Here is a 72,089-nt window from a genome sequence, read left to right as displayed (position 1 = left end):
TCATTTTTGAAAGACAGAGAGAGCACAAGCAGGGGTGGGGCAGAGAGAGAGAGGGGGACACAGAATCTGAAGCAGACTCCAGGCTCTGAGCTGTCAGCACAGAGCCTGACGTGGGGCTCAAACTCACGAACCGTGAGATCATGACCTGAGACAAAGTCGGATGCTCAACCAACTGAGCCACCCAGGCGCCCCAAGAAATGATAGCTTTACGAAACTCCGAGATTGAAGAGGATTTAGTGACTACTGCTTGTATCTTAAGTGCCATGTAGAACTTTCCTATGACCTTCTTTCACGAACAGAAGCATCTGCTTTATAGTAATGCTCATTTTCCTTACAGTATTTAATAGAATTATCAAAATTTTATTTGATGGTTTTAGAGAATTTTAGTGATCAGAGAGTTAAAGAAATAGAGGCATGTCTTCGTGCTGGCCTGGTATGGTGGGAATTTCTTTGTGGCACTTTATCAGTAAGATTTAATTCTGTTATCTGAGTACACTAGCTTTGTGGTTCTTACATCTTATTCCTATTGAACTGTGGTAATGGGTAGTGGTTTCAAATACTTTCCAATTATTCCCATGGTACTTTGTGCTAGCCAGGAAAGCTCTAAGAGACACATACTCTTTTCAGTTAATATTTCCCAAAGCCTTGTAATTCATGTGACACTAATAACCAGATAGTGATTTCTAATCATGGAGTTTTGAGACATTTTAGATGATCTCCAGTTACCTGCAGGGATGCCAAGAATTTAAATTTCTCTAATGAAATGTATTAGAATTTGTTTATTATTATTTAATTTTTTAATGTTTATTTTTGAGAGAGAGAGAGCAAGAGAGCACAAGAGAACGCAAGTGGGGGAGGGGCAGAGAGACAGGGAGACACAGAATCCGAAGCAGGCTCCAGGCTCTGAGCTGTCAGCACAGAGACTGACACAGGGCTCAAACTCACAAACTGTTGAGATAATGACCTGAGCTGAAGTTGGACACTTAACTGACTGAGCCATCCAGGTGCCCTTGTTTTTTATTATTATTATTTTTAAAATTTAATTAATTTTAAAAATTTACATCCAAGTTAGTTAGCATATAGTGGAACAATGATTTCAGGAGTAGATTCCTTAATGCCTCTTACCCATTTAGCCCATCCCCCCTCCCACAACCACTCCATTAACCCTCTGTTCTCCATATTTAAGAGTCTCTTATGTTTTGTCCCCCTTCCTGTTTTTATATTATTTTTGTTTCCCTTATGTTCATCTGTTCTGTGTCATAAAGTCCTCATATGAGTGAAGTCATATGATATTTGTCTTTCTCTGACTAATTTCACTTAGCATAATACCCTCTAGTTCCATCCACGTAGTTGCAAATGGAAAGATTTCATTCTTTTTGATTGCTGAGTAATACTCCATTATATATGTGTGTGCATGTATGTATATATGTATACACATATATGTATGTGTATATATGTATACACTTATATATATACATACACACACATATATGTGTATATATGTATACACATATGCGTATATACATATATACGCATATGTGTATACATGTATACACATATGCGTATATATGTATATACGCATATGTGTATATATATATACATATATACACATATATACATATATACACGTATATACACATATATATACATAGATATGCATATATATATGTATACATACATATATATACGTATATCTATGTATGTGTGTGTATGTGTGTGTATACATATACATATACACATACATACATATACACACACATACACACCACATCTTCTTTATCCATCCATCAATTGATGGACATTTGGGCTCTTTCCATACTTTGGCTATTGTTGATAGTGCTGCTATAAACATTGGGGTGCATGTGCCCCTTTGAAACAGCATACCTGTATCCTGTGGATAAATACCTAGTAGTGCAATTGCTGGGTCATAGGGTAGTTCTATTTTTAATTTTTTGAGGAACCTCCATACTGTTTTGCAGAGTGGCTGCACCGGTTTGCATTCCCACCAGCAGTGCAAAAGAGATCCTTTTTATCTGCATCCTCGCCAACATCTGTTGTTGCCTGAGTTGTTAATGTTAGCCATTCTGGCAGGTGTGAGGTGGTATCTCATTGTGGTTTTGATTTGTATTTCCCTGATGATGAGTGATGTTGAGCATTTTTTTCATGTGTCAGTTGGCCATCTGGATGTCTTCTTTGGAGAAGTGTCTATTCATGTCTTTTGCCCATTTCTTCACTGGATTATTTGTCTTTTGGGTGTTGAGTTTGATAAGTTCTTTATAGATTTTTGATACTAACCCTTTAACTGATATGTTGTTTGCAAATATCTTCTCCCATTCTGTTGGTTGCCTTTTAGTTTTGCTGATTGTTTCCTTCACTGTGCAGAAGCTTTTTATTTTGATGAAATAGGTCCCAATAGTTTATTTTTGCTTTTGTTTCCTTTGCCTCCAGAGACGTGTTGAGTAAACGCTGCTGCAGCCAAGCTAAAGGGGTTTTTGTCTGCTTTCTCCTTGAGGATTTTGATGGCTTCCTGTCTTACGTTTAGGTCTTTCATCCATTTTGAGTTTATTTTTGTGTCTGGTGTAAGAAAGTGGTCCATGTTCATTCTTCTGCATGTCTCTGTCCAGTCTTCCCAGCACGACTTGCTGAAGAGACTGTCTTTATTCCACTGGATATTCTTTCCTGCTTTTTCAAAGATTAGTTGGCCATACGTTTGTGGGTCCATTTCTGGGTTCTCTATTCTGTTCCATTGATCTGAGTGTCTGTTTTTGTGCCAGTACCCTACTGTCTTGATGATTATGGCTTTGTAATACATGTTGAAGTCCGGGATTATGATGCTGCCATCTTTGGTTTCCTTTTCAAGATTGCTTTGGCTATTTGGGATTTTTTTTCTGGTTCCATACAAATTTTAGGATTGTTCTAGCTCTGTGAAGAATGCTGGTGTTATTTTGATAGGTATTGCATTGAGTATGTAGATGCTTTGGGTAGTATAGACATTTTAACAATATTTGTTCTTCCTATCCAGGAGCATGGAATATTTTTCCATTTTTTTGTGTCTACTTTAATTTCTTTCATAAACTGTCGTTAGTTTTCAGTGTATAGATTTCTCACCTCTTTGGTTAGATTTATTCCTAGGTATTTTATGGGTTTGGGTGCAATTGTAAATGGGATCGATTCCTTGATTTCTCTCTGTTGCTTCATTATTGGTGTATAGGAATGCAACTGAATTCTTTGCATTGATTTTATATCCTGCAACTTTTCTGAATACATGGATCAGTTCTAGAAGCTTTTTGGTGGAATCTTTTGGGTTTTCCATATAGAGTATCATGTCATCTGTGAAGAGTGAAAGTTTGACCTCCTCCTGGCTGATTTAGATGCCTTTTATTTATTTGTGTTGTCTGATTGCTGAGGCTCAGACTTCCAATTATGTGTTGAATAACAGTGGCAAGAATGGAAATCCCTCTTGTTCCTGACCTTAGGGGGAAAGCTCTCAGTTTTTCCCCATTGAGGGTGATGTTAGTGTTGGGTCATTCATATATGGCTTTTATGATCTTGAGGTAGGATCCTTCTATCCCTACTTTCTTTTATCAAGGAAAGATGCTGTATTTTGTCAAATGCCTTCTCTGCATCTATTGAGAGGATCATGTGGTCCTTGTCCTTTCTTTTATTGATATGATTATTGATTGTCTTGCAGATATTGAACTAGCCCTGCATCCCAGGTATAAATTCCACTTGGTTGTGATGAATAATTTTTTAATGTATTGTTGGATCCAGTTGGCTAATATCTTGTTGAGGATTCTGCATCCATGTTCGTCAGGTAAATTGGTCTATAGTTCTCCTTTTTAGGGAGGTCTTTGTCTGATTTTGGAATCAAGGTAATGCTGGCTTCATAGAAAGAATTTAGAAGTTTTCCTTCCATTTCTATTTTTTTGGAACAGCTTTGAGAGAATAGATGTTAACTCTTCCTTAAATATTTGGTGGAATTCCCCTGGAAAGCCATCTGGCCCTGGACTCTTGTTTTTTGGGAGATTAAAAAAAATTTTTTTTAATGTTTATTTACTTTTGAAGGAGAGAGAGACAGAGTGTGAGACAGGGCAGAGAGAGGGAGACACAAGAATTGAAGCAGGGTTCAGGCTCTGAGCTGTCAGCACAGAGCTGGATGTGGAACTTGAACTCACAGGACATGAGATCGTGACCTGAGCCAAAGTTGGATGCTCAATGGACTGAGCCACCCAGGTGCCCCTGGGAGATTTTTGATTACTAATTCGATTTTTTTTTTTACTGGTTATGGGTCTGTTCAAATTTTCTATTTCTTTTTGTTTCAGTTTTCATGTATCTAGGAATTTGTGCATTTCTTCCAGATTGCCCATTTTATTGGTGTATAATTGCTCATAATATTCTCTTATTATTATTTTTATTTCTGCTGTGTTGGTTGTGATATCTCCTCTTTCATTCTTAATTTTATTTATTTGAGGCCTTTCCTTTTTCTTTTTGATCAAGGTGGCTATTGGTTTATCAATTTTGTTAATTCTTTCAAAGAACCAACTTCTGGTTTCATTGATCTGTTCTACCGGTTTTTTTTTTTTTTTTTTTTTTTTTTTTGGTTTTGATAGCATTTATTTCTGCTCTGATCTTTATTATTTCCTGTCTTCTGCTGTTTTTGTGTTTTATTTGCTGTTCTTTTTCTAGCTTTTTAAGGTGTAAGTTTAGGTTGTGTATCTGAGATCTTTCTTCTTTCTTTAGGAAGGCCTGGATTTCTATATACTTCCTTCTTATGACCATCTTTTCTGTGTCCCAGAGGTTTTGGTCTGTGGTGTTATTATTTTCATTGGCTTCCATGTACTTTTTAATTTCCTCTTTAAGTTCTTGGTTTACCCATTCATTCCTTAGTAGGCTGTTCTTTAGTCTCCAAGTATTTGTTATCTTTCCAATTTTTTTCTTGTGGTTGATTTAGAATTTCACAATTCGAATCACATTTTCATATGTCTGAAAATATGCACACTATGATTTTGATCTTTTTGTACTTGTTGAGGGCTAATTTGTGTCCCAGTATGTGATGTATTCTGGAGAATGTTCCATGTGCACTGGAGAAGAATGTATATTCTGCTGCTTTAGGATGAAATATTCTGAATATATCTGTTAAGTCCATCTGGTCCAGTGTGTGATTCAAAGCCATTGTTTCCTCATTGATTTTTTGATTAGATGATCTGTCCATTGCTGGAAGTGGAATGTTGAAGTTCTCTACTATATGGTATTATTATTAATGAGTTTCTCTATGTTCGTGATTAATTGATTTATATATTTGGGTTCTCACACATTTGGAGCATAAATGTTTACAATTATTAGGTCTTCTTGGTGGATAGACCCCTTAATCATGATATAATACCTTTCTTTATCTCTTGTTACAGTCTTTATCTTAAAGTCTAGATTGTGTGACTTAAGTATGGCTACTGCAGCTTTCTTTTGTAGACTATTAGCATGATTGATGGTTCTCCATCCCCTTACTTTAAATCTGAAGGTGTCTTTAGAGTGGGTCTCTTGTAAACAGCATATAGATGGATCTTGTTTTCTTATCCATTCTGTTGCCCTATATCTTTTGATTGCAGCATTATTCCATTGATGTTTAAAGTGAGTACTGAAAGACATGAATTTATTGCCATCATGTTGCTTGTAGAGTTGGTGTTTCTGGTGGTGTTCTCTGGTCCTTTCTAGTCTTTGTTGCCTTTGGTCTTTCTTTTTTTTTTCTCCTTCTTTTCTCCTCTCATAGAGTCCCCCTTAAAATTTCTTGCAGGGCTGTTTTAGTAGTCATGAACTCCTTTAATTTTTGTTTGTTTGGGAAAGTTTTAATCTCTCCTTCTATTTTGAATGATAGCCTTGCTGGATAAAGAATTCTTGGCTGCATATTTTTCCGATTCAGCACATTGAATATATCCTGCCACACCTTTCTGGCCTGCCAAAATTCTGTGGATAGGTGCTCCAAATCTGCTGTCTTCCCTTGCAGGTTAAGGACTTTTTTTTCACGATTCTTTCCTTGCCTGAGTATTTTGTGAATTTGACTATGATATGCCATGTCGATGGTTGGTTTTTGTTGGATAATGGGAGTCCTCTGTGCTTCCTGGATTTTGATGTTGGTGTCTTTCCCCAGGTTAAGAAAGTTTTCCATTATGATTTGCTCACATAACCCTTCCACCCCTTTTTCTCTCTCTTCATCTTCAGGGACCCTTAAGATTCTGACCCCTTTAATGAGTCACTGATTTCTCTAATTCTTAAATCATGCTCTTTTGCCTTAGTCTCCCTGTTTTTCTTTCCCCTGCTTCATTATTCTCCCTCAGTTTGTCCTCTCTATCACTGATTCACTGCTCTGCCTCATCCATCCTTGCTGCCATGGCATTCATTCAAGATTGCAGCTCAGTTATGCAGTTTTTATTTGATCGTGAATAGCTTTTACTTCTTTTATCTCTGCAGAAAGGGATTCTAATCTATTTTTGACCCCAGCTAGTATTCTTATTATCATGATTCTAAATTCTGGTCCAGAAATCTTGCTTATATCTGTGTTAAGTCCCTGTATGTCATCTCTTCCTGCTCTTTCTTTTGGGGTGAATTCCTTCATTTCATCATTTTGAAGAAAAAATTAATAAGGTAAAAAAGATCAAAATTAAAAATTAAGAACAACACACACACACACACACACACACAAAATCAAATAAATGAGGCTAGATCCTAGGTGTGTTTTGGTCTGATTGTTGAAAGGAGATTGATAGATTAGAGAAAAAAGGGAGAAAAGAAAAGAAAAGAAAAAAAGAAAAAGAAGAAAGAGAAAAAAAGGAAAACATTTGAAAAAAGTGAATGCAATGTAATAGAATAAAATGAAATAATGGAAGTAAAATAGAATTTGAAAAATTTACAACAAAGTAAAAAATATAGTAGAAAAAAGGAAAAACATTTTTAATAAAAATTGAAAATAAAAATAAATTTTTTCCTCTTTCTGTAATCAAAAAAAAGGAAAGAAATGAAAAAGAGAAAAAAAGAACATTGAATAGATGGACCAGCAAATAGACTGAAATACGATTGAAATTACATTGTTTTCCCCTAGAATTCAAACTATGAAGCACTTTATAGACCGTAAACTAGGTAGGTGGAGAGAATTGTGGTGTTCCTGAAGAGTGAGGTTGGCCTAGTTGGGTGGGGCTTAGTGTAACGGCTCCATTCTCCACTAGATGGTGCTGCTTAGCTTACTGGGGTGGATTGTTGTGGCACTTGTAGGTGTGTATGAATATGCATGGGAGGGGTGAAAATCGCATCACCTAGCTACCCAGTCTCTGGTATTGGAACTCTGTTCTCCCCTGTCATCCATCGTGCGCACCCGTCTTTTGTCTCTGGCTTCTGCCCACTCCCCGCTGTTACACTGTCTGTGACCAAGCTGTCAGGTTGGCAGGCTGCACCTCCCTCCTGAGTTTTATCTCAGATGCGTCTGTTTTTCCCAACCCCTCACTTCTGAGATATTGCAGCTTTGACATGCTCAGACCTTCTGGGGGAGGGTCTCTCTGAGCAATGGCCAGGTGCTAGCTGCACCCAGGAATGTTCACGGGACCAGGCTGCTGCTGATGCCCAGAGACTGTGGCTGGGTGCTATTCTGCCCCAGAAAAAGTTCATGAGATTGTGTAGCAGCAGTGTTTCAGGGATTATGGAAAATCATAACACACATCTGGCACCAGGCTTCACCTTTAGCGACCTTGTTCCAGCACCAGCGAATATGGTTGTTCTCCAGAGTCTGCTGGCACCATTGCCTGTGGGGAGGCCACACAGCCTCTACCACATGTCCTCCCAGAGGGGAACCACCTCTCCCAATGTGGTCCAAGGACCCCTGGACTTCACTCTGCCCCAGGAGATTTGCCCTATCCCCCAGAGCACTGCCAAGTATTGAGCTGCAAAGTTTCAGATTCTGCTCTCCCCCTGTTTATAGAGTCTTAATGGAATTTAAACCCTCTCCTTTCTCACTTTTTAGTTCAGTCCCTGTGGCTGTTTCCACTTTTCCACTTTCTCTCCAGCTGCTTTTGGGGGGTGTGCTTTTCCCATACTCCCTCCCCCCCATCTCCATCCTCTCTCTGCAAGCAAAAAGAGCTTCCTGCCTTCCATGACTTCTCTCTCCCCTAGTTCACCTCTCCACACTACGTACCTGCTGAGTTCTGTGGTTCAGATTGTGCAGATTGTTGTGTTAATCCTCAAATCATTTTTCTAGGTGTGCAGTATGGTTTAATGTTGATCTGGCTGTATTTAATGGATGTAAGATGCAAAAAAAATCTTCCATGCTGTTCTGCCATCTTGGCTCCTCTATTATTATTTTTAACATAGGATGAATTATCTGTATCTGGCTGAAAATGTTAATGGGAGACCAGTAGATATTTTTGCCTTTATTATAAGTAATTTTTGCCACTATTCAATGTGTCCATCGCCACTTGCACTACTATATATCTGTAGCTATGTAATTTTTTCAATGAGAACCTGAAATACAGGACTTTACTCAATGGGTTTCATTGTATGTGTATTTGTACTTGTGGTTTCTATTATTCATAGTGTTGTTTATTAAATAGTAATTTGTAACTCGCTGATGGAATTGAGACATGTACATTAGCTCCATTATAGAACTTTCTTGATTTCATCTCATTCCATTCAGTTCTCTGATCCGCATATATGAGTGTGTTTAATTGGACTAACTAAAAATTTCTGTTCCCAATATTATTTTACCTGTAACAATGATATGCTCATTAAAGATTGTGTTGTAAAGAGGCTTCATAGTGGCAACATAGATGTGTCCAATGGTTATTATCCTGGAGAAAATAAAAGAGTTTTAAGAATTAAGCGTGACTATCTAAACAGCAGATATAGACATAAAGCAGAAGCTCCTTGAGAAAAAGGGCGATTTCTGTCTCCTCCAAAACTGGATTCTAGAATGTGACATGTGTTGTGTACTCAAAGTGTTTGAGTGACTAACTCACTTACAAAAGCAATGTTTAGCATGATTTCAGAAGCTCTTACTGATCTAGATGTGAACCTGGACCCTCAAATGGGGAAAGGAGCCTAGTGAAGCTAGAATGACTTCCTAAGGCACGGATGTAGATGGAGGCTTTCTATCTCTCACATAGTCTTTTCTTCCTCTCTTTCTTCCCATTTACTCCATTTATTAACATTCTGCTATTGCAGCAGACTAATCCAGAATCATTTGTGATTCAATACTTTAGGCGAATATGTTTCAAGTCTCTCCTTACAGTAAAACCTTGAACTTCCTGCCATATATTTTCAATTTATATCTCAAAACTCACTGTGAAGTGACTGTTTCCATTCTGGACTCTTCCCAGTGCCTAAAATAGTGTAAAAGAGTGTGAGTGCTAAAAATACCTGCACTCTGCGAAGAGAGTTTACAACATTCTCAGTAGAAGCTTTAAACTTTTGCTGAAAGGTTAGAGAAAGTTGGCTCCATGGCAAAAGCAAATTTATTTAAATACCATTTTTACACTCGTTTCATAATAGTAACATTTTATCTTTTTTACAATGATTTATAGGCACTGGAGCAGAACAGGGGAGTCAGGGAAAAAAGCAATTAACGAATAAAGAAAAAAGTACCAATAGTGAAGGGGAAAAAAAATCTTTGGAAAGCTGAAGAAGAGAGAATAATTGATGGTTCCATTTTAGCTTAATGTTATTTCTGGATCTCTTTTATAATGTGTTATTTACTGCATAGTTTATAGTTGACAGAAAATAAACAGCATTTGCAACATAATGTCTTTGGCTTTGCCATGTACTTGCTCATCCCCCTTGCCTGTCACGTTATAACTTCAACCAACATCAGTCAAAGTCTTCTGTGATGGAGTCTGTTTTTAATAAGCCCAGCACTATAATTACCTTATTGCAAAGTTAAAGCCAAATGACACTTATGATGAAGGTTTCATGGCTAAACAGTAAAGTCAGTGAAGCATATGCATACCAACTGTCAGACAGGAAATAGCTGTTCGAGGATTTGTTTCTTTATTGCTTGACGAGGGTCACTTCGTTTGTACTTGGAAACTTTGCCACAGCTATAACAGGTCGCAGAGAAGGGAAAAGGAATGAGTAACATGGAGGATAACTTAGAAAGATACCATTATTCATAGATTTTTGAGAAGATTAATTACTGAGCATTTGTGCTCAGGATCATCTGTGCCAGGTGTTTCTACAAATACTTTCCAAGTTAAAACTCCCTAACAAACCAAAGAGTTAAAACATTGTCCAAATTTAATATGCAGAGAAACTGAGGCTGTGAGAGTTTTTAAATTATGTGCTTGATGTCACCCAACTGGTAAGTGACAAAACCAGGCTGTGAACCCAGTCTCCATTATTCAGAGTCCCACGTGGTTTTTCCTGGTGTGAGAGCTGCCAGAAGGTAAAGTATCTGGCCTAATGTGATCCATATTGTGGTCTGGATGGAAATGGAATGTGGTTTAGACATGTCCACATACTGAGTTACTGAAAATGGGAAGGCAGAGACACATGCAGATGAATGATCATCCTCTGTATTTTATGGCAAAGATCTCTCTCCATTTTACATTGTTTGAACTTTTACATTTTTGTGACAGTCACAATCAATTGTGAATCGATGCATCAGGAAATACCACATATACGTCACAGCATCTTTTCTCAAAGAAGCTCTGGAAATAAATGGGGTCTTGCTCTCATCTTAGCATGTGTGGATGATGATAACAGAATGGCACTGTATCTGAAAGCTTAAGAGCATCATTTTAATTTAACGGATGATGCAAAATGAATTTTTGAATCATTTGGCTCATTCAGAGCTACCACACTACTAAATCTGGGATATTTTTGCCCATCCAAAACCTCAAAGCAGAAATTTGGGGCTTTTTTCCTACTCTTGAATTACTTCTGGGTAGTGGTAACAACATCAGACTCTTTTTCCAGTTCACTTGAGGGTTAACATTGCATCCACCTCCAGAGTCGCTCTGCTGGCACATCTGGGGCAAAGAGTGACCTGCAGTGTCTCTCTTTCTCAATGGAGTGCTTAACCTTGGTGGCACCAGACCTGAAATTAATTTACTAAGTAAGTAGAGTATTTTGATTCTCAGGACTAACCCCTGCCAAGACAGGGTTTGTTTTTGTTTTTTTTAAGAATCAATAAAGAGTAAAAATAACTTTTAAATGTCCAACTCACAGCCACCGCATTACAAAATCTGTGTAAAAGAAAGTTCTATTTCAGGCTATGGGAGCGAATATCCAGTCACTGCCATACTCTACTGGCAACTATGGAAACTTGGTTGAAATTGAACTGTTGGCTCTTGGGTGGCATTTTTGTACGATGCCTGGAGATGTCCTCTACTGAGCTAGCAAGTACTATGCAGCATACAAAGGGAAATTTGAAGTATATTAACAAGTGGGTTGTGTGAAAGCTGGAGCCCTTCGTCACCAGGCATGACACTTACTGTTGTCTACTTCTCTTTCTCTCCTTAGTGTATTGCTTCTAAGGTGGTTTGGGGAGAGGGTCTGGGGATTGCAGTGATTGCTGGCTGCGGGGTAGAGTTTTAGGACTGGTTTGTCTTCTAGTAATCCATGGAGGGGAAGTCTGGCCCTCAATTTTCTGCAGATTTCTTTAAAAGGTGGAGTATTTGATATCTCTGTCACCAACTTTGTCTTTGTGCTACCATTTCTGAGGCAACGTGTAAGTTTTCCATCAACATTTTGTTATATTCATATGTCCTACCTAGAAGTTGTGAGGTTTCCTATAATTTCTATTAAGAGTATTAGTATTGTATCTACAATTGCAGACCTGGTTGTTTTTCATGTTCTACTACTTACTCTCATCACATGTGATCCCTTCTTGGTGTTAAGTTTGCTCATGTCCAAGCCAAACACACACCTGATGTGAATAGGATCTATTTAGTTAGAAGAGACAGAGGCATCACTGAGGAGATCACGGAAATGCACTCTGCCCAGTGTCAGGGGGAGAGTGGATTCACTTCTGTTTGTGCCCAGCCATCCCTTGGATTTAGAAATTATCAATGATATTGCACATTATTTCTAATATACACACAAGGTACAAAAATAAGGCAACAATAAAATAACATTTATGAAAATGGGTATTATGTGGAGTAACCCACGTGGCTATGCTAAAGGCCAGAGTTAAGCAGGATAAGGAAAAGCCATCAATGAATGATCATGAAGGTGGACTATTTGGGACAGGCTTCTTGGAATAATCAGAGCAACTTGAGGAGGTTTAAATTTTTATGGAGGAAGATTCGAGAGAGCTAGAGAGAGAAAGAGAAGTTGAATATACTGCAGAGAGAAGCCTTCCCTTATGTCAGCATTCACCAAAAGTCATTGCTTCCTGAAAATGTTCTGTTCTCCAGAAAAACTCTGAGGGTAAGAATTTGAGAACTTTGAAGCAATAGCAATAGTGACTGGGATTTTGCTGGAGCAGAAAAGATCATCAAGGAGAAGGAGGGACAGCTCTGATCATTGAAGGACTGATTTAGAACTCAAACCTCTATTGTTTGCAACTGCAGCAGAACTTGTGATTATGTTGAGTGGGGCTGTGACTTGTACAGACCAATTTCATGGAGTCTTTCCATTTCCTGGGGTCCCCGGAACAGTGTTACTGTAAGTATCTGTGTGGTTTCTGACTTACTCCATTGAAACCACAGGAAGAATGTTATCTGATTTATGAAAGGAGTTAACCAGCCATTCACCTAATTTTGAAACAGTGACAGGAATAGGAGGTAAGAAAGGATATTGAACCAGAACTGTACAACTTGCAAGTTCTCTAGATGCCCAAGGAAGACAAAGATTTTTTATAGTTAGAGTCATAATGCATTCAAACGAAGTTAAGAAATCAGTTTTCAAGACAATACAAACTCATCAATGCAGACCAAGTTAAAGAAGTGGATATCTTTTAAAATGTTTGAACTATACACTCTATGGACAGCTGTGTTAACTACTTTAAATCTTTTCTGGAATGACAAAGGGTATAAAAAAGAAAAAGGATTTGTTTCTTTTAAGTTGAAATTACTCCAACTGTTAAAGCAAAGTATTAGCATTTCTATTTAGTAAACCAGTGTGATATTTGTGTGATAATGGTATAAATACCCAATTATCTTACATTTTCTGTAGGATAGACACCTGTGTATGAGTTAGCTAGGTCTATTGCTCAGGGTTTCACAAAACTGGAATTAAGGTGTTGGCTATCTGGAGTTTGGAATCCTCCTCCAAGCTTCCTCCAGTTGTGGGTTGTAGGACTGAAGTCCCCATTTTCTTGTTGACTGTTAGCTGGGGCCACTCTCAGCTCCCCAAGGCGTCTGCCATTTCCTGTCATGTGACCTTCTCTACAATATGGCAGTTTGCTTTCTAGGGGAACTTCAGGAGAGTATCTGCTGCAACTTTGAATTTCTCTGACTTCTTTTGTCTCTGACCCCTAAACTCTCTTTTTAAAGGGGACATCTGATTAGGCTAGACTCACCCACACCCAGGAGGAGGAGCACCTGAGAGGGCCATCTCAGAAGTATGCGTACCACAAATGGTTCAAATGAATAGATGTAAATAAAGAGGCTGTGTATAGAGGTGTGGGCAGGATAGAGGGAGCAAAGGAGGAGAAGCAGCCAGAGACTAGCAACTGTAGGATGTCATTACCAGAACCTGGTAAGAGTTTGGAATGTGGAGGAAAGCTATGGACCTGGAATAAAGTAGCCACTGACAGAATCTTACACTGAGGCAGGAGGGGAACAGAGAAGAAATCCCCTATCTCTCTCCTTCTGCCTCTGACCTGTGGATGGCTCTTAGGGGGCCGGGTTGAACCAGAAACCAAAGGCTGAGTCACACAGTTATAGAAATCAACCATGAAAGGCCCAGAGGGGTAGAGAGGGTCAGTGAATTTACCATTGAAGTGCTCAAGAAATGGCCATTGCTATTATTAAGAGATCTCTTGTTTATGAACATACTCACAAATCTAGAAGTGTGAAGGGCTTGGCTTCTCTGTCAACATTCCAAGTGGTTCTGATAGGTGGGTGATAATATAAATGTGGGATAAAGGAATTGGCTAATGTATTGTGAGTAGAACTACAATAGTGAGCTACCTCTAGTACATTTCCTTGTAGGCAGGAGGTAATTGACATATAGTTATAGCAACTGGCAATATAATAATGAGATTATAAATATCCATAATGAATAAGAACTTATTCCATAAATATGTACTAAAGGAGGAAAGCAGAATGCTAACTTACATTGGTGCTTAAAAAAACACCACATAGATATGAAAAAAAAGAGAAAAATTCAGTGGGCTCTATTGAAAAATTTTGTGCTACAGAAGGGTGTGAACTTGTTCAAAGGAGGGAGGTGGGAGAGTGTGTTTCCTTTTTGGATGTCACTGACAAAAATAAATGATTGTAATTACTATATCCTTAAACAATAGCATACGAAAACTTTTGAGCAAATTTTGGAATCATAATTATAACCTCTATAGTAATCACACTGAACCCACAGCTATCCAGTGAAAACACTCAAAGTTAAGATTCAGGTCTTTTATGAACTCTTTTAGTTGCAATAGTGAAAGAAGCAGCATCTATAATAAAACTTTGTGGAACTAGAACTTTAAAATTTATACTAATCCTTCCTCTGGCAGAATTTATTTTTCATCTTAATGTATAAAGAACAAAGCAATTTCTGTTTTCTTTTGAAAGTCTAATTTTTAAATTCTGAATTTGTATGTGGGGAGAGAGCAGGGGGTTCACACTTGTCAGCTTCTACCACACTGACAGCTGAACCTGGAAATTTAATCATTCACATTGGACAGGTCAGAGGAATACTCCGATTCTGATTTTTGTGGGTAGCATCTCTTCCTATGCATATTAGACATTGAGGATAGAAATTAGAAAACTTTTGTTATGGGACTGCTTCTTACTCAGTATTTCCAGTGGTTTTCAATTATTCACTGGAAATCAATGAATTTAGATTTTTATCCAAATTGATAATGCAACCAGTATAGTTAGAAATCAATGAAATAACACATAGTTCACATTTCTTTCCAAGTGTGCGATGCCATTTAAGAACTTCCTTGTTCCAACACCTATAATGCTTATTTTTATGTTCATTTTGCATTGAATAAATTGCCTTAATGTTCTAATTAGCATTTCCATCATATTTGCTAACACACTTTCACACTTATCTTATGCAGTAGAAAACTATAGTCAAACATTCCCCTAGGAAAATTAAAATATTCTTCATCTGGATACATTTTTCTGATAAGTCTTATAGCAAGGACCTCAGAAGGAACCCTGGTTAGGTATTCAGACAGAATACGAAGTCTAAAGCTTAGAGACAGTCTAATATTATACTAATTTCATTTTTAATATTGGGCCTGGAAATTTTCCGATCTACTTTCTGCTTTGACTACATATATTCATTTATGTGTTTTAAATTGGCCCAGTGAATATAAAAATTCCTCTCTGAAATGTATGTACAAGATAGGTTTGTACCAATGAAGGCCATCTGGTATTGTTTGAGTACCAGTGGAAATGTTGCCCTATTTTTATTAAAAAGAATTATTTTACTTCCTTAAATTTTATGAATAGTTCAAATTAATCTAAACCTTTCCTTTTCTTGTCAAATTTTCATTATTCTTGGATATCTAGTGTGAATAACAAGAACATAATTTTATTTCATGTTTTATGCTATTCTACCTCAAACTTTCCCTCAACTTAACTCTAGGTATTCTAGAAACAATGATCATACCTAGACAGCTAAAGTAATCCCACATTTTATGGTACTATAACCTGCCACTTCATAACTTAAAAGCCTTATTATTTTAGCATATTTTTGAGGATAAAAACTTTAAAAGTGTTAAAGTTAACGACTTTTGTTAACGACTTGAAAATAATCCAATACAAGAAACTCTGTGCTTTTTAATTTGTTTTCTATTTCCTTCATCAGATTTCACGTTCTCACTGGAAAAACCTTCATCACAGTAGGTTAGACTATCTCCAGAAGGAAGTATTACATTAGTATCATTGGGTAGTTCTCCTTTGTGACTTGGAAGGGAGGGCAATAGAAAGTAGTATAATTTTGTGACCTTAGAAACATTGCTTAACGTGCTGCTAGTTTGGGAAATTTCTGGCCTACTTTGTGCAAGTTGTTTGGCTACCTAGTTAGGGAGCGTCTTCTTCTGCATGCTTGCTTCCATCACAAAATGGGAAGGTTCAGAACTCTTCTGGAGGTGGGATTTATAATCCTCCTGTCCTGAGATCCCACCCCCATTATTTACAATATAACTTATCTTTTGCCCTTCAGTGAGAGAAATGTGGTCATGTCATAAAATGGGAGTTGTAATCTTTCAGAAATTGAAGGGAAACTGGGTAGCTGGATTATAGAAAAATCCATTTTTTTTCATGCTGTTTAACTTCAATAGAAGTAATCTCTCTGTGGGGGTTAATAAATTGTAGTCAGCCAGGATTTAACACTGATATGTATTGTACAGATTTAGATTCCCTTAATGTTTGCCTGACTTGTTCTCTGTATCAGAATTTCAGCATTCAGGGTGTTATAAAAATGTGAACATTCCCATAAAGTACAAATGCAGATGGACTGTTTAGTAACTGTTATGACAAGTACTTGACAGTGAACTTCAGTGTTTTCTTGTAATTCAAATTATAGGAAATTTAAGTTATCTGGAGAAACAAGAAGCTTAATTGTTTTAGGACTAGCATTGGGTACATGATATTTTTGTTCTTGTAACTGTGAAGTTTGGGTAGACAATTGAATTGGCTAGCCCCGTATTTATTCAGTAAATTTGTCTAGGATAAGTTTATTTTGATTAGTGGGCTAAAACTGTTTTATCTTCACGCCCTTGTTGTTTCTGGCATAAATTCTTGGTCAAGGTAACTCTCAAACTGCTAAATGAGTATTTCTCAGTGGAGTCTTGTAAGTTGGGGACAGTGCTCTTAAATCTTCTTGGCTGAGTTGCCATCCATTGAATTACTTGGCTGAGATAGGATCAAAGTCATTTTTTACACCTAAAAAAAGTTAAGTTTTTATTTAAAAAAAAAAAAAAAGAGAGATTCAGTCCAGAGAGTATTTTCAGTCACTGAAAGAGAAGGTCACTATGTATTTTTCATTCTTATAAATTATTAGCATTGAAGCATTTGGAACAATTCTACAGAAGAAGAAAATCACATTTCTTACTATGAGAGATTATAGCTCTTGCTAAAACATTCTCATGATTTGTGTTTTTAATCAGTTTATTGTTATTGTAGCTAATCCTCCAACTATCTCTGAGAAGTAGGTTAAAATTATTAACCCTGTTTTACAGATTGGGGAATGGAGACACAGTGAGGTTAAGTGAGGCAACAAGCCTCCCACAGTAAGTCACTGACATGGGGAGGATTAGTGTGATATTCATGTGTTTTGTTCAGTCCACAATGTCTTTGATTTTCTTGTAATGAATCACACTATTGCCACTCAGCTCTTACTTGGAATGGAAGCACTGACATTTGACCATCTTTCTTTTCCCTCTTCAGTGATCCTTGTGAGCCGTTGAAGATAAATTTTTGTGGTTGTTGAAGGACTATAGCTTCTCTTAATCCTTTGTAACAAGTGCATATATTACACTCGTAACCAACGTTCATTTTCAAATTAAAATTAAAGATCTTAGACAAGTCTGGAAATTAAATTACATTTTAACCCATAGGTATATTTTCATTGCTAGTCTTTTCTTTTCTATGCATATGGAGACAAGGAACCAACGAACCAACCAAGTATTTATTGAGCATCTACAGACTAAAATTCACTTGTGCTGGATGATTTTTGGCTACAGACTTTCCCAGGTAACTGTTGTGATATCTTTCTCTCAGGTAAGATACTGACTTACACATGAGGCAAATCTGGGTGGTAGCCCAGCCTTCCTCTGTTGGTACTGGATGACTTAACTAAGATAGGATCATGTTATAAAATCTCAGGATTGCGGGGCTTAAAAGCCATTAGCTCTCACACCATATAGCTAGCTGTCCTCCCCGCTCCCCAGTTGGAGGCACAGGCTATCACTCATAAAATTTGCTCCACTTGACCCTTCACACTTCAAGCTCCAGCCATCTGGGAGAAGAGCCTTGAGGATGCTATGCTCTTTCTTCTCACTGCCAACTTCTGTACATGAGTCTCTTAATGGAGCCACCTCCCTGCTCTCCCTTCACCACTCTCCATCCTTTGTCCCAAGCTTGTACCTTAACTCTTAACACCTATTCAGTGTTTAAGTCTCAGCCTGCGTGCTACCTCTTGAGGTGTTTTCTCCCCATCTATCCTAGATGAAGTCCCTTTGCCATATGAGCTCCAATAGCAAACATACTTTTCTGTTGGTGAAATTCCCTGTGTTTCACCCTGCTTGCTGCTGGATAGTAAATTTCATGGAAGCCAGGATCATGTTTTTCTCATTTCCTACCGAGTGACAAATCCTCAGCACAGTCCCTGAGACATAATAAGTGCTCAACATTTACTAGTCAATTGGTGAGTTGGTTGATTGCCTTCAGCCACAGAGGAGTGAAAAAACTAGCAATTAATAAACATTTTGGTGGCACTTCCAAAAAGAAAAAGGAAGGAGAACCTCTCTCTCATCCTAAGAAAGAGGTTAAAGAAAACATAAAACTGTTATAGAAATGAAGACAAAAGCAGAGATTGTGATTTTAATAACAGACAAAGTAAAATCTATGCCAAATAATATTACATGAAGTAAAGCTAGTTCTTTTTAATGTTAAAAGTTGGAATTCACAAGGGGCATATTTATGAGCAATCATTGCACCAAGTATCAGAAATGTGTCCATTTAGTGAAAAATTGTGACCCTGCTATGGAATGCAAACTGGGGGAATACCATCATAATAAGAGATACACATGATAGAAGATAAAACAAGTATGGAAATTCATGCTATTTTTATTATGTATTATGAATACATAATAAGTATTCTTGAAGAAAAATACAGATAAATTAATATGGAGCAAATAATCAAAGAAATAGGAGAGTCATGTGAACTAGAAAAAATGAGTTTGGGAATAAAGTTTTATCATAATCTATGTGTAATTAAAGAAAAGAAAGCTATATTTAGATTTATTCCAGTAAAAAGGAAATAATTTTCTTCATATATATAAGCACATAAACCAAAGGAATAAAAATGAGTTTGGCATCACATTTTCCCCCCCAAAACACCAAATATCATGTGACGATATTCATTTTGAAGATCAAAATGTGGCATCAGAATTGTGTCTAAGTTGGAGTTCAGGGATAAGGGAAGGCGGAAGACTTTCTCTGATATGCAAAGTTTCAGAACATCTAGTACTTTGGACAAATTCTAGTAGGAAAAGCATTTATAATGCTCCTAAGAAAATTATCATTTTCTATCTTTTATTCACCATACAGCCATAGTGGTTTTTCTTTTTATGTTGATTGTAAAGATATTAAGAATCAAATATATTTAAGGCCCACCAATAAGGCCTTAGTGATAAGGTAAAAACAGCTAGTTGTTCATTTTATCTGTTTTCCCCTTCACTTCTCATGCTATGATAGAAATTTTAGCTGAGTATGGGACTGCCTAGGTAAAGGTTATGTTTCCCAATCTTCCTTGCAACTACGTGTGGCCATGTGAATCCATTCTGGCCAATGAGACAGACTGAACTTGAGGTGTGCAATAGGAGTGCAGGTGCATGTTGGTGGGAATGCAAATTGGTGCAGCCGCTCTGGAAAGCAGTGTGGAGGTTCCTCAGAAAATTAAAAATAGACCTACCCTATGACCCAGCAATAGCACTGCTAGGAATTTATCCAAGGGATACAGGAGTACTGATGCATAGGGGCACCTGTACCCCAATGTTTATAGCGGCACTCTCAACAATAGCCAAATTATGGAAAGAGCCTAAATGTCCATCAACTGATGAATGGATAAAGAAATTGTGGTTTATATACACAATGGAATACTACGTGGCAATGAGAAAAAATGAAATATGGCCTTTTGTAGCAACATGGATGGAACTGGAGAGTGTGATGCTAAGTGAAATAAGCCATACAGAGAAAGACAGATACCATATGGTTTCACTCTTATGTGGATCCTGAGAAACATAACAGAAACCCATGGGGGAGGGGAAGGAAAAAAAAAAAAAAGAGGTTAGAGTGGGAGAGAGCCAAATCATAAGAGACTGTTAAAAACTGAGAACAAACTGAGGGTTGATGGGGGGTGGGAGGGAGGGCAGGGGGGGAGGGAGGGGAGGGTGGGTGATGGGTATTGAGGAGGGCACCTTTTGGGATGAGCACTGGGTGTTGTATGGAAACCAATTTGACAGTAAATTTCATATATTAAAAAATAAAAAAATAAAAAAAAAAATAAAAATAAAAAAGGAGTACAGGTGCAATGAAGAGCCAGCCATCTTGAACCATGTGAATGCGGACTATGTATTAAGGGCAGCAGAACCACAAGACAGACAAAGCAGCTTAGGTTTCTGAAGACTGAGTAGGGCAGACCCCCCCTACCTGTCTGAAATTTTATGTGGCAGGGAAATAATTTTCAGTCTCATAAATCCATTGCTATTTTATTCTTTAGCACATCAGCTGCATTTTAATTAATACAGATAAAAAGTATATATTACAATGCATTTAAATATCTCAAGGCTAGCTTCAACTTATATCTTAATAATTGTTTTTCCTCCTCTATTTTTGCTTTTAATATTTCATCCTTTTGTGTGTGTTTTTGTATACTTGCTTAAATATTTTAAATAAATATGCTCACTATCTAGGTATCCTTCTTAATAAAGTTACATGAAGACATATTGTAGTTAACCAAGAGATGAATCTTAAATTTAGACTCAGAAGTGGGGAGTTATAGTAGGATAGGATCAGTATTGAATGTGGAAATAGAATGAGTAACAATTGTAAATATAGCCAGATTATATTTTTCTTTAACCTCCCCTCTCCTTCTTGGGCATGGAACATACGAGGTTAAAGCAAGAGAAGAGGGAATTTGCTAAAGCAGCTCAAGACTCCCTCTGTGCCCGGCCTTGTCATACAAAGAATAAAACACAGATGGCCTTCAAAACATCTACTTGTAGGGAAGAGAGCAGTTCTCCCATAAAAATCCTTCACTTTCAGAAACTCATGACCTTGAAGCCCAGCTTGGATCTCATCATCTTCAATTCCTAGAGAAATCTATAAACCAGCTGGATTTTGTGTGTGTGTGTGTGTGTGTGTGTGTGTGTGTGTGTGTAACATATCCCTTGTGAAAATAAACTATTTAATCATATAAAACAAAGACCAGATTTTAAAATAAGACCCTGGACAGTGTACACAAAAATTTAAATTGTGCTTTATTTAATAATCCCAAACTGAATCTTTACTTTTCTTTCTAAACAGTCCACTATCATATTGTTTTTAGAAGCAATTAATCCCAAACCTCAAAATCCTTTCTCTGGCAGTTGGTGTTAAAAAACTAGAACTCTCTATCCCATGTGCAAGAAAAATGTGCAAATGAAATGCTTCATTGTCCACTTTGTCTGATATTAATTTTATCCTTTTACATTCTTTGTTTGCATTTGCTTTATTTACCTTGCCTATCTGTTTATTTTAATTTTGTTCTAAGGAGATTGGCTTTGGCTTTTTATTTTGAGAAATGTTGTTTTTTAATTGAATTAACGGCTTAAAACTAATAGCCAATATCATATTTAATGGGAAAATATGAGTGACTGTCCTAAAATCAGAAATAAAAGAGTACTCTGAAATCACCATTATTATTTGACCATGTTCTTGAGTTTTTGGACTACACAATGGATTATAAAATAGAAATGAGAAATATAAATATTTATAAATAAAAGATTAAAATATCATCATATCCAGATGATATGAATTTTTGTTAAAAAAAAACCTAAGAGAACCAGTTGGAACTATTATGACTTGTAAGTAAATCCAGTAAACTAGTTAGAAACAAGATAGGAATATGATATAAAGTTAATAGTTTTCATATGAACCAGTTAATAGCTAATTGAAATATAATTGGTAAAAAGTGCAGTAAAATTGTCACTAAGAATAGCAATATCCATTATACCAAAAAACCTTTTTGAGAGCTTCCTTTGAACCTACCCTGAGCTATTAATGTCCCTTGAGGGCTTAAATTCTAGTGGGCAAGACAAAAATGCAAACCTGCAATCACAATAGGATGTGTTCAGTGTGAGGATAGAGGTAACATGGAGGATGAGGATGCTCCAGCTGAATTCTAAAGGAAAAGTGTGAATTTGATGAATTTTAATAGGGAAATGTTCAGATATAGAGAGTGATGATGGGTGATAGTATCACTGTGTGAGAAGGAACCTCATTCGTCCCGTAAGGCAGGGTCCTAGGGTGCAGGGGAGGGACTGAGTGTCTTGAAGCTGGTGAAGTAATGTGTGGTCAGTTCGCTAGAGGCTCTGTAGGCTGTGTTGAAGGCTTTAGGGAAGTCCCACCTGTGACCCTTAGAATCTCCTCTCACCTTCTCTAGGCATTTTGAGGATGGTCATCACTTGGATATTGTGTCAGGTTCTGTCATTCTATTCTGAAGATGTTTGGTGTGAGGCTGGTTGCAGAGTTACCCCTGCTTGTTGACTCAGCATGTCTAACCAGGGTAATGTACTAAATTACCTTCTGATCGACTGGGGTGCTGAGCAGGGGAGTTCTACGGCATCAAGATCTCAAGGTGGTCTTTATAGTCAAGGGAATAACCCATTGTGGTGGCTCTGAGGTCACCTGAAGCCCACCAAAAACCTAGAAGAGGACTTTATGCAGACCATGTGGTCCCACTGCGGTGAACAGACTGTGAGTATTTGGGTCTGCCTGATGGCTGCAGTCTGGAGAAATGTATGTGTAGAAGATTTTTTATTAGAGAGGTCTTATTCAGGTCTGACACTGGGTTTTCACAAAGAATAGTGAGGTTCTGTTTAGAAACTGACACAGTTCCTTGCTTCTGCCAGTTGAGAATAATGAGTCTGGCTGGATAGGAAGATCATGATTTGATGTGCATGATTATTCAGTGGTCAGGTATACCATTGAGGACTTGTGGCTTGTGAGATTTATAAGTTAAATTTCACAAGGGAGATTATCCATCTTACTTGGCGTTGAATGAGCCACTTGATGATATTAACAATAGCAGGTAACATTTATAGAACACTTAGTATTATTCAGAACCCCACTCTAAGTGCTTTTTTTTAATCTTCACACCCCTACGATATAGATATTGATTATTATCTCCATTCTACCCATTAAGTGGATTTAGGCTAGGGAGATAGTGTCTTGCTCATGGTCATATAGGTAACGCTTTGTGGGAGTGTTTCAAACCCATTTCTGCCAGATTCCCAAGTGCGTCCTATTCATCAGATAACCTCAACTGCTGCAAGGGGGAATTTCGGAATTTTTAGTTTGAGTGTTTGGTCAGCTTGCTATTTTCTTTTCTACAGATCAATACCAGTGTGCAACTTGAACACAACTTTCTTGACTAGGACCTTTTTCTCTACCCAAGAAATTTTGTTTTCGTCCACTTTTTAATTAAAAAAAAAAATGCACATGGAGACCTCGGGATAAGATAGAACTGATGATTATTTTGGATGCATTTACCTCTATTCTGAATGGCTTATGTCAATTGGTCTGGGATAGAAATGTGGAATGGCACGTACAGATAGATACAGATAAGCAAGAGGTGCAGATATGCAGAATAGAATCTAAGATGTAGACTAAGTGTGGCTGGAAAGAGTCAGAAAGGGGAGCTTCTGGGAGAGCTCACAGCCTGTCTCAGAAGCAAGAACATGTGTTCCTGTGAGCAAACGTTCTCCCTGTCAAATCCATGTCCGTGTAGCCCTGCTTGAATCTTGCCATTTTTATCAGGCAGAAGGAATCGAAGAATGGACTTATTCAATAGAACCCCAGTGGTATCTGAAGCTCTAAAAACCTGCGAACAAAGTGTTGTACACTATAATCTTGGTGAGAGTTGAACTTGGAAGCTGGGGAATGCAGGAAAGTAATATACTAGATACAGAATCATGACTTTGTAGATCACTGAGTGGTTTGGCAATTTTACCCCGTGCACAGTTTTATTAGGTCACCTGTGTCTGTTGTAGTTTTTGCCTTGTCATGACTGGAAGCCTGCTGATAGCTTTATCAGGATGAACCCTAAAAATGGAGGAAGACTATTTTATGACATATCACCTCTTTATTTTAGGCACAATATTGTTTTGGGCGCAGTGTCTTGCTAGCTTTCAAATGCTTATCTTTTGAAAGAGAATAATAAGAAACAAAATTTAAATTTGGTTATTAAGGGAAAGTGAATGCCACTTTATTGTACTTGGCATTCATAAAAACGAAAGTATTGTATTAAAAATGTTACTGCATCAATACTATTTATTTGCCTATTTTAAATGGAATTGTAAAATCATTTTGATATATATATATATATATATTTTTTTTTTTTTTCTAAAGGGTAATACTTTAAATATACTACTTGATGAGGGTAAGCTAGGCTTATCGTGTCTTGTGTTTTTATGATCTGAAAAACATGTTTCCAGGTCTGCAGGCAGATTTCCTGATAATAACAACCCATGCTTTCTGAGCTATGACGAGAATACGTATTGGCCAGAATACTTGGAAATGATGGTGGTTTAACTCCCACTATTAAGTTTAAGACGTCGTCCAGGGTTAGATTTCACTCCTAATGGTGGCAATATCTCACATTTACAAGGCACTTTCATCAGAAAGGGTCCCAGAGTGCCTTCTGAGCATATGTCTACAGAAATGACTATTCTCTGGGATGAAGCCATTTCCTGGGAAATCAACAACAGCCATACGGTCACAGCTGTGTGGTACCCACCAAGGACAAGGTTGATGATAGCAGTCAATCAGACCTTAATTTTAAATCAACATAATCTATTCACCCAATTTGACTGGCATACCAATATTAATGTCCTTCAAATGTTTCAGGAAGCCTGTGACGATTATGAAGTCAGTGCTTGACTTTTATACGGCCCTTGATGGAACACTGTCTCTTAACGTCTTGACAACTTAGTATTTTTACTTTCAGAAGTAATAGGTGTCTCTTCTGACTTAATAAAAAGAGATGTTATATGTCCCCTCTAGTACCCATATGTTCTTTGGAAATTTCTAATTCCTGTATTGACTTTGTTTATTATGTTTGTATGGGTTTCCTCATTAGGAAATAATAGACACGTCTGGGAAGGATACCAGAGAGATTTTTTAATTCCTCCCAGATATCTGCCTTTGTAAAGGCAAAGGCAAATTAAAAACAAGAGGCTTAATTCTTGTTGATAATAAAGGAACAGACTCTTCTTTTTCTTAGAGGATTTATTTTGGAAAACTTGGAGTTTTAAGTTTCTTCTCTGCCTCTTTGAAATGCATGTAAACCTTTTTAAAAGCTAGGGGCACCTGGGTGGCTCAGTCGGTTGAGTGGCTGACCAGCTCAGGCCATGAGCTCATGGTTTGTGAGTTCAAGCCCTGTGTTGGGCTCTGCACTGACAGTGTGGAGCCTTTTGGGCTCCTCTCTCTCTCTCTCTGTGCCCCTCCCTGACTCATTCCCTTAAAGTAAATGAACTTAAAAAAAAACCTTTTTAAAAGATAAAGAAATCTCTTGTCAGTTTTATGACCCAAGACCATCTTTCTCAAGGATTTGGGAATCAATTCTTGGGAATATAATCATCAAGGAAGACAGCACCCTATCTCCCAATTGCTATGGGAAGGTAGAGCCTCACTTCAGAGGACGCCTGCCTCCAAAACTACCTCCTATCATAAAAATATGAGAAATTTATTCTTCCTTTGGATAAAGCCTTCTAGCTAACACAAACGGTTACCAGGTGAAACCAGGATGAACTATGTGTGACAAATGGTGTTCTCAAGTCTTCTTGCTTGAAGACAAGTTATTGTTTATTTTGAGAACATGTATGCTATATGTAGTTGGCTATATAAAAAGGTGAGATTTCTCTTGGTAATCTTTTAGTAAATTATTTGTGATGCACATCTTTTTATGGCTTAATGCTTATTTAGTAATAAAAATGTTTACTTTGTTTTCTACCTTTGTGGAGAGGATTTTTTAGGTTGGCAGGAGGTTTTGTTTTCAATTATATTTCCCCCGCATCTTCCTTTGTGTTAGTTGCCATTGGGTGATTAGTAAATTTTTATTAAAAAAGCCTTGGTACAGCTGTTAGAACCACTTGGGTCACAGAAAATTAGAACAGCAAACCTGTGCTGAGGATTCCTGATGAGCTGGGCATGGTTCTATGTGCTTTAATACATTTTTCTTCAAATCCTCTGAGAAAACCTGAGAGAGGTCAGTTTAATTTTCTCGAACATTTCAAAAGATTAAAAGGTAACTATTTAAACAATAATATATTAGTTATCATTATATTCAACTTAAATTTTATAATATACCATGTAAGGCTAATGTCAATACTTCCTATATTTTGCTTCTGAGAATCTTTGATTTAGCCTTTGGCTTTTTCTCCAGTCGTCTGCCTCTAAGCCTTAACACCTGCTCAGAATTCTTCATTCCTGCCCCTCTTCTTATTGTTCTTGGGGGAAGTCTGCCTAGATGGGCGGTGGGGTGGGGAGGTAGGGGCAGAAGCTCCTTGCCCACAGGCTCTACCATTGCTTGATGTCAACTCACTATATCATTAAACTAGAGAGAGGTGAAAGGCTACCTAAGGGAGATACCTTTTGGTCTTATTCTATCAACATTTGGCCAGACTTATTTTTCAAAAATTTTTTCAATAACTTTCAGTTCCCATTTTTTGTTAACTAGAATTAAATATAATGATCTATACAATACAGTCAGCACACAGCACATGGATGGGTCTCCATAATTGTTAGCTATTATTAGATATTATAGGCCACACAATGGGGACATGGTGGCAGGGAAGCAAAATGGAGAGGCATGCAGTGTAACCGTGAATGCTGCTACTGTTATATAGCTTTTATGTGAACTTAGGAAAATCCTACAACCCTTCTCTGAATCTACCCTTCATTTTCTGGGTGAAAATAATGCTAGATAGTATATTAAAATTGAAAACAGTTTTGAGGAAGAAGTCAAAAGGTAGGATGGGAGAGTGGATGTCCTGAAGGGGGCTTCAAGGGCTCTTCTCCAATATTTGGGATAAATCTCAGGTACAAAGGCCCAGGGAAGCCCATGACTCAAGCTTCCTCCAGAGCCAACTCCACTGGCTCACGCATAGGATCTCCCTAACCAGTGTCCAAGAGGCACTGAATATTGCACCTCAGCACTGGTCCACAAATGAACTTCATCAGAAGGGTGCAAATGTCCAGTTCTAGATGAATATGTTCTGGAGATCTAATGTACAGCAAGGTGACTATAGTTAACTGTATGGTACTGTGTACTTGAAAGATGCTAAGAGATATGAAATATTCTACACACACACACACACACACTCGCGCACACGCACACACACACACACAGTAACTATGTAGCATAATGGATTTGTTAATTGACTCAATTCTCAGCATTTAGGTATATCAAATTATTAAAGATACACAATGTTGTATGTTGAGTATGTCTCAATAAAGCTGAGAAAAATACTACCCTGGGGGAGGTTGCCAACCCAATAGAATCATCAAGACTGGGCCTTGGATATTTGCACTTGAAAACTGTCTAGGTGATTCTGATGTACATTGTATTTAAAAAATCCCCTTTTTTTTTCAGGTGAAGAAGCGACTAAGGTGAGCCAGCTCTCCACGTCGATCCCAGTCTGATTTCCTTCTGCTGTTCAATATACCTTTTCTTGCCAGTAATTGGCATTTGTATGTTAAAAATGGGAACTAATTCTGAAATTAGCTTAAGGTAATTTGACAATTGTGCTGCTAAAAATCATATGGGACTCCTTGTTAGATCAAAAGCCTTTCTTACGTTTGGATTATGCATTTCTTTCTGCTGGTCTGCAGATTTGAACATTGCTCATCTGGTGATAGCTCTACCCTTCTTCGCGCAAGGAGGGGACTCTGCGGGCTCTTTTCCACACCAGACAGTAGACAGTCAGCCCTACTCGAGGCTGAATTGGCGCCCTGGAGGCCACCTTCCGCCTTCACTGCTGTGTCGTCACCCTCACCAGGCACTTCCCACCCTCTGCCTGGGGTCAGGAACAGGAAACTGCATTTCTGAAATCTGCCCTTCCAAGTATATTTGTTGCTCTGTGGTGGTAGCAGTAAGTAGCAGGAGGCTAGACATTAAAAATGGAATTTTCTCGGTGAACTAAGCAGAGAATTTTTCATTTTCTCCATCACTTGCCTCTGCGACAGCAGTTTCTCACGGTCCTTCCCTAATTTTTAACACAAAAGATGGAGACTGGGAAGCTGCACAGTATCGATGCCATGGTTAAAGAGTTCAATACAGTGAACAGAAGCAGAGAGAGTTTCTTTTCCCCTCTGCAGCAGGAACTAGCCCTGACCACACAGCCATACTTAATCGGTGGTGATAGAGAGTCCGCCTAGTTCCTGAGGCGACTTCAAGAGAGGGAAGCTGGAGAAGACATTGGCACAGCCTGTGTGTGTTCTGTCACGCTGAGAAAACATTATTCCACACTGGAAGTTCATTTCTGATGTCAGTTGTTTTGCTCGGGCTTGTTCCTTTGCTCCACGCTTGGAAACAGAGGAATGTGATGGGGGATGGTAATAATAATCACTACCCCCTTTTGTGCCAGGGCCTGCACCAAAAGTTCTGTGACATAGCATGGCAGTGATTCTGGCAGGACCTACCTCATGGAGCTGTTTTCAAAATGAAATGCAGTAAGGCAAGCGAAGTGCTTAACACAGTCCCTGACACAAAGGAGGTGCTTGACAAAAGCTAGTTGTTACTGATTTTATTACTGATGCTGTGGGAGGCAGCCCAGTGTGGTCCATGTTGAGGGCACAAGCTATGACTCAGACTGCTTGGGCTTCAATCCTGCTCCGTGACTATGGGCAAGTGAACTTCTCTGGGCCTCAGTTCCCTCACCTGCAAAGTGGGAATGTAATATTGTCTACACCACTTGGATTAAATGGATTGAAATGTGTTTAAAACAATGCCTGGCATATAATACAACATAAATAGTTGTGATTTTTAAAATGCTTTACAGGCTCTATTGCCAATTCCCAGAAAAAAAGCAGGTGAGTATTATCTACATTTTATAAGGGAGAGTAAAGTTTGCGAGTGCCAGAACCACAGCTTGAACTATAATCCTCCTGCTTCCAAAGCCCACACTCTTCCCATAGCAGGGCTATCATTCAGGAAAACAATATATTTTGAATTCCATTAGTGTCATTTTTTTCCCCCTTTCATTCCTCATTTGGTTTCTTTGACTTACCAGACTAAAAAATTAGTGTATTATCTTCATGAGAGAGGTTTTGTCCTTAACATCTTTACTGGTCTATCATTTGATCTTTTTGAGGCTAAGGCTGAGTTTTTGTCATTGTTGTAGTTATCGTTATATTTTCATAACTTGGTTGTATTGGCCCTGGAAGAAAAAAATTAAAAATTTTACTGCTAAAACAATCTTTTGAGGGTGCAGATTGAACATGAATAAGGTAAGTTTAGTGATATTTTCTTTTTATTTTCATAATTTACTTTTATCTTTTATAAGCATATTTTATGACAACAGTACGTTATTTAATGCTTTGTATTTCTATCCCAGAATTTTAGGACTAAGAGAGAAGGTTCTCTTCTTTTGTCAGTTTCCACTCAATGGAGGGATTGGAGAGGAAGCATTTATGGCTTTGAGGACAAGTTAGGTCATAATAGACTCACGTGGTAAGTTAGAAAATTGGAAAGAGTAATTTGTTCATACACCAGAGGTTGGGGCACCCTCGAAGCTGCAAATGCTAAGCATGGTGAGGGCCAAGTGATCAAGGCATGGTCCTGTCCTCAGGGAAGATGAGGGAGGTGAGGTTACATGAAGCAGTACACATACAATGGGGATTATTAGCACCACCTAGAACTGAGTCGAAGTACTCACTGGTTCCTTTACCCTAACTAAGCACCTAAAACCTGGGCATCAGAAGTGTATGTTTTTTTCTCATCATATCAGGGTCAAGAGGTGGCTTTAGCTATTAACTTCCTCTAGAATATCCGATTCTTTAAACTGAATAATTTTTCTTAATTCTTAGGTAAAGTCTAGGCAAACATGATTTAAGGCAAGTCTCTTACCTCCTTCCCAACCAATCATTCTCTTCCCTATGTCCCCTCTGCAAGGGAATTCCTTGTAGAGCTGCTGCTGTTTCTTACTGTCAGAACCTCTGTAGGAATCCACCTTGCAGAAGGGACCTAACTTTGGTTTCTGTTGTTTGACACTGTAATCTGATGTCTTCTGGTTTTATCTTAGTGTGTATTTTGTAAGCTAAATTTTCCCTTCCCCAGTTACTGGGGAACAAGAAGGTGTTGATGAGTTTGTAGCTGATATTTGAAACATTGTTGCTTTATTGCAAAGCTTCTGGGTTTCTCTGCTTTTGTCAGCGCCTGAGTGAGCCCCGGTGATACAGTCATGTTAATAGAATGAACTGCTCTGACTCCGCTAATGAGCAAAGTAAATTTCAGTGATAGATCAGTTAAAAGATGTATTGATTGGTTGTGAATTTTACTTTAGTCTTCTCCCCCTCACATTAAGAATTTGTATAGATTCTAAAATATATGGGTTATCAAAATTTTACCTTCCACTTTCCATACATTTTTATTTCCATCCCCTGCCATTCCTGTCCTAGGCCGTATTTGGTCTTCTAACTTAAAATTCACATATAGCCTATTTACTCGCAGAATTAGAGACAAGATATCCATATATTTTTCTATCTCTACTGCCAATCTTTTTTTGAGACTGAAATTCAGCCTCGTTTATCACTTATAAAGGCACTTTGAATAAAGGTACGTATAGTATAAATGCCAAAAGCATGTCACTTTGTACAGCTCTAATGAAGCTATTGTTAATGGTTCTATCTACCTACCTACCTACCTACCTACCTATCATCTATGATCTATCTAGCCAGCCTGAAAAAGACAGCAAAAAATTTATAAGAAGCCATCTTTTTTTTTCTCTCAGAATTCTTTCTTATCATAAAGCCTTATAAGAGGTTGATACAGCTTGAAGCAAGTGAAACATCAGTGAAGGATGCTGTATTAACGAATGTATGGACAATGACAATGTGTCTGAGTGAGGAATAAGTTGGTTCATTTTGGTGGTGCATAAATTCTATCAGGCCATTTGGGCTCAGTTTAATAAATTTTGTTTCATTGCATGGAATGATTTCCCACCAGCTGGAAAGAGTGGTGGTATCTCTCTGGGAAGAAAGAAAGAGCTACAGGAGTGAATTACAAAATGTTCAGCCAAATTAATCCCCCAAATCCAAAAATTGGTAAGATTAAAAAAAATTGTGTTTGTTTATTTTTGAGAGAGAGACAGAGAGAGAGAGAGAGAGAGAGAGAGAGAGAGAGCACATGAGCTGGAGAAGGGCAGAGAGACAGAATCTGAAGCAAGTTCCAGGCTCTGAGCCTGGATCCAGCACAGGGCCTGACATGGGGCTCAAACTCCCGGACCATGAGATCATGACGTGAGCTGGTCAGATGCTTAACTGACTGAGCCACCCAAGTGCCCCATCTGGTAAGATTTTTGAGGAACAGGAAACATGGAATAGAAAGCAAGGTATTTCTGGTGAAATGTGTTGCAGAACTGGTCTGACTAACCTGGTTTGGCATCTCTACCACCTGAGGTCCTATTATTCCAGGTTTGGTTCGTGTTATCAGTTTTTTATTGCCATGTTCCAGATTTAGTGGCTTAAAACAGCACACACTCATCTTTCAGTTTCTGTGGGTTGGGAGTCCAGGCAAGACTTAGCAGGGTCCTCAGAAACCATACAATCAAGGTGCTGGCTGGGGCCGTGGATCAGCTTCCAAGCTCACTGAGGTTATTGACAAATCTCATTTCCTTGTAACTGGAAGACTGAGAGCCCGGCCGGACATCTTGCTGGCTACTGTTGGGAGCTGACCACAGCTCCTAGAAGTTGCCGGCAGCTCTTAGCATAGATTCCTCTTTATGGGGCTTCTCACCACATGGCCGTTTGCATCTCTTCATAGCAAGAGCGAAAGAAAGCATGTCTGTAGAGCAAGTCTGTTAGCAAGATGCAGCTTCATATAACATAATCCCAGGAGTGGTATCCCATCACCTCTGCCATAGTTGATTAGAAGCAAGTCACACCAGAGGAATCGCATAAGCACAAGCAAATCATGAGGCAGGAGCATGGGGCCACCTTAGAGTCTGTTTGCCACATTTAGTCAGGACACTTGAGTCATACAGAGAAATAGAAATCACCCCCACATAGGGCATGAAAGTGTCTCCAAGAGAGTGATCTATCTGTAAAGTTACCTAGGTGGATTTTTAGTGAGCCCTCTTTGGGTGGTGGAGCAGGCATGTACTCTTTAGTAAAATTGTGTGTGTGTGTGTGTGTGTGTGTGTGTGTGTGTGTGAAAAATTGGACTTTGTCATTGTCCATCACTGTGTTTGTCTTTAGAGATTTTGTTGGGTGAGGGGGTTGTAATGAACTAAGAACTGGCATAGATTGCTTCCATCTATTTGAGGTTTTTCTTACGGGAAGGAGAATAGGTCTTTTCTTAATGCTCTATCAGAGTGACTTTGGTATTCTCTACATGCAGTGTAATCCTTAGTTGCTGAGAAGAACTGTGTGCAGTGATTTCCTCAGACATATCTGCTGCCACACTGGCGAACATCTTGTGTAAAACCTACTATATTTTGTATTCTCTTTACTTAAAAAGAGGCAATTAGTTGCAATCAAATGTACTAAATTCATTGACCCTGGGAACAAGGAGGCTTTTACTGAAAGCTGTTTGGCACCGGTGTTGATTTATAGTCAAGATGATGATGATTTAGCTACTTAAGGATCTGAGAGTGGCTTATTGAACACTGAGGGGGCTGGCTTATGGAATGCTGCTCTTAACTTTATTTTGGTGGTTTTTCTCCCATAACAAACTAATTTTTCTCCTCATCCTTAGTCGCCCCATTCTCAGTCATTTGTTCTCCAAATTGCTTTTGGGCACTCCTTAATGCTTGCGTTACTGCATCTACAGACCTAATATGAATAGCACACTCTGCCTTGAAAGCGAGCACTAATTGAATTTGCTTGCATTCAGTGATTTTAATAGGGCTCTGGAGTGTTGTTTAGTGACAACTTTTATATGGAAGACACTGAAAAAATTAACATGTTACATTTAGTAAATTAGCAATTACTTAGCTCCATTATATCAAAACCAGTCACCTACATTTATAAATATTACATTCACAAAGCGTAGTGTGTATGCCAGGCTTCAGGTCTCCTTTTTTCCATTGGACTGTGTTTATGTCAGCATCATATTTTCTTGAAACAACAACAACAACAACAACAACAACATAAAATTTAGTGAATGGATTTTAAGGTGAGAAAACCCTAAATTGTAGCAACTACCATTATTCATTTACCTTTCTTCCTTTCTGACAGAACCCTCTAAAATGGTCTCCATGAAAGCCGATCTGTCCCCAGCTATAAAACTAAACATTTCAGCTTGTATTTGGGCCACATTCTTCTCACCAGAATGCTTAGGCAAAGGCAGGGGGATTTGAGATGAAGTCTGCATGTGGGGTTTTGGGAAAATATATTTTGCCGTTGTAAAGAAGCACAAGAAGAAACACTCCCCCTTTTTCTTTTTGAGGTTGTTGTGTTTATATGTGACATCTGGATCTCTGGCAGTTTCCTTGAGGCCATGAGGGGAGTTGCCAGAGTAGAAAGAGAGAAGGAAACTGAATCTCTGTTAGATCATTTAGTTTCTAAATTAGCTTATCCTGGAGATGCCCACCTTGGTATTTCTTAATATCTAAGATAATAACATGTCCTTATTATTTAAGTTAGCCCAGTCGTTATTTTCTTTCCTCCCTCCCTTCTTTCCTTCTTCCCTTCCTTTCTTCCTTCCTTTTCCCCCTCCCCTCTTCAGTTTTTTCCTTCCTTCTTTCCTGTCTTTCTCCTTCTCTCTCTCTTGTTCCTTCTGTCACTTGCAACCAAAGGCATTGTGACAGATTGACAAAGATATCTGGGAATCAGACCATCAAAGTATGTATCTTATCAAATTTTCTACCTTCCTTCTGCCACCTAGGAGCTGGAAACTCCTACTCATTTCTTACTTTAGTTCAATTGCTGAAGGCCCTAAAACACTTCCTAGTGTGTGAATAAGATTAAGAGGTAAAGGGCATACCAATCCACTGCCTATGTCTGCCAGGTGGTATTCACCTACTACATGGAATTAGAATCCAGCTCTTTAAAAACCAAAACCAAAACCAAAACCAAAACACGTGTTCCACAGAAATTTTAAAACTCTGGTATATAAGTGCTTAGTTACAAAAGCCCAGTTTAGAGCCAGCAAGACTGGGATCCTGACCCAATTCTGCTCTTGCTTACAGATCAAAGGCAGGTCACTGTCTATACTCTGGGTCTTAGATTCCTGTCTAGAAAATGAAGAAAGCTACATCAGTGTTTCCATACTTCACTGATGATAAAACTTACTTTTTCAGTATGAGGCAGAGGTGGAAATGTGGTATCCAGTTTTTGTACTTACAAACTATGTGATCCTGGGCGTGTCAGCTAGCCTCTCTGAACTTTGGAGTCCTTATTTCTAAAATGGAAATTATGCCTCACAACACTGTGATGAATATCAGATGTAATGTGTATGTGAAAATGGTTTGGTAAATAACAACGTGCTATATTAATGCGAGGTAAGAGTGTATTGTCATGCTTATCATCACAGATCATCTTTTGTGGCTTCTTGTGAAGCCCGTATTGTCTTTAGTTCATTTTGTTAGTACCCTCGGTCTACTCTAGCAGGGTCCCCAAGATGCTTTCAGATGGTCAGCAAGATCAAACCTATTTTCGTAACATAGCAATGTGTTGTTTGCTATTTTTACCCATTCTCTCACAGCTGGAGTTTTCCAGAGGCTATATGATTTGCAATATCACAACAGATTGAATATATAGAAGCAAATATGACACTTCTGATAAGCCACAGCTGCAAAAATATAAAGCAGTGCCATTCTTCCCACTACATTTTTCGAGAAAAAGTATAATTGTTTTTCATAAAATATGTCATTTATGTTAACATGTAATGGATGCACTTTAATTATTATTATTTTTATTTTCTTTATTTTAGAGAGCATGTGAGCAGGGGAGAGAGGCAGAGGGACAGAGAGAGAGAATCTTAAGCAGGCTCCTTGCTCAGTATGGAGCTCGATACAGGGCTCAGTCCCTCGATCCTGAGATCATGACCTGAGCCGAAACCGAGAGTCTGTCGCTTAACTGACTGAGCCATCCAGGTGCCCTATTTTAATTATTTTTAAATGAATTAATACAGTTTTCAAAATTTCTTTGTTTAATTTCCAACATGGCAAGTTAAACACATAATACACACATAACAAAAGTTCTTTAAAGTTTTCAATAATCTTTTCTTTTTGAAGTTTATTTATTTATTTTGAGAGAAAGAGAGAGAATGTGCATGAGCGGTGGAGAGGCAGAGAGAGGAGAGGAAGAGAGCGGGAGAGAGGGAGAGGGAGAGATAGAGACAGAGAGAATCTCAAGCAGGCTCTATGATGTCAGCACAGAGCCCAATGTGGGGCTCCATCCCACAAACTGTGAGATCATGACCTGAGCTGAAACCAAGAGTTGGTTGCTGAACCCACTGAGCCACCCAGGTGCCCCTCAATAATCTTTATTTTTTTTTATTTTTTATTTTTTTTAACATTTATTTATTTTTGAGACAGAGAGAGACAGAGCATGAATGGGGGAGGGTCAGAGAGAGGGAGACACAGAATCTGAAACAGGCTCCAGGCTCTGAGCTGTCAGCACAGAGCCCGATGTGGGACTCGAACTCATGGACCACAAGATCATGACCTGAGCCGAAGTCGGCCACTTAACCGACTGAGCCACCCAGGCACACCAATAATCTTTAAAATTGAAAAAAGAATTCTAAGACCAACATGTTCAAGAACACTATCTAGACTAGACTCCTGTCCTCTGGCTCTCCTCTGTGCTTCCTGTTTTTACTACCTTCTAGGCTGCAATTCTTTGCTATACTGATAGTTATTATTTAATGGCCTGCTTCTGGTTTCCTTCTCTATTTCTCTGACTTTCCTCTTGTGACTTGTGACTTGGGTTGATCTGTATTTTCCGAATCTCACTCATTCTTCTTTGTCTTCCTTGATGGGTCAGGAGTCATTTTTCAAAGTTTATTTATTTATTTATTTATTTATTTGGAGGGGGGTGGGAGGGACACAGAGAGATGGAGAGATAGAATCCCAAGAAAGCTCTGCACTGTCAGCATGGAGCCTGATGTGGGGCTCAAACTCACAAACCGTGAGATCATGACCTGAGCCAAAATCAAGAGTTGGATGTTTAACTGACTGAGCCACCCAGGCACACCATGGGTCAGGAGTCTTGGGTAAATTCTCTTCTGGGTGACTTAACATGGTAGTAGCCTACTGTTTTCTTGTTTTGTGCCCCAAATCCCGACTCCTTTCCTGTTTTGCAAGATTCTATATTGTTGAATCTTGGAGGAGGAGAGAGTTGCACCTCTCAGTTCAGGGGATGAAGAGATACTCCTTCTCCCCACTTGTGGTTGGTAGGATATGGCTTATGACCTATCCTTGATCACCGAATGCCCTGCCTGGGGCTTTGACTCTAACAGGTAATGGAAAGAATAGCCTAGGACTTATTGGAGGCACCATCAGTTGTCCCGTTGTAGTGGGCACCAGGAATAGTACTAGTGGGAACAGTGGCCCCTGGTGACAGGGACAGCGCTGGTGACAATGTTGTGCTGCACAGCCTGAGGGATCCTGCTGCAGAGATGCCTTTGTTTCTGCCCATTCTATGTGCTTTCTCTAGCTTTCCCGTCAATTCTGCAAGGTACCTTATTTCCTTTCAGTATATTAGCCAAGGACCATTTCTATTTACAACCAATAATAGGTACTGCTTGAATAGTGTGTACTGTGTACCAGCCACTGTTCTAAGTACTTTGAATATATTAACTCACTTAATTGTCACAACAACACTGTGAGAAAGATGCTATTATAATCCTCTTTTTACTTATGGGGAAAATATGATAGAGTGAGGTTAAATGATGTCCCCAAATCACACAGAGAGTAAGTGACCATGCCAGGATGCTAACCCGAGCAGACTGGCTCCAAGCCCAGGCTTTTAAGCTCTCTGTACCACTTCTGACCAATGCACATATACGTGACTGAGATGAAGCTATAAGTCTAAATTACCGCTGTGCAAGAAAGAGGGCCTAATGCTGCATGAAATCTGGGTCTTTCCTCGACTCTCACAACTATCATCCTTTGACACACAGGCATGTGCCTTAATTTGCATACAAAGTCAAGTTAAAAAAATAGAGAAATTAATGGCAGCCTGTTAACAGTATTTTAAAAAATATTTGCTTCTAATTTTCCTTTCTAGCTGTTATTTTATATGGAGTATGAGAGTCTATGTAGGATCTCTGAAATCAGAGTGATAAGAGCCACTCTACCTTTAAATATATATACGTGCTCATACATACATATATATTGATTGCATTTAACATGCAGTTGCACTTAGTACTTATGGCCTGCAGGCAGTAGAAATGGAGAAATGACCAATATGTAATGTGTTAGCATTTCAGTGTGTGCTGTCCTAGAGCTCAGAATGATCTACAGTCACTTAGGTTTTCTCTACCTCCATTCCTGCACTTCTCTCCTCTCCAAGGGCTAAGCCAGTGAGTAGGGATGCTGGAGTTTATTTTATTGAAACCGCACAATGCACATCAGGCAGTGGAATTAATTAGAAAGAAGAAAAAAAAAGTCAAACAATAAATAGATTGCAGGGCATTAGCTCAGTTCCATACACTGCATTGTGTAATTACCAACCACATGGCTTCTCAGCAATTACATCATCAGGAGCATTGAAATTACATTTCAGTGATAATTTTAAAACTACAGCAGGGGCAATCCAGTATTAATAACTCTGAACATGATTACGGAAAGCTAGCGCCCACGGTTCAGTAAATACTAGTACTTGGAGTTAAATTTTCATTTGCTGTAGATCTAACATGTTGCCTCTTTAACCTTCATCAGTGTGTTGCTTATTCTCCAAAAGTTTCATAATCCCATTAAGACAAAGGCAAAAAATAGTGCCCCGGACCCCTGACAGGTAACTGCTTGACTTTGAGAGCAATGGAAGCGTGCGGGGGCCCTGTTTTGCAGTGTCCCAGGGAGATCATGGTGCAATTGTGCCATAGTGAGAACTGAGAACTTGGTGAGGAGGAGGCAAGAGCAGTGATGAATTATGCTATGTTGGAAAGACCTGTGTTTTGAATACAGGCAGAGCACTGAATTAGCTGGCCAGTCTCCTCCTGCTCCAGTGAAGATGACAGCATATCACATCTTCTCTTGGAAGGCAGAGAAACAGGACTTCCATTCATTTGAGTCTGATTATTTTCCCTGGAATTAGCAGACATTATTTAGCAGCCTAAGATTCATATTCTGAACCTCAAGAGTGGCCAAAGTAAGGACTTCTGGCAACATTTTGCTCTAGGGCTGTCAAACCACGGGAGGGTTCAGTTTAGATTTTTGTTTGGTCCAGTTTGACCAGAGGGCCACTCTTCGATCAACACTGTGGTCAAGGCTGTGTAACTCTGAGCCTTTTAAGTACTGCCTGTGAAATACCCTAGCTTTACTAGGAAAACTGGGTCAAGCATAGCTTATGTTCCTTATGGAAAGAACTTCATGGAAGTATATTTTCCTTTCTCTCATGACTATGAAAAATCAGGAATAGTGCTTGAAACAATATAATATCTTTGGTGCTGGCACTTCTAGATAATGCAAACCAATCATATTTCTCTATTCGCCACAGAGCAATTACATGTTCCGTCTCTTCCTTCCTGTACTCGACCACTACTCCCCACAGTGTGCACACACATCTTCCTTAAGGGTTTTCTCATTTTATGGTTCTTGTTCTATCTCTGACCCTGTGTTAAGTACATCTTCAGTATTTTAAGAGGGATGGAAGATTGATATTGTCTGCTCCATCTTATTCCCTGCTGCTGTGTTTTGGAAAGTGTCTTGGGATATCTGGGTGTCCTTCAAGTGTTTCTCCTGTTGACTTTTCAAGAAGTTGGGTCACCAGGATGTTCCAGGGTAGATAAGAGGACACTGAATTGGCTCTCTGGAGAAAGAATCAGGGTGATAAATTGGACTATCAACACCTACAGGACTGGAAATTGCTTTCAATTTGTCTTATGTGGCTTGTTTATCTGAGCATCCCTTTTATACCAAGAGCACGCTTTGCAACAGACACTTACATAAGGCATATGCAGTGTTGAAATATAAGGGAAGAGATCAGATGAAGTTCAAACATTTTGAAATGGAACTGATGGAAATCCCAGAAGATCCAGACCAATATAAGCTATAAAATGAGAAAAAGCTCACGACACAGGTTTAAGAGAATTAACGTCTTAAGTTTAAGAATCTGTGGGGCTTGGAACTTGATAGTAATGACAAAGTACCGCAACCCATCTTAACCATGCCCAGGGACTATGGCTTGATCAGAGCTCTTGAACTTATGAAGTTGAATGAACGGAAAGGTAGAAAAAGTGGAACAATTCTCCAGTCATGTCCATGGCACACTTTGACAGAGGGAGTTGCTGTCTACTGGCTGTTGGAAGGAAATGTCAGACCGGTGATAAATGATGAACATTCTTCCAGCAATTAACAGTCCGGCCTACCTGGCCTCTACTAAATACAAAGAGAGAAAGTATTCAGAAGTAGAGATTCTGAGCACAAAGGAATAAATACAGGCAGTTTGTCCTAGAAGACATCAATGGGATCTAGCAAATAAATTGGCATTCATTCAGTCAACAAATATTTAGCGAGTACCTAAAAATAGGGCACACACTCTTCTAGACATTAGGGTCTAGGAAGGAACAAAATGGTGAAAATCTTTACCCTCACGGAGCCTACATTCAAGTAGGGAGACAGAAAATAAGCAATGTGAGTAAAATATTCAATAAGTTAGATAATTACTATAAAAAATAAGGCAGGGAAGATGGATAAGGATCATTGGGGGTGGAGTTGTAATTATAATTGTAATTATAATTATAGTTGTATAATTGTATAATAGTAAATAAAGTGGTTATAGAACACAGCCTTAACCAAGAGTGACAGAAAATACAGGAAGCCTACTAAACTATTGGGTTTTCTGGCTTGAGGAGAAAGTGAAAAATACTCGACAATAAGTTCTCTACTTTCTGGCTTATCATGTAGAATAAAGGTAACTTAGGAAATCAGTTTTTAAAAATCCAGGAAATTGAAGATTTTGAGGCTAGGGAGGAGAATCAGAACCAGGACTAACAAGGAAAGAAGAGACTGAGTCAGAGAAAAACCATGTACCAGGAGTTTCAAACATGGTGTGATGTTCTCTGACAGCAGAGAAATCAGAATCTTCTGGAAGAGATGCAGATTTAGAATTTTGGACTTAACACGTAAAGGGGAGAGGATCTTGCCTCTTTTCCTCTCCATCCCATCAGTGCACCTGCGCCATCAGCATCTCCAGCGCAACCTCAGATGCATGAAAATAATGTGCAGATTAGAAGAGCAGTCTGTGCTTTTCTTATCATTTTGGTCACACTGCATCTGCATTATTTTATCCAATTCTGGGTGTTACATTCATTTCAAGAGAGACAACAGCAAACTGGTCTGTATTCAAAACAGCATGGTCACTGTGATGTGAAGAACTGAAACCAGATCACAAGGAGAATAGTCGAAAGAATTGAAGGCAGTTAATCTACTGAGTAGAGTAAGGGGACTGACCTGTTTGATGTGTTCAGGTATTTCAAAGTTTTTGCATGGTAAATTGTTTTAATTTGTTTTATGTGACCTCAGAGGGGGAAAAAAAAGAACTACCAGGATCAAAGAGTAAAGATTTCTGAGTTCTAGATTTCCACTGAACACCAGGAAATACCCTAACCCTAGATCTCTGAAAGTTTGAACAAAGTACCTTAGGAGAGATTTTTGCTACCAGAGGTGGCATCGTGTGAGAGGTGGCATCATGTGAGAGGTGGCATGCCCACTTGAGGGGCTCTTCTGGGGAAGGGGAAGCAGTAACCTCTACTGAAAGATTCAGCTTCAAACCCATGGTTGGAAGATGTGATGGTGGCATGGGTTAGGATGATTTTTATAGATGGAAGATCAAAGGGAGAGAGGGTCTTCTCCCCCTCCATGTTGTAAGGGTTGGATTTACTATGTGGCTTTGTCATAGCCACTGTGTAGGGCTGGTGTTCCAAACCTGCTGTGCATCAGAATCACCTGGGTGGGACCTGGGTGTGGGAGTTTTCAAGAAATTCCTCAGATGATTCTAATGTGCAGACACAGTTGAGAATCCTGGGTGAGGAAAGCCCACCCCTGGCATTCAAAGCCTTTAACAACCAAGTCCCATCCTGTTCTCACTTTCTCTCCCACTTGTCTGTGAGGAAATCTTAGACCACCATCAGTTCTGCATGTTTGCTCTTTCCAGCCTTGGTTGGGTTTTCTGTGCTTGGTCTGTGATCATGCTCCAACCTCTTCTACGAATAAGGTCCTCTTGAATTCTTAGCCTGCTCCCCACTGCCAGTCCTACCCCCTCATGGGAACACTTCTCAAAATCCTCCCTAAACGTACAGTACATATATGTGTTCTCACTCTAATATGTGGACAGGGACCATGACCAAGCATTTTTTCCCCTCCCAGTTATTAGCACAAATCCTTTTTAAAAAAAATTTTTTTTAATGTTTATTTGTTTCTGAGACAGAGCATGAGTGGGGGAGGGGCAGAGAGAGAGGGAGACACAGAATCTGAAGCAGGCTCCAGGCTCTAAGCTGTCAGCACAGAGCCCGACGCAGGGCTCAAACTCAAACTGTGAGATCATGACCTGAGCTGAAGTCGGTCGCTCAACTGACTGAGCCACCCAGGTGCCCCAGCACAAACCCTTTAAAGTCGTAGAAGATAAATATTTTTGGAAAGCATCTGTAACAGTGGTTCTAAACTGGGTGAGCTTTTTTTCCCCCCAGGAAGTGTTTGGCCATTTCTGGGCACATTTTTGGTTGTCACAACTAGAGTTGGGGGATGTTATTGCATCTAGTGACTAGAGTGCAGGGATGCTGCCAAATATCCCGTAATGCACAGGACCATCCTCAGAACACAGCATCACCTGGTCCCGAATGTCATAGTGCTAGCTTGATAAAACCGTGATCTATAATAATCAATCTAGTTCATTTTGCCTACCCTGGAATTGTAGCCATAGGTTTAAGTAATAGAACTGGGACTTCCAGTTAAAAATTTAGGTTTAATATTTTTATATTAGAAAACTTAAGAGATAAAGGAAGAGCAAAAAAAATCAATTATAATTCTACTATCACAGCATAATCTGTTGATCTTTTCTCTATATATTTGCTAAAATCATTTTCATATGTAAAGTTTATATATAATTTTAATGCAATCATGGAATATAGATATTTTTTCACTTAAAATCGTGCTATAATCACAAGTCATCATATTTATTTGTTACATACCATTATTATTTGGATATGACATAACTTTTTGCCTGACCATTCATTATCATTGGACAGTTTGATTGTTTTTATTTTTTCACCAGCATATACTGAAGTTTTAAGATAGATTTCTGCTAATTACAAAACTTAAGCAATATAGGATATTAGCAGTTCTAATCTATTGCATTTCCATATAAATTTTAGAATAATTTTGTTCTTAGTTTTTTCCCCAAAAACATGAAATTATATATTTATTTAATTTAAAAATATATGTTTTATTATCTTTGGAACAAATATCAAATATTTACCTGTTTGTTTCCAGGTTTATTGAAATATAACTGAAATTTAACATTGTATAAGTGTGAAGTGTATAAGTGAATGTGTTGACTGGGCATCGTTATATATATGCACAATTATTACTACAGTAGTGTTGGCTAACAGGTCTATTATGTCAAAGGATTACCATTTGTTTTTTGTAATGAGAACATTTAAGATCTACTCTCTTAATACCTTTCAAATATAAAATACAGTGCTGTTACTAATTTTGTGGATTATTAAAAAATTTTTATTGCAGCCTAATTAACATAACATTGTATTAGTTTCAGGTGTACAACATGATGATTCAATATTTGTACATGTTGCAAAATGATCACCACAATAAATCTAATTAACAACCATCATCATACATAGTTAGAGCTCTTTTCCTGTGACGAGAACTTTTGAGATTTACTCTCAACAACTTTAAAATATGGAATACAGTACTGTTAACTATAATCACCGTGCTGTACCTTATGTCTCCATGACTTATTTATTTTATAATTGGAAGTATGTACCTTTTGACCCTCTTTACGCCTTTCACCTACTCCCACCTCCTGCCTCTTGTACCAACAATCTGTTCTCTGTATCCACTAGCTTACTTTTGTGGTTTGTTTTTGTTGTTGTTGTTTTTTATGATTTCACATATAAGTGAGATCATGTGGTATTTGTTTTTCTCTGACTCATTTTACTTAGCATAATACCCTCTAGGTCCATCCCTGTTGTTGCAAATGGCAAGATCTCATCCTATTTTTTAATGGCTGAGTAATATTCTATTTTGTATGTGTGTATCTATATCCAAATCTGCATGTCTAAATCACATCTTCTTTATCCATTTATCCACTGACAGACACTAGGTTGTTTCCATATTGTAGATACTGTGAGTACTGCTGCAAATATGGAGTACCGATATCTTTTCAAGTTAGTGTCTTTGTTTTCTTTAGATAAATACCCAGAAGTGGAATTGCTGGATCATATGAGAGTTCTAGTTTAATTTTTGTAGAACCTCCATGCTGTTTTCCATAGTGGCTGAACCAATTTACATTTCACCAGGAGTGCACGTGGGTTCCCTTTTCTCCATATCCTTGCCAACACTTGTCATCTCATTTGATATTAGCCGTTTTAACATCTGTTAGACGATACCTGATTGTGGTTTTGATTTGCATTTCTTTGATGATTAGTGATGTTGAGAATCTTTTCATGTACTCGCTGGCTGGCCATTTGTATGTCTTCTTTGGAGAAATATCTATTTAGTTCTTCTGCCCATTTTTAATGGAATTTTTGTTATTGGATTATAGTTATATTTATTGAGTTCTTTATATATTTTAGATATTAATTCCTTATAATATATATGATTTGCAAATATTTTCTCCCATTCTGTGTGTTGCCTTTCCATTTGATCATTTCCTTTGCTGTGCAGAAGCTTTTTAGTTTGATGTAGTCACACTTTCGATTTTTGCTTTTGCTGCTTGTGTTTTTGGTGTCACATCCAAAAATTCATTGCCAAGACCCATGAAGGAGCCTTTCTCCTATGTTTTCTTCTAACAGTGTTATGGTTTCTGGGCTTATGTTTAAGTCTTTAATCCATTCTGAGTTAATTTTTGTGAGTGGTATAAGATAGGGGTCTAATTTCATTTTTCTGCACGTGGCTATCCAGTTTTCTTAGAACCATTTATTTAAGAAACTGTGCTTTCCTATTGAGTGTTTTTGGACCTCTTGTCAAATATTTGTTGACTATATATGTATGGGCTTTTTTTCTGGGCTTATGATTATATTTTATTGCAGTATGTATCTATATTTATGCCAGTACTATAAAAACTACTGTTTTAATTACTATAGCTCTGTAGTAGAGTTTAAAATCATGAAGTGTGTTGTTTCTAGCTTTGTTCTTCTTTCTTAATATTTCTTTGACTGTACAGGGTATTTTGTGTTTATGTACAAATATTGGGACTTTTTTTTTCTATTTCCGTGAGAAACATTGGAATTTTCATAGGAACAGCATTCAATCTACAGATGGCTTTGGGTAGTATGACACTTTAACAATATTTGCTCTTCCATTCCATGGTCACAGGATAGCTTTCCATTTGTTTGTATCTTCTTTGTTTATTTCATCAGAGTCTTATAGTTTTCAGTGTATACATCTTTCTCCTCCTTAGCTAAATTTATTCTTATTATTTTATTGTTTTTAATGCTACTGTGAATGGGATAGCTTCACTTATTTCTTTTTCAGCTATTTCACTGGTAGTGTATGAAAACGCAACTGATTTCTTTTTTTATTTTATTTTTTTTCAACGTTTTTTATTTATTTTTGGGACAGAGAGAGACAGAGCATGAACGGGGGAGGGGCAGAGAGAGAGGGAGACACAGAATCGGAAACAGGCTCCAGGCTCCGAGCCATCAGCCCAGAGCCTGACGCGGGGCTCGAACTCACGGACCGTGAGATCGTGACCTGGCTGAAGTCGGACGCTTAACCGACTGCGCCACCCAGGCGCCCCAAAAAAAAACGCAACTGATTTCTGTATGTTGATTTTGTATCCTGCACTTTACTAAATTAGTTGATTAGTTCTAACAGTTTTTTGGTGGAGTCTTTAGGATTTTCTATATATTAAATCATACAATCTGCAAAGAGAGACAATTTTACTTCTTATTTTCTGATTTGGATGTCTTTCTTTATGGATGATTTTTATTTATTTATTTTTTAAATTTCTAAATTTAAAATTTAAAATTTTTTAATTTCTTTTTTAAATTTTAGACAGAGAGAGAGTGGGGGAGAGGGGCAGAGGGAGAGGGGTTGGGGGGCAAGAGAGAGAGAGAATGAGAGAGAATGAATCTTAAGCAGGCTCCAATGCTCAGCTTGATCATATGACCCTGGGATCATGACCTGAGCTGAAATCAAGAGTTGGATGCTCAACTGACTGAGCCACACAGGCACCCCTGGATGCCTTTTATTTCTTTGTTTTGCTTGATTACAATACTAGGATTTCCAATACTATGTTGAATACAAGTGGTGATGTGGTCTTTCTTCTATTCCTGATCTTAAAGGAAAATCTTCTTACCTTTCACTCTTGAGTACGATGTTAGCTTTGGGCTTGTTATTTATGGTCTTAATTATGTTGAGGTGTGTTCCTTCTATATCTAATTTGTTAGATGTTTTTGTCATGAAGTTATGCTGTATTTTGTCTGATGCTTTTTCTGAATCTATTGAGATGATTATATGATTTTTATCTTTTATTCTATTAATATCCTGTATCACATTTATTGACTTTTAGCTGTTGAACCATCTTTGCATAATAGGGATAAATACCACTTAGTCATGGTGTATGACCCTTATTATGTGCTGTTGAATTCAGTTTGCTAGTATTTTGCTGACAATTTTTTCATCTATATTCATTAGGAATATTGGCCTACAGTTTTCCTGTAGTTTACTTATCTGGCTTTGGGATCAGAGTAATACTGCCCTGGTAAAATGAATTTGGGAGTTTTCCTTCATCTTCAATTTTTTGTAAGAGTTTGAAAAGGGTTGACATTAATTTTTCTTTAAATATTTGGTAGAATTCACCAGTGAAACCATCTGCTCCTCGATTTTTCTGTGTTGGGGTGTTTTTTGTTTCCACTGTAACATTAAGTTTATTGCATAAAATTTGAAAGAAACAAAATGCCCAACCATAGGTGAAAAATTACTGAATTGGTATCATAAATTGTTTGAAAGCAATTTTTTTCCTTTTTCAAGTTTTTATTTAAAGTTAATTAACATACAGTGTAATGTTAGTTTAGGTTTAGAATTTAGTGATTCATCACTTACATACAACACCCAGTGCTCATCACAAGTGCCCTCCTTGATACCCATCACCCATTTAGCCCATCCCCTGCCCACCTCCCCTCTAGCCAACCTCAGTTCTCTATAGTTAAGAGTCTGTTTTCTGGTTTGCCTGCCTTTCTCCCTCACTCCCTCATGGTTATCTGTTTTGTTTCTTAAATTCCACATATGAGTGAAAACTTATCGTATTTGTCTTTCTTTGACTGACTTATTTCTCTTAGCATAATACTCTCTAGTTCATCCATGTTGTTGCAAAGGGTGAGGGTTCAGTCTTTTTTATGGCTGAGTAGTATTCCATTGTATATACATACCACTTCTTCTTTATCCATTCATCAGTCGATGGACATTTGGGTTCTTTCCATAATTTGGTTATTGTTGATAATGCTGCCATAAACATTGGGGTGCATGTATCCCTTTGAAACAGTATTTTTGTATACTTTGGGTAAATACCTAGTAGTGCAATTGCTGGATTGTAGAGTAGTTCTATTTTTAACTTTTTGAGGAAGCTATATACTGTTTTTCAGAGCGGCTGCACCAGTTTGTGTTCCCACCAACAGTGTAAGAGAGTTCCCATTTCTCCACATCGTTGCCAACACCTGTTGTTTCCTGTGTTGTTAGTTTTAGCTTGTGTTAATATTTTCCTGTGTTGTTAATTTCAATTTGGGTGGTTTTTGATTAATGATTCAATCTCCTTACTCATTATTGGTATGTTCATATTTTCTCTCTAATCATGATTCAGTCTTGATAAGTTGTAGGTTTCTAGGAATTTTTCCATTTCTTTTGGGTTATCCAATTTGTTGGCGTATAGTGATTCGTAGGAACATTTTTGAGCTATATATTTCTGTAATGCCAATTGTAATGTTTCTTCTTTTGTTTTTGATTTTATTTGAGTCTTTTCTATTTTTTTCCCTTAGGTAGACTAGCTAAAGGTTTGTCAATTTTGCTCATCTTTTCAAAAAATCAGCTCTTAGTTTCCTGATACTTTCTATTATTTTTTCTGGTCTTTATTTTATTTATTTATTCCTCGATTTTTGTTATTTCTTTTCTTCTGATAACACTGGGCTTAGTTTATTCTTTTTCTAGTTTCTTGAGGTGTGAAGTTTGATTGTCGAAGATCTTTCTTTTTTCTTAATATAAACATTTATTGCTGTAAACTTCCCTTTTAGAACTGCTTTTGCTGCATCCCATAGGTGTTGGTATGTTGTGTTTCCATTTTTATTTATTTCAAGATATTTTTTATTTCCTTTATGATTTCTTCTTGGACCCATTGACTGTTCAGGAGTGTATTAATTTCTTCTTATTTATAAAATTTACCACTTTCCTCTTGTTACAAACTTCTGGTTTCTATACCATTGTTTCTAGCAAAGATACTGGATATGACCTCAATCTTTTTGGATTTCATCTTGTTGGATGGACTGTTCTATAGAGGCATACCTTATTCCAATGTGCTTCACTTTATTACACTTTGCAGATCCTGTGGTTTTTACAAATGGAAGGTTTGTGGCAACCTGCATTGATCATCTATTAGTACCATTTTCCCAACAGCATTTGTTCATTTCATGTCTCTTGTCACATTTTGGTAATTCTTTCAATATCTCAAGGTTTTCATTAGTTATTATATTTGTTGTGATGATCTGTGATCAGTGGTTATGACTCACTGAAAGCTCAGATGATGGTTAGCATTTTTAGCAGTAATGTATTTTTTAATTAAAGTAGTTACTTTTTATTTTTTATTTATTTTTTTAACGTTTATTCATTTTTGAGAGACAGAGAGAGACAGAGCATGAGTGGGGAAGGGGCAGAGAGAGGGAGACACAGAATCCAAAGCAGGCCCCAGGCTCCGAGCTGTCAGCACAGAGCCCGATGCAGGGCTCCAACTCACAAACTGCGAGATTGTGACCTGAGCCGAAGTCGGACGCTCCACCGACTGAGCCACCCAGGTGCCCCAAAGTAGTTACTTTTGAAAGATATAATGCTATTATACACTTAATAGATTATAGTATAACATAAACATAACTTTTATGTGCACTGGGTAACCAAAAAATTCATTTTACCCACTTATTGCATTATTTGCTTTATTGTAGCAGCCTGGAGCCAAATCTATTGTAGCAGCCCAGAGCCAATATCTCTGATGTATGCCTCTATATACCTATTAGGTCCATTTCATCTGAAGTATGGTTCAAGTCCAATGTTTTCTTGTTGAATTTCTATTGGGATAATCTACTCATTGTTGAAGATAGAGTCCTCTACTATTATTATATATTTTCTCTACTTCTCTCTTCAGATCTATTAATATTTTCTATATAAATTTAGGTGCTCTGATCTTGTGTGTGTGTATATCTATCTACAAATGTTCTATCTTCTTGATAACTTGGTCTCTTCATTATAATATAATGACCTTCATTGTCTCTTGTTACCTTTTTTGGCTTAAAGTCTAGTTTGCCTTATATAAGTGTAGCTACCTCTGCTCTCTATTGGTTTCTACTTGTATAGAATATCCTTTTCCATCTCTTCACTTTGAGCCTATATGTGTCCTTCAGGCTGAAGTATGTCTCTTGTATGCATCCATCCAGCATTTATTTATCCATCATATTTATCTTATTTATTTATCCATCCAGCATTCTATGGTTTTTAATTGGGGGATTTAATTCATTTACATTTAGAGTAATTACTGATAGGTAAGGACTTCCTAATTCTAACTTAATAACTGTTTTCTGTTGTGTGCTTCCTTTGCTTCTTTCTTTCTCTTTAGCTGCCTTCTTTTGTGAACTGGTGATTTTTTGGGGTGGTATGCTCTGATTACCTTCTTTTTATCTTTTGTGAATCTACTTTGGTGTTTGCTTTGTGCTTACCATGACGCTTCTATAAAACATTCTATAGATAAAATCATCTATTTTTTTATAGATAACAACTTAACTTTTACCACATACAAAAACTCACCCTCTTACTCTTCCCTTTTGTTTTTAATGTCAGAATATTCCTCTTTTTATATGGGTATTTTTGACAAATTATGGTAGCTATAGTTAATTTAATACTCATATCTTAACCTTTATACTATAATTAAGCAGTTAACACACCACCATATTACACTATTAGAGTAATTTGAGTTTGACTATATATTTATCTTTAGCAGTATGTTGGATATATTCATATTATGTTCATGTCACTAATTAGCATCCTTTTACTCCAGCATTTCTTGTAAGGCAGGTGTAGTGGTGAATACCTTCAACTTTTGTTTGTCTGGGAAAGTCTTCATTTCTCCTTCATTTCTTAAGGATAACTTAACCAGATAGAATATTTTTGGCTGGCATTTTTTTTTTCATTCAACACTTTGAATATGTTACCCTGCTCCTTCCTGGTAAAGTTTCTGCTGAGAGACGCACTGATAGCCCAGGGGATATTTCTTTATAGATTACAGTCTTCTTTCCTCTTACGGCCTTTAGGACTCTGTCTTTGATTTTTGACAGTTTTATTATAATGGTTCTTCCAGAAGATTGTTTGGTATTGAAATTATTGATGACCTATTATCTTCATGAACTTGAATGTTCAAGTATTTCCCCATGTTTGGGAAGATCTCAGCCACCATTTCTTTAATAGACTTTCTGCCCCCATTTTCTCTCTCTTCTAGAATTCCAGTAATTCATGCATTGCTTCTTTTGACAGTATCCTATAGATCAAGCAAGTTTTCTACACTATTTTTCATTTGCTTTTCTTTCTTCTCTGACTGGGAAATTTCAAAGTACCTATCTTCCAACTCACATACTCATTCTTCTGTTTGGTCTATTTGATGTGCGTACTCTCTTTTGCAGTTTTCAGTTCATTCATTTTTTTTCCTTCAGCTCCAGAATTTTTTTTTTTTTTTTTTTTTTAATGATTTATTTGTCTTTGGTAGTTTTCTCATTTGTTTCTGTTTGGTTTTCCTGATTCATTGAATCAACTTTCAGTAACTTTCTTGTAACTCTTTTATTTTCCTTAAAACAGCTATTTTGAATTCTTTATTGGGAAAATCATAGCTCTCCATGTGTTTGGGTTTGGATACTTTAAGGTTATTGTGATCCTTTAATGATGTCATGCTTCCTTGATTTTTCATGTTCCTTAGAGTTTTTGCATTGCTGTCTTTGCATTTAAAGTAGCAGTCACTTCCTCCAACCTTTCCTAACTTCCTTGAGGGTAGAAATACCCCTGTCAGTTCCGTTACAGATTCTGAAGCTTTTTCAGACCTTGTATAGATATACCTGCTCCATGCTTTTTGTGCCCTCTTGTGGCTGAATTCTTAAGATTGTATATCTACTCTCAATCCTATCATGCACCAAGCCAGCTGCTGATAGCCTCTCTTTTGTGCTGAAGGTGGTATTGCAGTTCACGTGTACTGTAGTTTCTTTCTGGCCCACAGACTGGATTGCTTTCTGTGCATGCTACCTAGCCATCTACCAAAACTTGCTCTTACTACCACCCTCAGGAGTGTGCCCAGGGAGTTGGCCACAGAGTGGAGGGAAGTGTGAGTGAGGCCCATGGGAGACTGGGAGAACCTGTGGGCCAGTTAGGGGAAATTTCTGGGTAATGCTTTTCCTATGGCTTGTGGGGAGTCTTCCTGATGGAGTCCATAATGCAGTCAGTAACAACTGTGTCCTTTCAGTGCCCTCTGAATATTTTTTCTGCCTTCTCTTAATCTCCCTTCCCCCAGGCATGGAGCTTCTGATTTAGTACTCTGGATGTTGTGTGAGAGAAATGAGTCTCTCTGGCTGCATCCAGTACAGCTGGGGAAGCTGAGTGCTCACTGACCTGCTCTTTCTTTCCCTCATAGGAGAAATCCTGGGCCAAGAAGTTCTCGTTTTGCCCTAAGTTGTGCTGCCTTGGAGGAGGGGTAATGTGGGCTAAGGCAAACTATTCCTCTAACCCACTTTAGTGGATCAAAATTCATGGTCATTTTTTTTTCTCCAGTGGAGTTCTGGAACTTTTCTGGAAACCTGGATTTCTACAAAAGCTCTCTCATCTGTGGGTGACTGCCCATGTCAGTGTTCTCCAGGTACTCTTGGACTGCAGCTGAGAGGGTCTGAAACTAGTTCACAAGCTACTGTGGTAACCACAGCTGGTGCCAAGGTCTGTCTGCATATTACCCAATGCACAGGTGGGTAAGACCCTTTTCATGTCTCTTGGCATATGGTACTGAGTCCTACATATTCCACAGGGCACTTTTGTTCCTGAATGGATGTCAAATTTTTGTTGTTGTGTTGGGGAACAAAAAAGAGCAACATCTTATGCTGTCATGATTCTGATGTCGCTCTAAAAAAATCCTTTGGGATTTAATCTATAGACAATTTGCTGTAGAGGAGATATGTGAACAATATTGAGATTCTTAACCATGGACATGGTTTAGGTCTCCATTGTTGAGATCACCACGCTTTTCTAAGCTTGAGCATTATTTTATTTGCTCCCATATCTGTCCAATTCCTCCATTTCCACAATACTGATGATAGACAAAAAAGAGAATTGTATCTGATCCAGCAACTTTTTCCTCCCTTAATATGTCAAGGATTTCTAGCACCAACAATAAATTAGACCATGTGTTTTGAAGGTCCCAGGTCCAAAATTTTATCCTTGAGGGACCTGAGTTCCTTTAAAGGGTTTCTGGGAACAGCAGAAGTATTCTAAAGCAATGAATAGAGAAAGAATAAAGGAACAGGGCAAAGTCATTATGCAAATATATGGACAGTTAAGGCTCTGCTGCCTTGAGGACATGATATCAAATACCTTGCCAATGATCTGAGTGAGCATATTTAAAATTTTTTTGCACTTCTTGTCCACTTCAGTTCTTGTTTGAATGTTGAGCTGGTGTATGGTTTCCAAAGAGCCTAGTAACATCAAACCTTTACAACCATAACTCTTTAACAGACCTCAATATTTCTGCTACAATCAGGCAGTTCTTGGTGATTACTGCTTTTCTCATACCACTTAAATGCAAACTTGCTTCTTTATCTACATTTAGAGAATCTGGGGTGCTTCTCTGCACCCTGGATTTTCAGTTTTTATTCAGGGAAAGCCTTGTTGGGAGTGATTATAGGCAAATTAGCTGATGGGGCTTTACAGCTGTGATTTTTCAGAAACTGCACTATAGAAAGAGGCATTTTTTTCAGCATTAGGCTTAGTGCTTTTTAATGTAAGTTTATTAGGTGGTAATGGGCCTATAGATTGGTTTAGCTGTTGGTTCCTATTGAGGCTATAAAACAGACTCACCATCTTCTCAAGCACAGAGGTTGTTTGTTGCTTTTATGCAAGGCTAGGATGGAAAAACTTTTTATACTGACCAGAATTTTAAGACTCATAGATTTACTAATATTATACTTGGGTAGGGCAACTCAGAAGAAAGGTTTTGAGATATTTGTTGTATCCTTTACACATGAAAATTAGAGAGAGATCCAATATGCTTTTCCAGTTGGGAAGCAGTCATGTTTTATATCTCTAATGTGAAACTTGATTTTCATCTTCATTTTCACTAGCGTTAATCCAAGATAGACTGAATGAGCCAGGCCTGGGTTAGACTTGGTTTCCCAGTCCTCAATAGCCTCCTGTTGGTGAATTGTGCTCCTAAGGCTAAAATAACACATTTTATGGGATTTGCCAAGTCAAATGGTATTTTCATACTTCGTGCTGATTGGGAGATGATAGTGGTTTAAGCTGTGTTGGACAAAAGCCATTCTAAGAAGAAGTTTGTGACTAACAAGCTGAGAAAGTCAGACACTGAGGACAGAAATAGGGAGATTTAGTATAAGAGCTAAAAGACATGTGCAATATCAAAGTGGGATTTTAAGAAAAATAGAGCCGGTATGGACACTCTAAAGCCCTGAAGTGCGATAGTTCATTTTCTGGTTATTTAGGAGAGACACACAGCTGGACTGCTCCAGATATGAGAATTTTTCCATCTGAACTGATGTATGATGCTTCTCCCTAGAGTTTATTTCTCTTATTCTTCACTTGTTCAGTCTTTTATATACAATGTAATTAAAATTTAACCCTATCAGGCTCATCAAATTTTGTGTATTCTTCTGATTGTCCATATTTTAGAATGTTTAATACTTTTTGTGTAAAAATAAAATGTAAAATGTATAAATTGTGTTATTAGATACTCGAAAGTGCCTTTTGTTTACTTCAGCTTGAATCCACGTGCTGTTGAAAGATTTTCTAACACTGTGATCATTTCAGGAAATATCTTAATGTTTTCACTGAGTAGCTTTTTTTTATATGACAACTTTTATCTCCTTAATCTTGAGAAATTTGCATCAAGATAAAGGTACATGTTGGCAGAGGGTGGTGAAGGAGTAATGTACTTGACATCCAGTAAGGATAATTGTGTTTTTATTCTTTTCTAATAAATGATGTGTTAGCTCCCTTACTAAAAAAAAGGTCAAAATCTGTTTCATGAATTGTGTAAACTTTATGATTGTTTAAAGTTATTTGCCTTCTAAGAAAAGTCTGGGAAGTGTGAAGTACCACAGAATTCAGTCCTTTACTTATAATCTAGTGGCTTCTGGATTTTGAAAGTACTGGACACATATGCATTCTGCAGTGAACAGAGCAAAGGGAAAAGACTATGCTAAAAATGCTTTTCTGGAATTAGGGTAACATGAGGAAGCCTGCTATGGTCAGTGACTCTTGTACTTTATTCTGATCAGTCATTATAAAGCGAGAAGGTTTGATTCTAGGACTCTAACTTCAAGGAAGCACTTGTCGTTAGATACTTGAGTGTGTCTATTTCTCTTTGGACAGCATAAAATATTTAACTATGATAACTGCTGAGGGGACAAGTTCCTCCACCTGTCTCTTTCAGTCACTTCTGTGTTAAGGGCTCTCAGACCACCTTCATGTTTCATGATTTGCCAGGACTCCAAGAACTCAGAACTGGTGTCGTGCTGATGGTTTATTGCAGGGGAAGGGTACAGATAAAAACAACATGGGTTAAAAAGGAACATGGGCAAAGTATAAGAGAAACCAGATGTAAGCTTCCAAGTGTCCCTTCCTAATGGAGTTGCACAGAGATGTGCTCAATTCTCTCAGCATCAGTGTGCAACAACATGTGTTCGTGTTGTCAACCAGAGAAGCTCACATGGAGCCTTGGTGTCCAGGGTTTTTATTTGAGGTCAGCCACATAGGAATGGAGCAGCACCTGTGTGACAGATCTTATTTATTCACAGGCTAGCTCCCTCTCCCTTGACACCTAGAGGTCAAACTAATACAGCAACTGCGGAGGCCTCAGGCAAACCAAAGCAGGCATTCACCATAAGTCACAATGTTAGCATAAGCTATCTGATCAAACTGAGAGAGGGTAGCCAAAGGACTCAGGAATGCAAAGACAGTCTTAGAAGGTGGGATATTCCAAGACATCTGAGGTTATCTGCCAGGAGCTGGTCAAGGGCCAGTTCTCCTAAAGACAGGCCTTTCTTTGGAATATACAGGCTTTGAGGGACCAGGCCTTGATGAATTATCCCTGTACTGCACAACCTCTGACCCCAAATTTCTGAGAGGCTAGTGTCATATATCGATCACAAAACCAAACAAAACAGAACGTACATTCAACTTTTGCACTCATCTCCCACCTCCACCTCTCATTTCTTTCTTTCTTTCTTTTTTTTTTTTCTTCAATCCTAAATCACCTTTCTTCAAATCAAGCAAGGCAGCCTTTTTACCTAGTTATGCTCTGGCTCTTCAGAAAAAATTGTGGCTTTATTTTAGTCATAACCCATAAGAGGAGAGAGATAATATTTATGTATATTTTCCATTATCAGAATAAGGATAATTTAAATATCACTGGAAACACTTGCTCTGCATGACAACAGTGCTGGATAACTTTGAAAGAATAATGTTAATTGTTGAGCACACATTTAGAGATAGTAATTTCTTCTTGCTTATGTATCTTTCTTTTTCTGAAGTAAAATTTTCATCTGCTCCCAATGAGAGCTTTCACTTACTTTGCATAAGGAAAATTGCAATTTTGCTAAACAGTTATCCTAAATGTGGCAACTTAGAAAGTTATAATAGAAATGAGTTGGAAGTATAAAGGCAGCCCACTGCCTCCAAGTAGGGGTAGTGTAAAGTGGGATGTATATGCAGACATTGTTGACTAGAATTAGAAGGAGTTGCTATTAACTCACTGGCAAAACACATGTTTCTCAAGCCAAACACCTTAATGATGGTTCCAGAGATGACAGCTTCTGAAAATCAAACAAACAAAAATTATCTCTATTTTACAGTAGTAGAAAGCAGGCTTTGTGTATGTGTATGTGCGTGTACGCTTAAGGTAGAGCGGAGTAACTTACCAGACAGATCCTGATTAAAATCACCTTGGCACTTACTTTTGGGAACCAGCAAAAAAATTCTCTCCTGTTGTAGAGAAGCAATGGTCTGGCTGATGGGCAGAGCTGGCTCTCAAACAAAAATCCAGGCCTCATTTCTTAGGAGCACAGTCAATTTAATTAACCATTCCCAGGTTTTTAAAAAAAAATATGTTGAGGGGATATGTGAAATAGGTGAAGGAGATAAAGAGGTATAAACTTCCAGGTATAAAATAAGTCATGGGGATGAAAATCAGTATAGAGAATACAGTCAATAATATTGTAATAATTGTATGGTGACAAATGATAACTATGCTTATCATGATGAGCATTTTGTAATGTATATAATTGTCAAATCACTATGTTGTATACTTGAAACTAATGTAATACTGCATGTCAACTGTACTTCAATTAAAAATAAAAAAAAGAGGGGTGCCTGGGTGGCTCAGTTGGTTAAGTGACCAAATCTTGATTTTGGCTCAGTTCATGATTATTAGGTTCGTGAGTTCTAGCTCTGCCTCGGGCCTGTGTGCTGACAATGAGGAGCTTGCTTGGAATTCTCTCTGTCCCTCTCTGTGCCCCTTCCCTACTCACTCTGTCTCTCTCTGTCTCTGTCTCTCTCTCTCAAAAATAAATAAACTTCAAAAATGTCAAAACTAAAAAAGGTAACAAAAAAATAGATAATGACAAAGCAGTGTAATAAATTCATTCAAACAGCAACAAAAAGAGTATTATAGACTCTGGAGGAAGCTTTTAGGTTTTACTATTCTTTTGTAACTTTTATTATCAGTACTTATCAAAGTCTCAAGAATTGTATTAAATAATTCAAAAAAACCCCTGATATTATGGTACTGTTTTCTGATTCTGAGAGTTGGTCATCAATCCAGTTCTTCAAGGGTTAAGATAAAACTGTATTCATTGAGTTGTTTACTAGGACTGAGAAGAAGGCTCACCTAGACATTCAGGGAAAAAAAAATATGTCCCAGAGAGTTCAGAGGCTTTTAAGGGACTGTATTTAAAGAGAAATCCTAGGGCTAGCATAAGGACATGATTGCTTAAGCTCTAACACAGTTTCAGGCCCTAAAGACCATACAAACAAGCAGCGTCCTAAAGCTTTACAACCTCTAGAAGGGGACTCCTCTTCCACGGCCCTCTCAGATATTGCCATGAAGGTCCATGGACAGCAGAAGTCTTCCATGTGAGTATTGTAGAGAGAGTCAGCCAGTGAAGGAACTCACTTTACCATTGAGGCAGTGAGTCTTTGCTATCTTTCTCCAACAGAATGGGCAATGCTGTCAACAGCTAACCATTGAATATTGCCCCTCTCCCCTCCTTTCTCAAATGGATGCCATTTGTCATTATTCTGTTTTTTTCTATGCAAATAGAGGTTAGTTTAATCAATTGGCCATAGATTGCTAGATCTTGAGGAATCTCATCCAAATCTATTGGGAAAGTATGCATAATATTCAGAAATTCTGAGAATTTGGATCATGTCCTCTGGGAAAAGAGTTAATGTATTGATTGTATGTGAATATTTGCATTATGCTAAGTTACATAATTTAAATTTATATGTATGAGAAAAAGGATTGCAATATGCTTGAAGGTTAAGGGTGATGAATGTAATAGATATCTCCTGGTTTTCTTCACTCAGAATCCATTTCCTTCTTTCTCTAAAAAGATAATACCCTGCATGTATGTGGCAGGTAGAGAGGACCATTCTGTGTTATAGCAGACAGAGCTTAATCTGTCTCCTCTTTCTATCAAAGGTGCAGGTAGTAAATCCATGCCTGAATAGTCATGTTCCTGGCCATAGAACTTGTTCAGCAAAGGGCATACAACCCCAACCAGAGCTTTGGGGAAAATACTCTCTTCAGGCTGAGTTTGCTAAACTCTAAAGGTGTGATACTTGGGCTGCTGATGACCATTATGCTCCCACCAGGCCCATCTCCTTTCTATAGCATCTGGAGATGTCATGTGAGCACTTTTATCTAGCTATATTTCAAGCCAGATCTCCCTCTCAACATTTTGGTTGTGTATACCAGTGATTTCTCCTTTTTCCTTAAGGTAGTTTGAACTGGTTTCAATCTCATGCAACTGGAAGAGTCCTGGCAAGTACAAAATTGGGTCTTGACTGATCTCTGAAGGTGTTTCCTTTACTCAGAGTGAGGTGATACTACCTACTTGGTAGGATTGTTCTGGGAATAAAAAATGCAATATATACATTAAGGCTATAATTTGAGGATCATTTAATACTATGTTCTATGCAGACATATATTCTCTGGCTGGTATTTCTTTCTTGTGTTCCAGGATTTAACAATACAGTAGCCCTCTTTTTTAAGACATCCTTTCATTAATCATCTGTCAAACAGAGCTATCTGAGGATAACTTGTTTGCTCTTTTGTCACAGACTACTTTGCCTTCAGCTTTCACAGCTCATATATAGTATCTATAATTTTGATATAGATATATCTCCAATCTAATGATGTAGAACTTGGGGGAAGGACCTCAAATCCAAAGTACTTAACTTGCTGTTACCAGATTCTGTGAAGAAAAATCGATGACAATCATCTAGTTAGGAACAAAGATTAAGATTGCATGGTGAAATACATTTACTTAGAATGTCAGAAGCCAGCCAAGAGATAGTTCCACAGCCCTGTAAGCCATCTATGATCTCAATTAAATCCCCTAAAATTTCAGGAAAGGAATAGTTTTTATCCTGTCTTAAGCTATAATTTGAGAGCACCATTGTTGAATCTTGACACCAATAATAACAGTCTGGATTTTCCATTTTCCCTCCTCTTGAATCCAAACTACTACTTCAATGGCCAACATGCTCTAAACTCCAAGAATTAATTGTGTGTATGCTTGCACATGCGTGCGCGCGCGTGTGTGTGTGTGTGTGTGTGCATGTGCATACTTTGACCTTGGAAACAAGTTTATATTATAGAATATCTGGTAGGGGAAAATATTAGGAAGAAGTTGCAGTAACACACATTTTTGTGTACTCAACTTTGGTATTAGACAATTGGAAAGTCATTCCATAGTGAAGATCTAAAGGGATGTGGTACATGACCAGTAAAACTTGATTGGGAAAGGGAATCAGAAAGAAGTCTGAGCATGGGATGTTGATATGAGGGTTAATCTATGCAGGGTCAGGGATCAGCATGCAGTGTCAGAGTGCCTTGGGGTAGTGGGATGCGATGGAAGGAAGAGGGAGGATGAAACTTGACTAACTTCAACATTCTTGTGAGGAGCAGATTTGAGTGATGCGATGATCAAGTGGGTCCTCTGGCCCAAAGGTGTCCAGTGAGTAGCCCTTTAGTGAGCTTTGCAGTAGGCAGTTCCAGGCTCGGTGCCCATTTGCACTATCATAGGACTCCAGGTGGCAGCTAGAATGCATTATGTTTCTTGATACTGTTTTTCTAATTCTTTAACCAGTCTGACCCTGAATACCAGCCATGACTTCAGACTTTATTTCTTTTTATGTTTAGTAGCATTTTTTATTTAGCTCAAAGATACCCTCTTTGGATTACCTTTTTGAGGTGTTTGGATGACTTTGGGAAACTGTTCAAGTTAAACACCCCATATTTCCCAAGAGAAAGCCTACCTTCACTATTTCTTTGTGGTCAATCAGGGATCCAGGCCAACAGAGGCTCCACCATTTTTAAATTATGGCTTCCAAGGCTACACTGATCATTTCTCTTCTGGTCTACTGGTAGGAAGGGAAAACACTGGATATCCAGGATTATAGAATTCCTCTTAAGCGTGAGATGCAGAAATTGTGCATATGAATCTTGCTCCCATGCTATTTGTGAGAATTTACTTATATGCCCTCTCCTCATTGCAAGGGAAGCTGAAAAACACAGTCCTTACCTATGGCCCAGCCACAACTCTCTCACTATAGAAGAAGAGAAGAACAGATTTTGGTGGATACCTAACCGTCTCTTCCATGGATAAGTTTATATTAATTCCTTGAAACTGTCAAGGAGAACCATATATTATTTCATAAGCTCCTTTTTCTCCTTGACTTTCAGAAAACTTGAAACTAAATTTAGTAATTCTAATAAGTCTTATTCTAGTAAGCCATTTTCACTTTTTGATATGTTTATTCATTACTATGAACTGGTTTTTGATCTCCCTTTTAACTTTTAATGGTCTTGTCTATCATACGTTTTAATATTTTGAGTCATCTCCAATCCTTTTAGGAAGCAGGTAGAATATAAATAATAAATGGAATAATGCAATGCAATAAGGAACCTGTCCAAAGAGCAACTAATGTAAGAAGACTAAAAATGTAAGTATGTTTGGTAAATTCAAATTGATGAGCTGCAGAAGTGTGGGTAGAAGAATTCCTTTGGAGGGTGTTGTGGCATTTCTTACATTCATGAGATGGACAAACATTGGTAGCATATATCCAAGCAGTCTAACAATTTAGGAAAGGGGAGACTCTGTTTCTGAGAGGCAAAGATGTCTATCAGTATATAAGCACCTTATCCCATAATCCACAAGAATTACTCTGTATATTTCAGAGTATAAGAATGAGTTATTCCGTATGTCAGCAATCACTATCAGGATTAGAAAAAAACAACAACTCAGTGCCATTTGCAATGACATGAATGGAGCAAGAGAGTATAATACTTTGTGAAATAAGTCAGTCAGAGAAAGACAAATACCATATTTCACTCATATGTGGAACTTAAGAAACAAAACAAATGAACAAAGGGAAAAAAGAGGGAGAGATAAATCAAGAAACAAACTCTTAACTATAGAGAACAAACTAATATGTACCAGAGGGGAGGAGGGTTGGGGGGATGGGTGAAACAGGTGATGGGGATTAAGGAATACACTTGTTGTGATGAGCAGTGGGTAATGTATGGATATGTTGAATCACTATATTGTACACCTGAAACTAATATTACACTGTATGTTAACTAACTGGAATTAAAATTAAAACTTAAAAAGACAAAAAAAAATCATGTAGGACACAAGGGAATGTCCTGGTTGATCTGACCATCAGTGTTGGGGATTTAATAAATCAGTAGTTGTTATCATGGGGGGGAAAAACTCAGTGCGCTTTGAGTACCTGATATGTGCCTAGCACTCTGCTCATCTCTATGGTATATATAAAACATGAGTTCCACCCTTAAGGATCTTACACTCTTATAATCCCGAGAGACATAATACATTATAGTGCAAAGTATTTTCTTTGTAAATCCTGTCCCTAGCCCAGTGCATGGCACAGAGTAGACTTTCAACAACTAATGCTGAATGAATCAGTGGTATTAGGATGTCATTGAATGCTAAGCTGAAACTTGAAATAGGTCTCAGAAATACGCAGCATTTCTACTGATGCTCTGTATTCCAAGGTTTTGCTTGTGTGCACTAAGAAAAACTAAAATCTGGCCACTAATTTGACAGGGGAGCTCACAGTAAAACTCTGTTTAATAGCCTCTTCTAGATTTGTCATTGGACATGCCTATTCACTATGCTTGTTGTAACTGTGTGAAAATGTGTGCCCTATTCACATAGCAGCCCCTTTTCTAGGCATTTTGTGACAATGTGTAGACACCTAAGATGTGTGGGTGTCTTGGACTTTGGATAACAAAAGAATTAAGCTTTTAACATTATCTACCCACAGGCATTTATTAGAAGGTATGCATAACATTTTCTTAAGTTATGAGCTTTGCAAAATTACCCATACTTTCAGCATTTTCCATCTTTGTTGGTGGTTGTTTATCTTTGTTTATTATGCCTACCTTCTGTCATATTTAAAAAAAAAACTGTCAAATTCACTAAGAAGGCACTTGAGTTATATATGAAATCTGATGTTTGTTTATATTGCTAGCTATATGCTTATAACTAATGTTTCCAAACATGTGTTCATAATATTGTTCTTACATGTACACACAGAACATGGTCTAATGGTTGCTTATTGGAAATGACAGAGCATTTCAACTTTCAGTCTCTGACATCTTTACCAAATGGCTTTGGGCTGATCATTTTTTATCCTTTGGTGACAATCAGAACAATTTTTCATTTTATATGGCATTGTTTTATATGGCATTGTTTCATTTGATGATCTAACTAACGTTTGGGGAATATTCTGAACTGGTAGGGGGGAGTTAAGAAATATAATTAATGATACTAGTATTGCTATGCACAGTAATCACTAAATTCTGTACCCAAAACCAATATTACACTGCATGTTAAGTAACTGGAATTTAAATAAAAATTTGGAGAAAAAACAAACAGAACAATAACAAAAAAAACCCCTCCCCCCTCAAAAAACAAACAAACAAACAAACAAACAAACAAATGCATTGCTTCCTGCTCCATTGTTTAGCAGATAGCTAGCTCATCTTGGTAGTCAAGGTCCATGATCTTTTCCAGTGCAACCACTCCTTTAGTTTTTTCCTAGTCCCCTGGAATCAGAAAGCTGAAGTGACAAAAGACAAGATGGTGAGCAAATATGTAGCCCTTGGCAGAAACTTCCTACAGTCTTACCCCGCCCTGCCAACACACACTGCAGGACCAGGACCTTGACCAGCCAGTGGTAGTAAGCACATATCTTACAAGTAGGTCATTGGGAAAAATGGTTGGAATTGTCAATTCTATTTTTACCCCTTGGATTATAGATGTATATATATATATATATATATATATATATATATATATATATATATATGTATATGTATATGTATAGATGTGTATTCTAGCCTTTGGGGATACAGCCCCACATATCAGCCATTGCATCTCAGATGATAACTCAGTTTGAAGGGTTATACCCTAAATTAATAGGCCACCACTATTCCATTCTATTAGGTTAGCTACTTCTGGGTGATGGAATCCATGGTAAGACCAGTAGCTTCTATTGTCTTCTGTCATCTATTACACTTCCTTAGCCTTAAAATAGGCCCCTTGGTCAGAGATAACATTGTTGAGGGGGCATTTTAGGGTTTTATTCTAGGCTCTTCCTATCATAATGCCTTATTCCACAAGTCAGGGTATGTCTGTTCCATTATAAAATATGAAAATAAGAATTAACTACAACCTGGTTATAAAACCCATTAGACAAATTATCAGAAACACTGGGGCAACACTTCATTGATCAATTGGTTTCCATAAGCTTTGATCTCTAAACAGAGGACCATGGAATTTTGGGTTCCCAGATATTGCTCAAGCCTCATATCTAACTGTTCTTGAAAAATGTGATTATTCCCCATCCCTCAGTACATAGTTACCTTGGAAAATGACAACATGTCCCTTTGGAGAAGAATCAGGATGATATTTACAGCATGTACTCCTTGTAGCATTGACAGATCCTTCCTCAGAGGACCTGGTCTCCACATCAATCGGTAGCCTCTGTGAACTGACATATCTAGGAACCACACAAGGGAACCACATTTTTCTATTGTGGTAGCTGATGTCTGCTGGCCAGCTCTCAATTTTTTATTTATTATACAGGTTAAGATATATCGTAAACCTTGTCTGGTGTCCATCTATTTTGCCAGGAACTCCCTGATATCTTAACTATTGCCAGAAGTGTTATATAAGAAGTTTCTGATAAAACTACTATCTTTCCTAAATACATTTCTAGGGACTTGGTGGATGGTTCCATTTACTTAAGGACCATAGAAGAAGGAGTTTGAGGAGCAGATGATGAGTTTAGTTTTGTTCATCTTGAAATCTGATATCATGCAGGTGAAGCTGAATATCTGGGTCTGGTCTTAGATGAGGGTCTGGGCTTACGGTGAAGATTTGAGAGCCATTTGGATATAAGAGGTAGTTGAAATGATGGAAGTGAAGGCTATAATCCAGAGAAAGATCGAGGTTTCTTTTTTAAAATTTTTTTAACGTTTATTTATTATTGAGAGATAGAGAGACACAGAGCATGAGCAGGGGAGGGGCTGAGAGATGGAGAGAGACAGAATCTGAAGCAAGCTTCAGGCTCTGAGCTGTCAGCACAGAGCCCAACATGGGGCTCGAACTCACAAACTGCAAGATCATGACCTGAGCCAAAGTTGGACACTTAACTGACTGAGCCACCCACACACCCCAAGATTGAGGTTTAAGAAAATAAAAGATTAAAAAAACCCCAAGCTTATAAATAACTCCCATTGCATTCTCAATCACAGAACCTCTTTTTCACTTTGATTAAAAATCAACTCTCTTGTAAGGATAGCACTTCGGCAGCACTTTCCTCAAGCTTATGGTCTTTGTCACTATGATTCCTTATGCCAAGGGTTCTAGAATATTCTCAAGATCCCCATTGCTGCTTTCCTCTTAACTGGATCACCTTCAAGAGCTCATTATTATCATTACTTTCTGACCTTCATTCATGGAAGGCGTTCTTTTCTACCTCAATTCTACTATCAGCATGTGTTCATTTGAGTCATGCAAAAACATAGCCTTAGTGGTAGATTGTATTACTGTTCACTCATGTTTGGTGTTCTCTTACTGGTGATCCTTCCTGTGGAAGAATTATACATCTCTGCTCTGTGGAACTGAGCATATGGACATACGACTTAATTTGGCCAGGAAAGTGTGAAAAGAAGTGATGAGTGTCAGTTCTGAGGAGAAGCTTTGAAGTTTACCATACTGTCTTCACCTCCTTCCAGGAAGACTGGTAATGTTCCAGATAGGGGTTGCTTGGTCACCATGTGGTATAGTATAACAGAGCAGGGTTTTTCTCTGATCTGAGATGTACAGGTAGTCTGAATAAGAAAGAGAGCATTATTGTTATAAATTAGACATTTGGGGGTCATTTGTCATTGCAGTATAAACGATCTAATACCTTCTCAGAATGTCCAGATTACTTCAATTCCAATAATTTATTCTTTTAAAAAAAGTTTATTTATTTATTTTGAGAGAGAGAGGGGAGAAAGAGAGCATGAGCAAGTGGAGAGAGAGGGAGAGAGAGAATCCCAAGCAGGCTCCATGCTCTCAGTGCAGAGAACGATGTGAGGCTCAATCTCACAAACTTTGAGATCATGGCCTACGCTGAAATCAAGAGTCAGAATCTTAACTGATTGAGCCACCCAGGTGCCCCATCAATAATTTACTCTTAAGGCCACATGCAGATGTTTATCAATCTCTGGAATAATTCCAGCTCTAAAATGTTAAATGTTGATACATGAATCTGGAGCCACTAGCCTTTTGTTCTATCTCTCTCACTTTTTTACTTTACACTTGATTTGGGACCTTGTACCACTTGACATATACTCACACTGGCCTTCTTCAGCCACTATTATTGTGAAATTTTGGTTAGGATTTCACCAAATTTCTGAAGGTACAACCTGGCAGCATCTCATCATGTGTTCCACTTTGCATACACCTCACTTTCTGCTCCAAGGCTTCTCTGATGCTGCAGCATGGGATGTTTTCTGGAACCTGTTTGGCACTCATGCATGAGCAAATTGGAAATGTGACAGTTCGTGCTCATGGGATCACCCTTGACAAATGCCATCTGAAAGTGCATGGAAAATCCTTTACCCTCTTGTTCCATGGGTGAGCAGTTATGGACACATTTCATAGTTCTCTGAAGATCAAATAGGGTCAAGCACCTGTTATCTGTTATCAACAGCTAACTTGATTACACAACCCAATATTGACTTTCCTTTCTTGCCTGTTTAACTCTCCCAGATCCTCATTCCGGTTCCCCGGAATTTCTTAAACTGTCTACATACAAGCTTTTGTTTGAGGCTCTGCTTCCAGGAAACACAGACTATGCTAAGCTCTCTAGGTTATCCATTTTCCTCTTAGTGCACTGCCCACTTGTGGCTTCAGTTCCTCCAACTACTGCCTAGGAGTATGTGGTATATTACTCCATCCATTCTCTTTCAGCATTCTTAACATCGAAGTTTCCCTGTATTTCTACCAGATCCATTCCTCTGTGACTTATAACCCAGTTCTATCCTTAATCGGGTTCTCTTCTATTTCTCCGCATCATCTTTTCCAAACATTTACCACACTCTTCAAAATACCTACCTTGCTTTTTCTCTCAGCAAACTTTCTTTCTCATATAGACCAAAAATGTGTCTGTAAAGACAGTGTATGCCTCGTTGAATTACATCTTCATTCACACCAATTCATCTGTGTCTGTTCTACCACTTGGTTTCCCTCTAATCTAGAAAAGATGTCCCTTCTGATATCTAAGACTAATTAATAATGCTTCCATTGGTGGTCTTAATTTCATCAATGTTGGGTCTTGTTTCATTGTTTATTCTCTTCTCTATTACTTACCACACTTCAAAGTATAGATATGGCTAAACACTCCAGCTGAAGAAACCCTCATAGACACTGTCCTTCCATTTGTTATTATTTCTTTCACTACAAGGCTTTTAAAATGATGTCCCACAGTTGCTGTGTCTTTTTAGGAACCACTCTCTGTAGCCCTTTGTAGTCTCTGGTTCCAGACCCACTATCCCACTGAGTTTGTTAAGCAGTGGGGTAATTGACTCAGGTCAATTATCTTATAAAAGACAAATTCAAAACTTTTTTTTCTGGTTTGTTTGTTTACACTTAACATCAGCTTTCATAGCATTTATCGATGGTGACCTTTTTCTTCTTGAAAATCTCTTTTCCCAAACCATCAGAGATATCACTGTACTCTGGCTCTATTTCCAGCTCTCTGAGGTTCCTTCTTCATATCCTTTCTTTCTCAAGTCCATATTTTCAGTAATATTCACCTCCTTTTGACCAAATTTCATGTTACTAAGTCAGCTACTGATTATAATGTGGCTTCCCAAGTAGGCTTGCCTACAGGGAGAGAATGCATTGATCAAAAGATTTTAAGTAGACTTGAAGGTTTGTTATAATCACCATTGTAATGCAATTAATTGCTGTTCTAATTTATTTATTGGTCTCTCATTTAACTGGTAAGGATGACTCATCCTCCTTGAGACTGCTAATATCTTTGAACTTTACTGATAGGGAGCAGATGCCGAGACATGGTGGCCATAGCACAGCGTTGTCACTCCATGAGGTCCACACAACCAACTGATCTACTGTGGGAAGGAGCATGTCTATCTCATTTCTCTATAACTGCAATAGTCCAGTCAGAGAAATAAAGCAGAAGCTCTAGGGACCATGTGGGCTTAAAAATGAATTATCAAGGACTGATGTACTGTGGGGCCAAAGAGATTCTTTTAAAAAATGCAGGTACAAGTGAAATATAAAAATCTCCATCTCATGGGCTCTAAGGATACCTTCCCTAGAAGATGATGTCTAGTACAGTGCCTGGTTTTAGAAGACACTATACTAATAAATAGTTATTGACTGAATAATGGAAGATTCTTTATTTAGAAATTTAAACTTTTGTCTGCATGTAGACTTCTTTAAAATTAAGAGTACAATATCCACATTCCATTTAAGTGGATGCTTTAATGACTACCAGAAAGCATACATCATAGGTTTAAATGCTTCCCTGAGATGCCATTATAAAACATGTAATTTTTAGTCTTTCTAACATACGCTAAGTATCCCTTTCCTTATACAATTTTAGGAAGAAACCTGCTTTTGTTTCTTTGGGTTTTGATATTGGTGACTGGGGTATTTCATATGACTTGAGGATAACTAGCTTAAATTGTAGAAAATATTGAATTCCTGGGATTGTGAAAAGACAAATTACTTTGGCATGTTAGAATAATAGTAAAAAATAAAGTTATATCTATTAAAGGCATAATTGATAAATTCTAGCTGGGATATTTGATTTTGTACTCTATGACAGAATAACATATGGGAAAGTTTGAAAACAAGTATAATAATTGTCTTTTATAGATGTTATATCCACATGTTTTTGGCAGATCTCATATTGGCTATAAAAAGAAAAGTAATAGTACAGTAACAAGGCAAGTTGAAAGCTTTCCTCTGAGAATATTGATGACTCATCTTTTTATTGCTAGATTTAAGATGATGAACACTTGTTTTGAAAAATGTGATTTTTTTCTCTATTGCTATGTTTAATTAAATGCAAAAATCCTAGAGTGGAGCAACCTTTAAGACTGCAAATTTAAACTCATAAAAGTCAGATAATGGAAAAGTGAAGGTTGTGATAGCAATGTTAACTCATCCATTGCACATAGGTTGCATTTTGCATGACTAATTAGGTGATTTAAGAAAGGGTGATGCTGTGAGGTATCATTCCTCCCTCCACTTAAATCTGTGACTATTTTAAACTAGCCTTTCTATATGCATCATTTAGTAGAGCCAAAAATACTTTTAGCATAATTTAGTGTTAGTATTTCTTTCTGAGAAGTTGTTAGTTTTGAGAATAACCCATGTGACTTGGATCAGGACTAGGGTGGCCAGTTTTTTTTTTCCTGGTATATTTTCTCTGAGTAATGTTGGGAGACTAAAATAATAAAACAACTGATAAATTTCCGTAGTAACTCTTTTGGAATATTTTCTAAGAGACCACAATTAGTAGTCTTTTAGGGATGTCATTGATAAGATTCCTGAGATAGAGGACGTAAGAAGAATCAGTGCCATAGAAACAGTGTGGGTTCTGGGGCCAGACAACCTGGATTTGGATTATGATTCTTCCAGTTAGTAGACATGTGGCTTGAGGTGATTTACTTACTTTTTCTGATTTTGTTGGCTCAGCTATAAAATGGGGCATAAACTCTATGATGCAGAGTGGTTGTGAAGATTAAAGAAATTAAATGGTGGCGAGTTATTTCATTATTATTTCACTATTATTTTCACAGGGAATAGAGTGATAATGATGTTCCAGCAACACTTGGAAATATTTCCTTCTTGCCATCCAAGTACAACTTACTGCCAAATTAGTCTGACATGTTCCCTGATATGATGGACATCTGATGCATTTTGTAGATTGCTGGCCTCATAATTCTCTTCTTGCCTCTCCAATGGCTCTACCTTGATGCATTTTTCATGCTGCTACCATAGTGGTTTTGCTGAAGCACATTTATGATCATTTCACTTCCTTACTTGAAATGCTTCAAAAGATCCCATTGTCTGCAGGATAAAGTCCCACATTTGCCCTCTACTTCTGCCTGGATCCTCCATGTTAGTCTATGTATCTGTGCTTCTCTGCATACACTCTTGCTTTGCTTGGTATGCTTTTACCCATCTCATCCACATGACACAAATTCTCATTCATTTCTAATGACTTACTATGGTGTGAATTCTTCTGAAAGCTTTGATCACCTTAGCCTCAAATAGGTACCTTTCCTGGAACTGGGAAAAGTTTGGTTCTTTAGTATTCTTTTATAGTTTTTATTATTTGTATCATAATTATCTGCCTACTTATCTTAGAAGATATCTTTGGATTAGACATTCTTTTTTAAAAAAATTTTTAATGTTTATTTGTTTTTGAGAGAGAGACAGAGACAGTGCAAGCAGTGTAGGGGAAGAGAAAGAGGGAGACCCAGAATTTAAAGCAGGTTCCAGGCTCTGAGCTGTCAGCACAGAGCCCAACGTGGGGCTTGAACCCACGAACCACGAGATCATGACCTGAGTCGAAGTCAGATGCTCAACTGACTGAGCCACGCAGATGCCCCATAGACATTCTTGATGTTGGTGTCAGCATCTCATTCATTTCATTATCTTCACTGCTGGCAAAATACCCAATAAACAGTAAATGCCCAATAATTGTTCAACTGTAATGCAGATGTCTATATAAGGAGCACCATTGGAATCTCCTGACCTTTGTATTTGACTTCTAGAAACCCCTTGAAAGCATGCTGAGCTCATCTAAAAATATGTTCCAAACAAAACCTTCCTACCATGTATAATATCTTTGGAAGGGGGTGAAGAGTGAAAGCAAGGCAATAGTATATATGTATGAGGTTATTTCTACCATAATGCCACTCAATTTTAAAAGAATAAGTTAGAGGGACCCCTGGGTGGCTCAGTTTGTTAGGCGTACGTCTCTTGATTTAGCTCAGGTCATGATCTCATGGTTTGATTTGTGAGTTCAGGCCCTTCCTGAGGATCTGTGCTGGCAGTGCAGGGCTTGCTTGGGATTCCCTCTCTCCCTCTCTCTCTCCTCCTCCCATGCTTGTGCACACCCTCTCTCTCTTAAAATAAATAAATTAATTTAAAAAATAAAATAAATTAGAACAAATTTGTTGCCTAAGAATGACCGAAAGGCCAATATGAATTATTTCTTTTAGGTTCCTTCTTAAGGAGGATGGACCAAGTTGTGTCAGTCATTATCCTACAACAAAATCATAAGGGACACTATTAATCATTCTTTAATTTTTGAAATCCATATCTTTAAATGCATAATAACAGCTATGATCTCTGCATCTAGCTGAAGAGCAGAGTAAGCCACCTGTCAACCTTATGTCAGGATTTGACACAGGCAATAGAAAAGCTAGTTGGGTGGTCCATTGATGTTAGAGCATTTCCCATTTAGATATAGATAACTTACCTTTAAGTTGTAATGTAAATGCCATGGACAAGGTTTCTTCAAGTAGTGGTCCAGGGAGGCTATTAATTTAATTTTGGGGGTGTGTGTGGAAGGTAGGGTGGGCGGTTCTTCCAACCACTGTCAATTTTCAAAAACAAATTTGTAAGTATTGATTTCAGTTAGACATTTTAAGATCAATTAAACCACAGTTATTCCTCGTTCATTCAGGTTAAGGATCATCTAGGCAAGAAACTTTCGATTAATGAACCAAGACCTTATTGCGAAAATTACAAAGGTGAATTAAACACAGCACCAATTATAAGAATGGTGGGGATGAGGGTGACTGATTTGGAATGACAGTTTCCTCTGTCTAGGCAAGTAGAAAATCTTCTTTTCAAAAAAATACCTGAACCTATGAAATCTTTATGGATTTAAGGGTTTGCCTTCCAATAAATACCGAATTAATTCATTTGTACCTTCAAACTGTTTCCTTATTAAAGAGGTGGAACAAGAGATGTCCTATAAAGATAGAATGTGAGCTTCCTTTATAACTAAAGAGGTTAGCTCAAGATAAGCTGTCTTAACTTTTAAGAAAAGCCACTATTAAATTTTAGATAGAATTTAATATCAAAAAGAGAGCTGATAGAGATCCTAAGGAACAGCAGTTTTATTTTATTTAGAATAACAAGGATCTTCGGAATTTTCTAATGATTTTGTAGCAAATAAAAAACAAAATCAGACGCCCAACTTTATGGATATTTAATAATTAAGTTAAAATTTGAGTTTACAAGCTTTAAGAATAGTCACTTATTTTTGAAAAAAAATATTATTTCTTTGAAAAGCTGTATGTTGAAACACATCAAGCCCTCAGCGGGGTGTATGGTGAGAATGTCTGGAAGTTTTGTGGTAAATTATAGCACAAGCTGGCTGTCTTTGGATGATAGGATAAGAAGAGTTGGTTCTGAAATTGTGAAGATCTGGGATAGTTGGCTTAAGGAAACACCAGAGGTTGATTAACGTCATACTGCAAGCAAAATTTAGAATCCTTCAATGTGGTTTAACACTAAACCTGCTGAAGTAGAATCAATGCACGTTCTGAATTGAGTGACAACATAGATTGGATTTTATCCTATAGCTCTATCTGGAAAACTTTTCATACAAGAGCTCCAGTTTGCTAATGATTTCGGAAGCGCTGACAAGAAGGAATGCATGCAGAGATGGTTTTAAGACAAATAAGGGGCAAAGTTCCTATTTTAAATATTTCACCTGTAGCAAGTGGTGTGTATGCATAGCTAAGAAAACAATTACAGGGGCGTCTGGGTGGCTCAGTTGGTTGAGCGTCCGACTTCAGCTCAGGTCATGATCTCGTGGTTCGTGGGTTCCAGCTCCGTGTTGGGCTCTGTGCTGACAGCTCAGAGCCTGGAGCCTGCTTCAGATTCTGTGTCTCCCTCTCTCTCTGCTCCTCCCCTGCTCATGCTCTGTCTCTCTCTCTCTCTCAAAAATAAATAAGCATTAAAACATTTTAAGAAAACAATTACAGATAAAATAAAATCTCTGTTTAGCTTTCTCATGTCATTATTCTATCTTAGAGTTAAAATTCTCTTGAGTTTTATTTATTCTC

The sequence above is a fragment of the Panthera leo genome, chromosome B3 (assembly GCF_018350215.1).
Source record: "Panthera leo isolate Ple1 chromosome B3, P.leo_Ple1_pat1.1, whole genome shotgun sequence".
NCBI classification, from domain to species: domain Eukaryota; kingdom Metazoa; phylum Chordata; class Mammalia; order Carnivora; family Felidae; genus Panthera; species Panthera leo.
Note: the sequence above shows the minus strand (reverse complement) of the source record.